The sequence below is a fragment of the Dermacentor variabilis genome, chromosome 9 (genome assembly GCF_050947875.1).
Source record: "Dermacentor variabilis isolate Ectoservices chromosome 9, ASM5094787v1, whole genome shotgun sequence".
NCBI lineage: Eukaryota > Metazoa > Arthropoda > Arachnida > Ixodida > Ixodidae > Dermacentor > Dermacentor variabilis.
The window spans coordinates 56419386-56480333 of NC_134576.1; the positions used below are offsets into that span (position 1 = coordinate 56419386).

Sequence of the window (60948 nt, forward strand, 5' to 3'; positions counted from 1 at the left end):
TTATCACCCCACGATGATTGCACACTAAGAACATTTAGGAACCCACGTCCGAGGAACTCAAGTGTCTGTTCTCCCAGTTGACGCTTCATCGCGTTGCTCACGACGCCATGATTTGCAAGGCGCGAGAGTAGTACACTGAGACGCTCCATGTGCTCGTCAGTGGAGGAGCTTGCAGCGAGGAGGCCGTCCACGCAAGCAAACATGAAAGGGAGCCCTCGAGTGACCGAGCCCATAGCCTTTGAAAACACTGGTCGCATTTGCGAAGGCAAAAAGGCATCCACACAAATTTGGAAAAGTCCTAACAGTATGGTAAAGGCAGTCTTTAGTATATCGTCTGTCGCGACGGGTAGCTGATGGTATACCATCAGCTACCCACCGTGTGCAGGTAGAAAATCTTGCGCTGTTTACCGCCTGAAGGTGGGAAGTTGGTGGCTGTTCAAGATCATTGTGCTGCGCTGGAACGATACTGACTTCAGACCAGGAACTGCTGACCTGTGGCGCGATTGCGTACATAGAACTGGTGGCTTGCACCTTGAGGCTTGACCACTGGTTGCCTCTGGAGGTCGGCCGTGAACCCTGCAGTGAACAGGGGCACCGACAGTGGGGCGCGTCCCCTCCGAAACGACTATGGTAGCAGCACGGGACGCAGGTGTACGACGTGAAATGCCGTTGCGCGCTCGACGACTGTGAGAAAGCGAAGACCATTGATGTTTTGCGACATGGACCGTGCCCTCAAGGTTATCGCAGAGGCTGTGAAACGCCAACAGAGTGGCGGAGGAGCTCGACGATTATTGGCTGTTAAAAGGAATTGTGTCTTGAACGGAGGTGAGAGCCGAGATTGATGATGCAATGACTTCCATCACGTTGTCGGCCAAATAAACAAGGTCGGGCAGGCTGACGTTCCTCGCAGGGGCAACGAGCATCTGTACGTTCTTTGACAGGCGCCACAGGAATAACTCGAGGAGAAGTGCATCATCTATGTTAGCCGCATTCGGCTGCAGCGACGAACGCAAGTGCCTAAAAAAGTTGCGAAGGCCGACAATCTCCGATGGGGAACAATTGTTGTAGATGACTACGTGACGACAACGTCGCGTGCTGCAGCAGTGCTGTTTGAGACCTTCATATGACGCAGCGGAAAGCGGCGCAGAAAGAGAGTTGGGGACAGCGCGAAGATGACCATGCGGTTCTAGCACAACTGGGTGCGAGTGCCGCGCGGAAAAGTGGCATTCCGCTTGGGAGAACCATGTTGCCAGACTCTGGCCCCAAAACGCCTGCAGTCGAACGGTGATAGAGGCAACTTCCATGAGATCGATGGTTCCTTGACTTTCATCAAGGCTGTGCTTGCTACTCGGCCAACATTGCTCCTCAACAACGTAAAGGAAACCTTCTGGTCACCAAACTGTGGGGCCTTCGACTGACCATATAGAAGAGACGTCGGGCATGAAGGAAAGCTAGATTTTTTATCACTGCGTCAGCAGGTCCCCGGAGCGTTCGCGAAATTCAGCACGAGCGCATGCAACGTGAGCCTGAGCATCTGTGCTGCTGAGCTCAGGGCGCTCGCTGTCCTCACCAAGGTGCAGCCGCTAGAAACGCTTTCTCAGTTTGCAAGCGGGCATTTTTGCCCCACACATTTGCTTAAATGGACGCTAAAGGCACATATAAATGCATCGTCCATTGTTGTAGTGCCATTCCGGGAACCTAGCAACGCTAGTTTCATACCAAGAAAATACTTTACGAGAGAACTGCGTCGGAAAGGTCAGCATACTTTTATCGCACTTCAGATCGCTCGCTCCCAAGCAGGGAGTGGGGACGTTGCATGCGCCATCACCGCACTTTTCTGCTCTTGTTGAGTAAAACTGTGCCCGTCAGATGGCGCCCACGGTGTTCTGTGCAAAACACAAACGTGCGGTCATAGAGAAACCGAGCCGAGACAGAGCGTTCGATCCACCTCGGCAGCTACGCTTGGTGAAGTGGCGTGGACTGCGCGAGAAACCGGCGACATGACATGGACGTGACATTCTCTGCTAATGGCAGTCTTTGTGAGTTTCGTGGGCCAGCAAAATCTGCACAGCACTTCACTATAACGGAACTACTGAAACGCGATAGTGCGGGTGGCGCAGAGTGGAGTAAACGAAACCTTTCTACCATTCGCATCGTTGTCAAGGTAAAGATCATGGGTTCTTTTACAGCGTAAACTATTATGTGTTCATTCCGTCAGCTGTTTCGGGTGGCGTGGGTTCCGCCACCGTCTCCGCCAGCGCCTCCGTTACAGGTGTCCGTAGCAGCTTTCCCTGGGTATGAGAAAAAGGAGACCCAGTTCCTGTCGACGCCGAACCCAGGCCCGCTGCGTGGGAGTCCAACACTCCACCCCTAAGCCACGCCAGCCGTTTCTTTATTGCACAAGATTTTGCCTAGTATCATTCGAAAATTGTTACATTACATTTGGACACTCATGAGAAACAAACACATTTTAGGCAGAATTTTAAAATATGCAAACGCCACTCAGCTGGGCAGAACTAAGGTAATGTTGTTTGCCGTCGCTTGGAACTACTCAAGTATTTTTCTTCCATTCCGCCTAATTAGACAATTAGTCTTAATTAAACAATGATATCCTCAAATATTGTGATTAGATATGAAAAGCTTCAACTAGGAGATTGTAGATCGACGTGAAAAACTCCCGATACAGCTTTCTCCTGTTGAATACGTGCTAGACAAAAATGTTTTTCCGAGCTTGAAAGAAAAACGGCCGTGGCTTAGCTTGGTTAAGCCTGGTGATTGCGAAGCAATAGTGACCGTAGCGCCCCTGGTGAGAGGAGCGGGAGTTAGGCCGCCGTTGGTGGCTACCGCCTCGCCTCGCGACGGCGTGAGATGGGGCCCCGTTTTTACACAGCTGGTGTGACGTCACTCTAGGTCACGTGGTGTGACGTCACGCAGCGAGGTCACGCTAAAGGTCAATGGTGCCTACCACCGCCTCGCCACGGAACGGGCTGAAGTGCGACCTAAAGTAGTATTGCTTCGCAATAAAAAAAAAACCACCAGGGGGCCGTGGAGTACAAACGTGTCTCACATAGGCTCCCGCTTCTCGTGCTTCTCACCCCGGAACCAAGCCAGTGACGAACCCAAGTTTTGCACCGGTGCAACCGGCAAGACAAAAGAAATTGGCGAATACTAGCCACTTTTGGGTGAGTGCACCTTACGTCAAGATATCAAATGTTATTCCCGACGACCACCCGCACACCCAGTTAAGCCTAACGCCAAAACTAGCTCCCGCAATCTCATCGGCAGAAAAACCCTCGCGCCGCGCGCTGCGTGAGCACGAGCACACTAGCGCTCGCCCACGCCGTGGTGAAGAGACCCTTCGATGAGCCGAGAGGCAGCTGCTGCTGCAAGCGGAATGTCAAAGAACCAGAAATAAGATGAAGTAAATGAAATGCAAACAGACATGTGGAACAAAACACCAGGGAAGATACCGGAACTATGACGTAGAAAGCGGCCTAACAATCGAAGTGGAAAGCACCTGTATCACAAGAAACAAGAAAGTCAGGAAGGCCACCTCGAATTCAAAGACGCCCGCCGAAAAACCAACCGATGAGCGAACGTCTAATCCAGCACCGCCACAGCAACAACGCAGACCCACGATGCCGCCCCTGCGACTTGACGACATTAAGATCGTCTGCCGCCCGCAAGCAGGTCTCGACCTCGCAAAATGAGAGGTCGAGAGGCCGTCGCAGTCATGCACGCCATGGTAGAGCGAGTGGACTATCGCAGCACGCCTTCAATGACAAAGTACGCGTACAAGTACAGAGAATCGGAAATTTAATCATCGCAAGCACGACCGGCAAGGAAAACGCCAGGATGTTGGTCAGAATCAACAAAATACAGCTCGCAGGCAATTACCACAACGTCAAAGGCAACATACGAACCCCGCACGAGGTCTGCCGCGGCGTCATCAATGGTCTCATACCAGGAACAAGCACCGCAGAACTCATGGCAGGAGTCCGAACATTGGCACGATACACCATTCTTCACGCCCGAACGATGGGCAAATCAACCAGGGCAGTTGTATTTTTCGAAGGACTGCACTTTCCCTACTACATCATCGTCCAGAGCATTGTAAGGCCTTGTAAGGTATTTTACAAATAAATAAATAAATAAATAAATAGACTTCCCCTGCAGACCATATCGTAAGTCAGTGCAGTGGCGACCGCTAACCACAAGGCAAAGAACCAGCATTCCACTATACGCTTATGTCAGTGGAACTTTCGATCATACCCTCTTCAACATGGAAACCTACAAGAATTTGTCAAGCTGAATCAACCCGACATCACAGCACTAGAGGAAACCAACACGCAGTACGTCCAACTGCAAAGATGCGCAACATATGCACAAACCCGACGCACTGCTATACTGGTGAAGGAAACTCTCAAAGTCCAAAAACACGATGTAGAGAATACCCAGACAGAACACGCCTTAATTGAGGTTTTTTCCGAAAGGAAAGACGCAGAAAAGGATATCCGTGGCCAGCGTGTACAGCTCGCCTCGCGATCAGCTACCGGACGTTGATCACATTGTACGAGAAATCAGAAACTCCGCGAATGGACACCAACTCGTCATAGTGGGGGACTTCAACGCCTCGCACACGGACTGGGGCCATCATGCCACGACAAGGAAGGGTACTAGAGTGCACGATGCCGCCCAGCAACACAGACTCACCCTCTGGAAGGATCCTCTGCCGACCACGAGAATTGGAAACAGCGTCTCCGGGGACACAAACCCCGATCTTATCTTTACTAAGGGCGTCCCCTGAGAAGAGTGGAGTCGACTCCAGGAAACCTTAGGTAGTGATTACCATATCCTCCAATTAGATGTTGCACGCACCCGTAGACAGACCAATACCGGAATTGCACGGCTAACCGCATGGAAATCCTTTGGAGACAAGCTAGATTCCGGAGCAAGCACAACCGTCATTGACGAGTGACTCAAAAATGTATTAGGCACAACAGAACGTCACACCAAGATTATACAACTCGATGCTGATACACCCGCGTTCGAAGCCCACCTCCTCCATCTCTGAGAGGCCAGAAGTGGCCTCCTGAAGAGATGGAAGCGAGAAAGGCTTAGCAGAAAGCTAAAGACATGCATCGCTGTCCTTACCAAGCAGGCTCATGTCTATGCGGACCACCTCGTCAGGCAGAACTGACACACTCTCTGTGACAAGCTACAGGGGACTCTGAGCACGAAAAGGACCTGGCACCTCCTACGCGCACTCATGGCCACTGAACCCACCAAAACGAAGCAGAAGCAACATCTACGCAGTCTTATCCACAAGCACGCCGGATCAGGAGAACACCTCCTGCGAGGAATAGAAAAGAAACTATGCGGAGACGCAGCCTCTCCTGCGTGAACTCGCAGCAAAGAATACTTTGTAAAACCGAATCCAGCACTCGACCGACCCTTTACCCAGGCCGAAATCCACGTCGCCCTATCCAAGCTGACTAGAAATACGAGCCCATGGTAAAGACCGGATCGTTAATAAACACCTACGCAACCTACCGCAGCAAGCCACAGAGGCTCTCCTGCGCTACTACAACGAGTGCTGGGAGAAAGGAGAACTGCCCACTGGTATGGAAGCACTCGAACATCACCATGATCCCAAGCCCAACAAACCTCTCAGCTTGGAGAACGTACGCCCGATCTCCCTTACCTTGTGCGCGGGATAGGTTTTCGAGCATATGGTGCACGACCGCATTACCCAGTACCTGGAAGACAACGGCCACTTACGAGACACCATGTTCGGCTTCAGGCAGCACTTCTCAATGCAGGACGTACTCTTTCAACTAAAAGAAGGCCTCCTAGATCACCTAAACAATCAAAGCAAACACTCCATAGTGGCAGTAGACATCAACGGTGCCTTTGATAGCTTTAGCCACGACGCGATCCTCAACAATGGCGAAGGGACCGGCTGTGGCACTAGGACCTACGCATGCGTCAGAAACCTTCTGATGGACCGCACCGTAATAGTCGGGATCTGCAACATCCGCAGTGAAAGCTTCCAAACAGAGGCACCCCGGAAGGGTCGGTAATTTCGCCGCTACTCTTTAACGTAGCTATGATCAAGGTACCCACACTCCTCAGGGCCATACCAGATCTGCTTGGCACGATATATGCTGATGACATCACGCTCTGGACCAGAGCTACGAACGCTGGAAGGCAAGAAAGTAGCTTACAAGAAGCCGTAGACACCATCGAAAGCTATCTGCGATACTGCGGCCTCCGCTGCGCCCCAGAGAAGTCTGAGCACCTCGCCCTGAAAGCAAAAACGAGAGGCCGGGTGCCCAACTACGAAGAGCCCGATCCCAGCATCACTCTCAACGGGACAACAATCCCGAAAGTCGACACCATGCGAATACTTGGACTCCACATCCACAAGGACGTATCGGGATCTGCCAGCCTACCGAGACTAGAACGCACCCTTTCCCAACTCACACACCTGGTCAAGGGGATCTCAAGCCAGAGAAGCGGGCTCAAGGAGCAAGACACGCTAAGGATAATACAAGCACTACTTACCAGCCGTATCACATACGGGACGCCGTACTTTGCTTTGAAGAACGCTGAAATAGAAGAAGTAAACATCATGGTAAGGAACGCAATCAAAGTCGCCCTGGTACTTCCCGCCATGGCCTCCACTTCACGTCTCCTTAAGGTAGGCGTCCACAGCACATGGTAAGAGCTCGTCTAAGCGCACAAGAACAGCCAACTGGAAAGACTCAAGCTCACGCACACATGGAGATCAATACTCCGACACTTGAACTATAGCGAGACGTACGTCGCAGACACGGACAAGAAAGAGCGAATCTCCCTAGACGTTCGAGCGTGCATTTGCATCGCACGTGTCCCGCGCAACATGCATCCCGTATACCACAAGAATGGAAGACAGGCTAGAGCCAAGGCCATCAAACGAAGTTTCGAGCACGACCCGAATGTCCGCTACACCGACGCGGCCAAGTATCCGCATCGAAACGTGTACGCTCTCAGCGTTGTAGACTCCCGAGGCTGCAAGCTAGCATCGGTAACCATTAAGGCACGCAACCCGAAAACGGCTGAAGAAGCGGCAATCACTCTCTCCACCGCTACGTGCACAGACGCAGCGGTTATATTCACCGACTCTCAGGCCGCCTGTGGAAACTTCTCATGGGGCCGCATCGCGGCTGATGCACTCAAGGTACTAAAAAGACAAAACACTCCGCTCCTGTACACCTGCGTAACGTGGGTACGCGGACACGAGAGGCTAGAGGGGAACGAAGCGGCCCACGCCGCTTCCCGCGAGCCCGTCAGCCGGACTCTCCTCTCCCCAAGCGCTCTCCAACCCGACAGAAGAGGTGGAGGCCGTACCCACAATCTATTCGGCCATATTGCAAAACTACAGGCTCGAGCGTCGAGTGTACCCTCCACCGCACCCTAAATTCGGCAGAGAAGAAAGCCTGATCCTTAGACGCCTGCAAAGTAACTGGTACACTCACGGAGCGATAATGCATCGCTTCTACCCGACGCTCCACGACTTCCTCTCCCCACTCTGCAACGTACCCCACACTCTGGCACACTTGCTCTTGCAATGCCCGTGGCAGGAAAGCAGCGAAATGCATCCAGAACTGGGCGTAAACCGAACACAATAAGGAAACTACCTATACAAAACGCGGGAGGCCAAGCTCACCCTTGGGGACCTGGAAGACCAACGACAACGCGTCGCCAGGGCCAAGAGGGCAGTCGAAGCCAGAGGGTTTCTGGACTAAGGAGCCTTCCCACCTTAGGGTGATATCGGGTCTCGCTCGGGACACTGTTTCGTTTAATAAACGTTTCTTTCTTTCTTTCTCTCTCTCTCTCCGAGTGTGAAAGAAACCCGCAGATGCACGTCAAATTGTCGCGCGACTGGCCGCTCGAGGCCCTTTGCGTGTACTCATGGGCTTCTTTCAGGCTTGTAAAAACACTTTTATGTAACACGTATTGACGAACAGAAAGCTGTATCAGGAGTTTTTCACGTCTCTCCACAATTCTATCATTCCCAATTTTCATATAATTATAATAACTGAAAATAATATAATTAGGACTAATTATCTAATTCGGCGGAAGGGAAAGAAATATGAAGAAATCCAAGTGACAGTAAACATAATCTTTTATTAACCCTTGGCAAACCTTTGATCTATCCAGCTACGTTACATTCGCATAATTTAAAACTCTGACTAAAGTTAACTGGGACACGCTGTATATAAGCCAAATAGCGATGTTCCTTTGCGCAACTGTATTTTTTACAGCGTAAGCTGTTATGGGCTCGTTCCAATAGTCCCTTTCGATTGGCGATGGTGTCGCCTCCGCCGCCGGTGAGGAGAAAAGAAATACCCAGTTGCCACCGGGACCGAACACGGGCCCACTGCGCGGAAGACACCTACTCTACTACTGAGCCAGGCCAGCGTTTGCTAGTATGCAGCGGCAAAATGCACTATAAACGCATCCTAGCGCGCGAGAATACGTGCATTTTGACATGCGCGCCGAGCAGCGTCTATACGTGCACATTTCGCATTGCAGTTGTTTATTATTACTGCATGCGTCCGGCACATGAATGTTTGCTGTGCACCGGCATGTTCGAACTTGCCGCCACCGAAGGCTCTGGTCGCGCTAAGCTGTATGAAATGAACCATGACTGAAGATCTGTGTAGTTTCTAAGACTTTAGGAATATGGAAACATCGCAAAAACAAGCGCAATTACAACGAACATAGAACGGGAACTTGATCGATCGACGAAGCAGCTCGCGAAACAAAAAGAGGGAGACGCACGTCTCCTGTCTTTGTCCATAACTTTAGTGCGCAGCTCTTAGGCGTCCGTTCTTATGTTGAGCGTCAGCGTAACCGAGCGAACGACCACAGCGAAGGATGAAAGAGCCAATGCGAAGTGCAGCGGTGCATGAAAGATGGCGATAGCAAATAGATCGCGAGGGGGAAAGCAGAGGAGGAGGGGTCAGTGAAATGAATAGGTTAAAAATGACGGAGGAGGGTATAGCGAAAGCGTGAGAAGAAAAGCGTAGTGCCCCGCAAGACGGACTGTGCGGTGACGACCGCTACAAGATGGCGTCAAAGTAGCGCGCTGTCCTCTGTTCACCGATAGCATGCGGAGAGCATGTTTACCCATACGATATATGGAAACAAAGCGCTGCATGAGCGGATGTGTATCTGCGGCTGCTGCTGTGAATCGCGTGCAGGCGTCACCCATGCGCAGCCTCTCGTGATCTCTCGATTAGCGAGGTATTCGCGCCACACTTCGCTCCGTTTGCAATGTGGCACACGAGACAGATTGTCTGCGGAAGTTAATAAATCACGAAATGAAATATCGTATAGATTTCGCATTAGGGAGTATAGTGACCGTCAGTGATTCTCTTACTCCAGAAAGAAACAGTACAACCTGGGTCGGACCTGAAGGTGGTGCACTGTCTCGCCCCGACTCCCCAGCATTCTGTTACGAGGGAAAGAGAGTCGACCCCGATGGCGGGGTGCTTTAACACAGCGTCTCAAAGCGTTCGCTGCCACGAATTGAGAATAGGACAAAATGACACGCTCTCGCTCGTGACGCCTGAGAGGGAGTAATTAATTCTTGTGGCCTATACGAAGCTAGAGCGAACACACGTGCTCTAGCTTGTGCTATGTGGGAGGTGACGTATACGTGCCAGTCGTGACAAAGAAGTACAATGAAGTCGAACGGCTTTAGAGCGTAGTGCTTGGGGACTCCGGAATCCTTTGGTGTGCAGGTCACTTCATTGTAAAGCTCGCGCAGCACACAGCTCACAGAAAAACAGGGACAGAGTTAATCATTCGTCAGACAGGTCATTCCGTTCTAGAGAAGTTCGCTGTAGAGGTCCTCGACTGTAGTTGCCGTCGGCATGAGAGAAGCATGCGTACAATTTGAACATCGTGTTGCTATGCCTTCGGTGAGAGGAATTTGATCCAAAGAGGTATGGTGTGACAAGAATTGTTATTGGACTCGAATATGAATGCACACGCGCACTTGTCGCTCGTAACCACTGCAGTCGCTTTGAAAATGTCAGCAGTCTCCTGGCGAATACTTAATCATTTTATAATTATTGAAAAAATCAGAACGGTCTTGCTCAACCGCTTCGGTAGGAGCCAAAATGGCTTAGATCCATATCGCCCAGTCAAGCCCTTAAAGAGCACAAACGTGAGGGTGAAGTTCATATTTGGTGGTGGTGGTGGTGAATTGTAGCAACAGGCGGGTTTAGCCTGGCGAACAAGGCCGGCAATTCCTCCGCCCGAGCGTCTCTCACCTTACCGCTGAAGGGTTTCACCATATGTCCATCAAACCAGTCTCTCTTAAGAATTCGATGAGGAGACGTGAAGTTTCTTTGCGGGCTATAACTGATCCCTCGGGAAATATAAGGTGTTGCAGGCGTGCATGCGGAAGGTCCTTGTATTGCAGATTCTTCAGGAGAGTGTCTCTTTCATCTTGGAATTGCTGGCAGGACCACAAGAAGTGCTCAATGTCTCCTGTCTCGTTGCATGCCGTACAGTTCGGAGAATTGATTCGCCCCGTTTTAAATAACCAGGCCGGTGTATTAGCAGATCCTGTCCTTATTCGATATAGAAGTGAGGCTTCCTCTCGGTGCAATCTCTTGGTTACGCAGGGCATATGCGGTGGAACCCAAAGCGACGCAAAGTGATTTCGAATGTCAGATTTTTGCACTTGATTACACTTTGGAGCCTTGATTTTGGGAGGATGATAGAGCGCTGCGTATGCAAGCGCATCAGCTTTTTCATTTCCTATTTCATATTTGTGAAGAGCGTGCTTTTTGAGAGTCGACAAAGAAGTGCAATGTCGACGCCAACGCTCATTTGTTAAAAAAAAGAAAGAAAACTTGTTTGGCTCCGCTCGCATCGCTATTCGCCGAGTGCTATCATGTGGTGCAATATGACGTCAAATTTTCAACTGCGCTGCTGCGAAGCGTTCATTACGGGCGCAATGCCAACGCGTCCTTTCCACCAGTGCCATCGACATTGCAATCAGTGCACTGTCGAGCGTGCGTTGCATTCGTGGTTGCATTCTTGGCTCTGGTCTGGGAGTGCGGTAATAAATAAGTAGGGTAGTGGACGGAGAAAGTCAAGGACTTTGGTGTAGTGATACGAAACACATCATATTGATACTTGTATACAAGTATGACGAGGTGCTGTGCACCGGACTGCATTAACCGCACGGAAGGTGACAAAACTTTTTGCGCGTTGCCGTGCGGACGGAAAGACGTGCGCCGGTGACTGGTATGGCTACTGCGTACGTGCCGAGACCGGCCGGCTGCGAAAGGGACCAGGATACGAGAGGTGCGTTCGCCTTGTTTACAGAGGTGCGTTCGCCTTGTTTACAGAGGTGAGTTTGCCTTGTTTGCACTAAAGCAACATATCTCTCGAGCGGCACCCCTGTTAACGGTGAGATGCGTACGGGTGGCGCGAAAGATTCTTCACTTGTGCGAGTTTCGGCGTATACGTGAAGCGCGACACAGACACAGGACAGAGATTGAGCGACACGTCTGAATTGTGCGGCGCACATACGCCAAGAATGTTAACTTACCAACTAGCCCTTTTCGGTGTTCCTTGTACGATTCTTCTGAGTATACGGCTCTAGAACAGTGTTTTCAAAAAATAGCAAATACTAGCGGATGCAATTTGCCCGCTGCTCCCTGATGTTTTCCTGCGTATTTTTGTTTGTTTGTTTGTTTGTCGACGTTCTGATTTTCCATGTAGCGTTGAATGACGTGCTAGTGTTCATTGTTTTCTGGTAAGCGAAAACATCGGGCGCTCCCGCTTTTGAGGCAGCTGTGATAGCTTCAACATTTACCGTCCGCAATATGCTTGTTCGATCGGCGTTAGTCGACGTTTGGAATGTATATCTGAGTTTGTATGCCTAATAAGCGTTGTTATAGTAAATTGACCTGGGTACTATGAAGAGAACGAGAGAATTGTGTTGTCATATTAGAGTCTGCAATGTCTGAATAATTACTTTGAAAGTTTGCCATCTTGCTGTGATTACTGCAATAAAAGTGCCTCGTTGTTACTCTTAATAGCTTATTCCCTTTCCAATTACTTTGAATTCTGCACCCCAAGGCTCCAAGAACCAGCACTCTTGCGCTGCTGCCAGCAGCCATTGTTGATCCATTCCCTTGTACGAAATAAATTTGATCTAGAAGCTCGTCCATCTTGAATATTTTTCCACTTGAAGATTCGCTCCTACGAAGCAGCTGGTTAGCCTGCAGTATGAATGATTCGTAAAAGTAAGCTTTGCCTAAAATGTGCGCAGGTCAACTTTTGAAATGCGTATAATTCTACGGGCCTGCACCGCATATATCGAAAACGTGCAGCTACCGTGAACGACGGATAGTTATAAATGACACTCTGTTAACGGTCACTGACACAACTGCAGGCACGATAGTTCTCTTGGCGACAAACATTGATCGGCTGGTTTCGGCAAACAAAATGCAGTCACATAATTGTTCATTTTACGTGCGTGAAGTCTTTAAATACCCCTTAAAGCATTTCTTGCCTTCTGACTTCGGTGAGAAAACTTCATATTCGTGCTGGGAAACAGTGCACCGCTTTTTGTTTCAAGGCACAACGTGTTTGCACGCGAACTTTTGAGCTGTTCGAGCCACGGGCGTAGTGACGATATTATTTCAGGGGATAGAGGAGCGTCTTACCGCCCATATGTACGTCCGTGCGTGTGATTGTATACGTGCGTGTATAAAGGTGAACCCGTGAGCAAAAGTATACGGACCAGGGATCTTGCGATAAAACCAATTTTCTCTTTTGTCTGCGAATGCAACATGAAAGTAATCATTGCAGCACAAGCTTAGCATTACAAGTTTTCTAGTGCGCTCGTCAGTTTCCGTTTGTGCGTGTTAATCACGAAGAAATTCTGTTTTCTTTTTTTCTGCGACCGTGTGGTCCACATATTTTTGCACACGGGTGTACATAGAAAAACAATCTCGGGGGGTTGGAACTCTACCCCATTCTGGCGACGCCAATGGTTCGAGCGCTGCCTGCATTAAAAAGTGTCATCATGCTCAGCGCTTGCGAACAATTGCCGCATGTATCTCGCGACCAGCAGACAAAAAAAAGAAGAAATAAGCAAGTGGAAAACCGCGCGGCGTTTGCCTCCGGGGGCGCCAGGAGTGGCTTGACTCCATAACTGGAACGTACTGGAGGACCTGTGCGGAACTCTGCTCCCTGCGAGAACATATACACCGACTTTTGCACGTCGCTGTCGTGCCGCTGGCACCTTACGACGGCCTCCCGGTGCCTATAGAGATTGAATAACTGTTCAAGGTTAAAATGCAGGATGAATACAAACGGTGCGGATATAAGGGCGGTGTGATTGTAGAGCAGAAATGTGAATGAATAGAGTTGCTCCTATGCCTGTTGTTCACATTGGTTCGCATTAGCTTCGACAGCTTCCTAAGGTTTCTTTGTTTTCTTTTTAGTTTTGGTCTCCGATTTTCTATGTCTTATTTTTGCCAGTGGAGGTCTGAGCCTCCTTGCATACTGCGCATGGCCATTGACCCCTCATGCATACATACTGGAGCACGTTGCCCATGATCGCTTCGTGGTGATCTTACGCAGATAATTTATGCATCTGAGGACAGCACGGAAATATTAAAGTAGAATGTTGATTGCAGTCGCTCTCGATAAAAAGAAAACGCACCTTATTAGCTTGTCTAGGTGTAGTTTAACGACCTGAGATTGTGCTGTTCCAAATTATATTAGGTTTCTGCTGGCAAAGGAGCATTTGAACCGTAATCGTCTATTACTGGAAAGTAGGTCCCTTTAATGTTTTATTTGTATTAGAAAGTACGTACTATATGACTTTTAAATGTCAGAATTTCAAAATAATTTACCTGCGTTTGCTAGGCTTGAATTCGCGAAACCGAAGCGCGCGTTCCACAGGCCAACTTTAGATATGGATGCTTAATTTGAAACTGCCGTGTTCTATTAGCAGATGTTCAGACTGGCCCGATGCTTCACGATAGGCATCAAGTAGCCCAAAACCGACCAGGTTTGTACGCTGGGCCTTATTTTCCACGTCGTCAATTCGTGCTTTTAGACTAACTTTATCCGCTGCATTTCGTTTGGCAAGTTGGTGCGTGGATTCTTCTCTTGATATTATCAGAGGAATAAAAAAAAACAGCCATTTTCGACTTTCTCCGAACAATTTTTCTTTATTTCGAACAATTTCTTGCTTTGTAACATCTTATTGCGAATTGTCCTCACTTCAAAATACAGAGATACCTTTCCAGTGTGAATTTTATCGAGGGCTGCTAAAACTTCCCACGTCGTTTGGCTCGTAACGGAACTCGTTTTCGGGCATGGGTTCACTTCTATATGACAGTTTGGATAAGAAGGTTTTGCGCCATGTGCGTACATTCATTTGCAATGGCAAACAAGATGCGTGCGTGCTGTAGAACGGAAAGTGCAGCGTAGCCCGTAGGTTTAGCAAACAGGAAGCCTTGGTTATTCACCTCAACAACATGCCGCCGAAAATAAAGCTACATCGTCGTTGAGCTACCACGCCAACCTAAAGAGGTGAGAATTTAGTGTTCCTTCCATAGAGGCACCAAGGTGATATCTGTGTCGATATTGGGGCTCTTGGTTCAAGATACGACAGTGGTTGGTGCAGGATTTCCTATGCTTAACGTTTCTAGGGCAGAAACTTCGCTGGCTTGTTTGATTTCTTCTTTGCGGTGTCGACTGTTGCGGCAGTTTGGGAGGGTCCAAGAAATTCGCGGTGGCGGCAAGCCTAGGGAACGACGCTGGACGTAGGGGTAAAAAAAAGTGCCATCGAAGGACGAGTGTGAAATTACCAAGATAAGCCCTTGCACTAAAAGCAGATTCCGCGCGTAAGGAAGCTGCATCGTCGCTGTGGCACCAAGCGCGCGTGCAGCTTTGCGAAGCTAAACTCCAATATTTAAACTTGACACGGAAACTGTGTCGTTTCAACGCCGTGGTTGTCGCAGTATGTCACCACCCGTTGATGGACTTACCGTGTCTGTTTACTTATCAGAATCAAGGCTCACTCGACTCTTGTCGAACTCATATTTTGCCGTTACGTGAAGCACGCGATCGTGCTTCCCAACCTTGAACTCAAACAGCGACGTTATTTCATTGAAGAGTTCTGTAGAATGTGTACCGCCACTATATGTTGTCATAATTTTCGTTCATCTCGGCATGTTAACTTGAAAATTTAGAATTTCTTCGTCAATACACAAGTCGGGACTGTGAACGCCACCAGTGTATTCGCTGTGGCAAGTTAACGATGACCTGAAAGAATAATCGCTTGACTGCCTAGAATTCTTCGAATGTTGAAAGGCTGTCCTTGAACAGTCGAAACCTATAGCACGGCACCACGTGGGACAAAGAAAGATTCAGATTCACAGTTTTGTCGAGTGGCAGCACGTGCCTACAGGCCTTTGCATCTAAGAGCCTCGCTGAGGCAATATAGTTATAGGGGTTTATGTATTACGTAATAAGAGTTAAAAATTTAGGTTCTTAGCACGTCCGAAACTCATTGCGACTATTTTAATACATATATATTTATGCAGCCGCGTTAGATTGTTACAGCCAACCACGATGCCATTTGTCAATAATTGCATCATTGACTACATTACAACATTGCTTGGTGCTCTTTGGCCATAATTTGCCCTTGCACCATAAAACTCCCGAAGTCATCTTCATTTTAGCGAGTGGTGAAGTTTACAACTATTTGAAAGTCTTCCTCTAACGCCTAATATGTAGTATGCCTTAACTGCTCAGTAATCGTGAGATGACTTGGTGGGACAGAGGCACCTTACCGTCGCTTCGTTTAATTGGCTTGTTTATTCCTCTAGACAGTGTCGTGACAGGTAATATGCCCGCCTCCATGTTTAAACTTGTCTCGCGTTGAGCCCCACAGATGTTTAAAGGACGCTAAAAAGAAACACTGTTTCATCTTAGACCAATAAATAATGCTTTCAAAACAACTTCTGTTAAATTCCCAGAAATAGCTTCATTTAAAAACAATATACTGGATGTTTTCATGCCAACTAAAACCACAAGTTTAATATGAGGTACGCTGTAGTGTGCGACTCGGGGTTCATTCAGACCTCCAGGAGCTCTTTAACGTGCAGCTGAGTATACAAAAGCATTTTTGCATTTAGGTTCCTTTGAAATGTAGCTACCGAGGCCGGGACGCAACATGTCAAGCTCAGTAGCGCAACGCAATGGCCACTAAGTTCTCGCAGAAATCAAGCTGAAAGGTTCTGTTTTGAACTTTTTTGTCATTTTGCGCCGAAACCTCCATCGTGGATACATCAGTGACACATATTTCGACGTGTTTCTTTATTTTTCCTGTTGGGGTCTTTGCGGCTCAATAATAGTTTTTGAAACTTGCGAGTTCAGTGAGTGGCGCCATCATCAGAGATGAAAAAGTTAGCCAGGCCTGCTGAGCAGACACAGTCAGGAACCGTAACGTCAGTGTGAGTTGGAGCACGAAGTTGAAAGCTGCACCTTACCCCCGACTTTCGACGTTGCGCCTTTTTCCAGGTTTACCAAACCTCTTCTCGTGCTAACCCTGGCTTTCATAGTGTTGTAGATGGGTAATAAGTTAACACAACTAAAGTAATTCTAGTTTTTGGTGTCCCTTCAGAGGAGACGCCTTTTGCAAGGCTACACACCTGTAGCCAGCGCCCTCTTCCTCATTCTCCCGCTTGTATATTTCGCCTATTCAAATTATTCGTAGAGACCCTGTAAATTCTGCGTAGCTGATGTACCTTCTAGTCTTTAGATCTTTTATTTCAGGCGGAAGGTCGTTTTATCTTTGGAAAGCTTTTATCATTGTGCTTCCGCGTCGCCTTCTTTGTGCGTCGCAGAACCGAAGCACTTGAGCTCAACTACCACGCTGCTTTTCCTGCCGTCCGCGTGGTCTTCTTCGCCGAAAAGCCTTCCTCATTGCAATTCTTCCTTTCTTGCATCTTCTCTTCAGGCTTGCTTCTAAGAAGACGCCAGCCTAGATTAGTCCGTTTTATTCGGCATCGCACAGTGAGCACCATCATTTGTGGGCAAGACTGATTAGTCGCTCCGTCGAATTGTCTGTCAGCTTCTTTCTATTTTGGCAAGTGAGGTCCCAATCTTGGTGCTTATCTGTATGTATACCTTTGAACATCCCTGATCGCGACTCAGTCATGATTGTTTACACTCTACACTGCAAACGCTTTTTTGCTACAAGCGAAGAGCAGCGCAGCTTTCTAACTGCTTTTTTCATGCGCAATGTTGAAAGGAATACGCCGAGATAGAACGTTGACAAGTTTGAAGTACGTGTTCGCTCTAAATACTTGGCTTTGGTGCACCATTCTCGTCATATTATCTCAGCACCTTATCACGTAATAGTAATCCTATTCTTATGACAAACATCCATGCCAGAAGTCCCTCTAGATGTTTTCTGCACATATTACGACATCTCCGTATAACAGCGCCTGTTGAAATACACTCCGCATTATTTAAAGGGCCCTATATATGAAAATCTGGACTAATTCCCTAAAATTTCAAAATTCTCCCTTTTCCCACAAGTGGAGAACGCCAGGTCGGAGGTGGAAGAATTTGCCCAAACGTTAGACAAAAAAGTAATGGCATCTGAACACGAACTAGAAGGATTTTGTGTGGCTCATAATCACTCTAAAACTTCTAAGAAGAAGAAGGCGGGGAGTGCGGATGTTTTCATGTCGGCTCCGGCTTTCTCAAATGTTATCGCAGATTTCTCTGTGATTACCGACGTAAAGTTTTCACCAAACGATTCTTGAAGTTCTCCGGACTCTGTAGACACCTCGCTTTCAGGTGGGACTTTCCATTTTCCTGGGAACCGCACCTTTTGTCCACCCGCCACGTCGCCGCCGCGCTAAGCCTAGCTGGCTGGTCGTTAAGCCTCCGACTGCACCGACTGGGTCTCGGCGGCGTGTCGCTCCTCGGCGCGCGGCGTTTACATCTACCACCAGAGTGATCCCGCACCTCTGTCTTCGCGATGGGGATCCAGGTCGCCGGCCAGGATATTTCGCCAGATGAAGTGACCGGCCAGTCTGGCTGGCTCACTGCACGATCCCACCGCTCAAAACGCGGCACGGACAACTTGACCCCGGCCGATGAATCATCTCAAGCCCCAAGTAGCCGGCCCCGCTCTCGGGCGAGGCAGCCCGTTAAAGCTCAAGTTTTGAAGGCGGGATGCTTGCCGCCGCTTCCGACGGAGGATATCAAGATTGTCATGCGCCCCAAGGGCGCCCTTCATATAGCCAAGATCAGCAGTCCCGTGGTAACCACCGCCATTCTCCAAGCAGCCAACCTCACGTACGAAGAAAGCTCAGAAGACACTGTCTGCCCGAATACGCAACAAAACATCGCTGTCATCAGCACACCTCGCCTGGACCATGCAGACCGGTACGCTCGCATCCGCTCTATCCATGTGAACGGCGTCAACCACGAGGTCAATGCATACGAAACCGCAGCTGGGCACACGACGAAGGGGGTCATCCGTGGGATCCCACTCGCGGAGACTCCCCAGCAGATCCGCAACAAAATTGTCACTGCCCGAAACCCGACAGCCTTGGCAGCCAAGCGCATCGCTTCTACTACAACAGTGATCATCACTTTTGACGGACTGGATGTGCCTTATCAGGTCCGCTACGGTTCCACGTTACTCCCATGTTCGCTATATCAGAAACAAATTGACATTTGTTACCAGTGTGGCCGCCTCGGACACCGTATGGACGTTTGTCCCTACCCAAATAACAAGATATGCCGGGGCTGCGGTGTCCGCAACCCCCCCGCCGACCATAACTGTAACCCTAAGTGCTCGCTCTGTGGTGGTCCCCATCTCACCGCGGACAAAAGCTGTGCCGCTCGATATAAAACCCCGTACGTCATCCGCAAGCGTATCGGAGAACGACGAACAACCAGCCATGCCACCTATAAACAAGCCGGCCCCTCCACCCTCAGCACCAGAACCAGGCCACGCTCCCGCACACCGTCAAGGGGGAGCCGTTCCCGCTCCAGAACTCCATCTCGATCCAAGCAACAACGCTCAAGATCCCGGTCTGCATCGGCTTCACGCATCACATCTACCAACCACAGCAAGGTGAGCTTCGCAGACGCTCTCATGGGCACCTCGCGAGAGGGTCGTAAGATCGCCAACACACAAGTCACCTACCCTCCTCTTTCACCAGAAAACCCAGAAATAGGTCAGCTTAAGCGCGAGAACGCCATCCTACGCGATCTCCTAACTAAACTCTCGCAGGAGGTTAGAGACCTCAAACAGTCCCAAACACCAGCCCCTACACCTATCGCACAGAACGTCCCTGCCCCTAGTCAGGAGGCTCCCTCGACTCCCGCCCCCAAGAAGAGAGCCCTGCAAGATGGAGCCACGGGCCAGGTCCGCTCTGAAGTTAAAGACATGCTCATCTCACTTCAAACAACTATTAGCACTTTCCAATATGCACTAGACTCCATCCAGCAAGCCTTCATTGGTATTGTCCAACGCGTGACCAACCTGGAAACTCATATTCTCACGCCTCCTAGCCATGCCGCCCCCATCTGCGACCCTTCCGGGACGCCGATAGCGACATCCACCATCTCCCATCATGGCTCACACTAATCAAGATGCCCTCATTTGGCAGTGGAACTGCCGAGGCTTTCACCATAAACAACCGGTACTCAATCAATACCTACGCCAACATACCCGCCGCCCGGATGCTATCCTACTTCAAGAAACCAACAACGCCCCGACCACGCTCCCCGGTTATCAAACCTTCCATACCACCCACCCTCTTCGCCGGGTCTCCACCCTAGTACGGCGTCGTATTCCTGTTATTGAACACGATCTCAATAGTCCTCACATCGAACATCTATTCCTCGAATTAATTCCCAATCGTAAACGGAAAGAATGCATCTTCCTTCTGAACATTTACAATAGCCCCAAGGATAAAGCAAGGTGTCGCTTCCTCACCCTCTTTAAGAAGGCTCTTGACGTAGCTGGAATGCACCCCCTACTCATCGGCGGTGATTTCAACCTCGCCCATTCAGGCTGGAGCTACGTTCGCACGGAAGCTGCAGCTCGCAACCTCTGGCAAGATTACCACGACTTAGGCCTTACGCTCATCACAGATCCCTCCTTTCCCACACGCCTCGGTACTTCCACTACCCGGGACTCTACCCCCGACCTCACCTTCATCAAACATATCAACAATGCACACTGGACCAATACCCAGCAAGACCTCGGCAGCGACCATTATATCCTTGCTCTCTCTTTACCCCAACTCGCTGCCGCCCCTGCCCCCACTAAAGAATTAACCATTACCGACTGGGATGTTTTTCGAAAAATACGCATCGGTTCTACCTCAGCAGAAGGCATTACCGACATTAACACCTGTATGCAAGCGCTGCGCACTGATGTTCAAACGGCCACTCGGGTGGTAACTACAGATGCCTCAGTTGAACGCCTGGATAGCCGCCTCGCCCATCTTCTGGAGGCTAATGCCTCCATCCTAGCTCGATGGAAGGGGCAGCGCCTAAACCGTCGCCTCAGATGTAAGATCTCCAAACTGAACACAGCCATCGAGGAGCATTGTCAAACCCTCAGCCGGCAACAATGGACTGAGCTGTGTAACACGGTGGATGGACAACTTGATCGCCCTTCCTCGTGGAAACTTCTCAAACATCTGCTTGATAATACCACCACCCGCACCACCGAACAGGATCGGCTGCAGAAGCTCCTTTATACGGAGACCCTTAAGCAAGGTCCACAACAGGTGCTTGACTACCTCTGCACCAGATATATCTCCAGGGGACAAGTCAGTCTACACAACAATTACATCGGTAGCCCCAATCCTACACTAGACGCCGATTTCAGCGTATCTGAAATACATGCCGCTCTACGCAAGCTTAACGGTCGTTCTGCTCCAGGGCCAGACGGGGTCACTAACAAAAGCCTTCGCAATCTCGATGACGAGTCCGTGTCCCATCTGACTGACTACATCAACGATTGTTGGCGCAGTGGTGCCCTTCCAGCCGCCTGGAAGACTGCCAACGTTATCCTAATCCCAAAGCCTGGCAAACCATCTAGCCTCAATAACTTAAGGCCCATCTCCCTCACTTCATGCGTAGGCAAGGTGATGGAACACGCCTTCTTAGCACGCATCAACAGTCACCTCGAGGACAACTCTCTCTAACCCCACACCATCATTGGATTTCGCCCTCACCTTTCTACTCAAGACGCTATGTTGCAGCTCAAACATCAAGTGCTAAACGATCGTTCCCTTAACATGAAAGCCATCCTCGGACTCGACCTCACTCGAGCCTTTGATAACATTTCCCATGCAGCTATCCTTGACCAGGTCTCCAACCTCCACCTGGGAGAGCGAGCATACAATTACATCCGTGACTTTCTCTCCAGTCGCATGGCTACCCTCTCGGCCGGGGATTTACGATCGTGATGATGGAGTACTTACATGTGGCTTGTGTTATCAGAGCCCTTTCATAGCTTTTTAGAAGAGTTGTAAAGGCCCCTTATGCTAGGTATACGGTGGTTGATTATATTCAGACACAACATTGAATGTGATTTTGCCATTGCCTCATAGGCACTGCCCCATTTTAATATTCTACGCTAGCGAACATGTCATTGGCTATGAGGGAAAATAATTTGCACCGCATTTAAATGAAAGGCACCGAAAACATTTACCCCAGTCCCACGTGCCATATCTGCAAGACACAGCCAGCCACACTTCCACACATGCTTTGGGACTGTACACACCAATACCCCGACACTAACCCCACGACCCTCTCGTCGAGATGGCACGCTGCCCTACGTAGCCCCAACCTTGACGACCAACTCTGGGCGACCCAGCAGGCCTGCGAGTCGGCGAAGAGGCAACACCTCGACGTCCCCACGTGGGAGGCCTAGGCCCAGCCACCATCTCTTGCTGGTTTCAATAAAGTTTATTCAGTCAGTCAAAACAAATTCCACAAATACCAATTTATACGCACATCATTACTCGGATTTACATTCTGTGCAGGAAAACATCCCTCCTTTGAACACTTCACAAACTATATTATCCTAGGAACTTACACATGTAGAATGTTTACGTTAAGTCAGCTTTGAATTGGTCGCTGCAATTAAGATGCTTTAGCCACTGAACCATACTACACCACATGAAGCGTCCATTGATCAAGAAACAGCTTTCGTGCGATTTCGTTATTCCGATTCCACTCGCAGTAAAGCAAACGAGGATTTAATACGAGCGTTATTTATCTTACCAACTTGAGTACACATTCTTTTGAACAGGAGCTTCAGGTACCATTCATTACAAATATTGGCAAGTACGAAATGTCTGCAAGTTTCTGTTTTTCTGCACATTGCTCAACCCAAGTGCTTTAAGAGTCAGAGACAGACAGAATGTCCCAGAAACATAACATAGTCGTTCTTCACGGCAACTACTGACATCCACTAACAATCAAAGGAGCACGTCCGGTTCTTCTCTTTCCGATTGCTCCCGAATTTGCAGCGTATACACCACCACCCCACTCAGCAGGCCCGGCAACCATGTCTTCCTCGCTTATAGGGTAGATCCAAACGGTCTGGAACAGTGGTTCTTGCTGATGAGAAATTCTTCGCACAGGTCCCTAATGTCCGGACAGCCTAGAACGCAAGTAAAAAAGAACGCACATACTCGGTGTTTTTAATGAAGAAAACAGAATTAAACTAATTATGAACAGAGGCATCACTGCAGCGAATCTTTATACATTGGTGTGCCGTCTAAGAGTAGGATGTGGCGGACTGAATTGAAGAATGCAAGGATGTTCAGCAAGGAAGCATCTCATTGGCTACGCTATCCTGGGGGACGGAAATGGGGCAATAAAAAGAGGGGAGAGAGAGGGGAAAGTGGCGGTAATTTAGCCATGGCAGCAATAAGTCCAAGGCGTTCACACAGGTCATCATCATCATCATCATCATCAGCCTGGTTACGCCCACTGCAGGGCAAAGGCCTCTCCCATACTTCTCCAACAACCCCGGTCATGTACTAATTGTGGCCATGCCGTCCCTGCAAACTTCTTAATCTCATCCGCCCACCTAACTTTCTGCCGCCCCCTGCTACGCTTCCCTTCCCTTGGGATCCAGTCCGTAACCCTTAATGACCATCGGTTGTCTTCCCTCCTCATTACATGGCCTACCCATGCCCATTTCTTTTTCTTGATTTCAACTAAGATGTCATTAACTCGCGTTTGTTCCCTTACCCAATCTGCTCTTTTCTTATCCCTTAACGTTACACATATCATTCTTCTTTCCATAGCTCGTTGTGTCGTCCTCAATTTGAGTAGAACCCTTCTAGTAAGCCTCCAGGTTTCTGCCCCGTAGGTGAGTACTGGTAAGACAAAGCTATTATATACTTTTCTCTTGAGGGATAATGGCAACCTGCTGTTCATGATTTGGGAATGCCTGCCAAACGCACCCCAGCCCATTCTTATTCTTCTGATTATTTCCGTCTCATGATCCGGATCCGCCGTTACTACCTGCCCTAAGTAGATGTATTCCCTTACGACTTCCAGTGCCTCTCTGCCTATTGTAAATTGCTGTTCTCTCCCGAAACTGTTAAGCATTACTTTAGTTTTCTGCAGATTAATTTTTAGACCCACTCTTCTGCTTTGCCTCTCCAGGTCAGTGAGCATGCATTGCAATTGGTCCCCTGAGTTACTGAGCAAAGCAATATCATCAGCGAATCGCAAGTTACTAAGGTATTCTCCATTAATTTTATCCCCAATTCTTCCCAATCCAGGTCTCTGAATACCTCCTGTAAACACGCTGTGAATAGCATTGGAGATATCGTATCTCCCTGCCTGACGCCTTTCTTTATTGGGATTTTGTTGCTTGCTTTATGGAGGACTACGGTGGCTGTGGAGCCGCTATAGATATCTTCCAGTATTTTTACATATGGCTCATCTACACCCTGATTCCGTAATGCCTCCATTACTGCTGAGGTTTCGACTGAATCAAACGCTTTCTCGCAATCAATGAAAGCTATATATAAGGGTTGGTTATATTCTGCACATTTCTCTATCACTTGATTGATAGTGTGAATATGGTCTATTGTTGAGTGGCCTTTACGGAATCCTGCCTGGTCCTTTGGTTGACAAAAGTCTAAGGTGTTCCTGATTCTATTTGCAATTACCTTAGTAAATACTTTGTAGGCAACGGACAGTAAGCTGATCGTTCTATAATTTTTCAAGTCTTTGGCGTCCCCTTTCTTATGGATTAGGATTATGTTAGCGTTCTTCCACACAGGTCAGTCGCCCTCAAAAAATTGACTGAGGCTTAGCTCAGCTAATCCCTGCAAAGCGAAAGCTTGGCTTAAACCTGGTTAAATCTTGGTTTAAATGGGTAACGTTATATTTAACTGTAATTATTACACTTAGGTATACAATCGTCATTATGCGAAGTATGACGGTTGTGCCTAAGTCGATGAGCTGACATGACTGCGATTAGGCTGGGTTAGACACTCATCGTTCGACGGTGCGACGCCTGTTGTGCTGCAGGGAAAGCGCAAGTGCTAGACATGCAAAGAGATGCCGCGAACATGCGCAGAGTGGAAGCACAGAAGGACAGGGCGCGGACACCATCGCATCATTGATCTCGACGGTGCGATGGCTGTTGCATTCCGGACCCTCTCCAGTGAAGGAGGTCGCTGGGGGATATCCGCCGGGTGGTCAGTCGCCGCTTGGCGAAGATGGCTCAAAGCCTCCCGCTTCCGCGCAACGCTCAAAGACGGCCCGGTCTCGCTGCCATCCATGGCCAAGCTCGCACTGACTAGGCGAGCGCGGGACTCTTGTTAGCCAGGCGCGCAGTGAGTCACGTGCTCAGGCGGCAACCCAGCTTTAGAGAGCGCGTACGGCAAGCCGGCGGTAGTGGCTAGCGCATGCAGCGGGGGTGGAGCTCGGCGCGGCGAGTCACGTAATGCGTTGTCAAGGCTACGGTACAGCTGCGGTCAAATGAATGTCAAATTGCTGGTGACGGCGAAACTCGGCTAAGTAATGTTAAGTAAAGCTTTCGCTTTAAAACACTAAAGCCCCTTCACATTCTCGTTGATCGACGAGAGGGAGGGGTGTTGTTCGACTAGAGCCTGCAAGGACATCGGCTTTTCGTCCAGATGTGGCAATGTGCTGGAGAGTTGGAACACAGAGAAACTACACGGGCAGCCAGAAAGAAAAACGCTCTTTTTAAGGGCAGCTTTTCTCGTGGTTCTGACGGGTTTAGGACCGTGTTTGGTTGCGGTGGTGGTTGCACAGTGCATTGATCGTTACACATCACGTTCCATATCGTCTATTCATTCTTCATTCCCACGTAATTGCGCTACGAACATCCTTTAGGTGAGTAGATATAAAGGTGCCGTGGCAATAGGAGGAAGAAAGGCGGAGAAGCAATAAGCGCACCCATTGGATGACGCAAGCAGTGACGTCATGTGGTGAGGGAGGGTTGAGACTAGCGTTGGTTGGCAGAAGGGATGGTGTCATCAGATCGCGGCAGTGAAGTCAAGAGGTCACGCGCACTCGGATTAGCATGATGAACCAGCGCTCAGTCGGCTGTGGCGGCTGATTGGAGGCGAAAGCTTCACTTAGTACATGAAAACTGCGTGTTTGTAGAACGCAGGTCTTAGGCGCCCGTTCCTGCGGGAAGCTTCGACGACCATTGTAACCGACCGAACGAGCACAGCAGAGGATCAAATAGCGAAAGTGAAGCGCCGCGGGGAATGAAGAATGACGAAAAGAATTCGAGGATGAAAGTGGAGGAGGGGGATGCAGTGGAACCATGAGGCGGAGAGAGGAAGGTATGGGGGAGAGCGCGAGAAGGAAAGCGTAGTCCCGCGCAAGATGGGCTGTGCGGTGACGATGGCAGCGCCAAAGTAGCGGATGTCGTCTATTCGCCGATGTCGCCACCAGTACCGCATATGGAAACAAAGAGCTGCACGAGCGGGGATCTGTCGCGCCCATGCGTCACCCACGCGCTGCCTTTCGGGATCTCCCAATTTGCGAGGCAGTTACGGTATACTTCACTCCTTTTGCAATATACTGCATGAGACAGATGGTCAGCGCCAGCCAATATATGACGAAATGAAAGCACGTATAAATCTGCGGTCAGATTTCACATTAGGGAGTCTCGTAATCGTTGGTGAATTTTCATTGCCTTTTTGGGTCATCAGCTAGTTGATAATAGTGCTTTGACTGCACTTACCGTGTCTCTTCATTATTTAATGCCAAAAGCAACTGAGTTTGTACGACTTAGGGGTACCGTTTGTTTCGCAAACCATAGCGCAAGTGCTTTCACCTGAAACATTGCTTTCTTTCCTGCAGGATACAAGATTCTGAATGGCGATGGCCGTGCGAGTGCCAAAGGGCGGTGCCGCTAGAGGCGAGTCTCCGGGAACGAGAGGGGAGGGCTAGTGACCCACAGGTCCCACTGCAAGCCCGCAGCCCTCCCCCCCCCCCTCCACTACACACATAACCCCGTTCGTGAAGACGGGACCCACTGTTAACAAAATAAAATAGTTCTTATATTTAGAATAAAAAAAATATTGTGCAGGTGAAATGAACCGCTCCTCCTGCCCGGCACTCAAGCTGCACATTCGGAGCCCAAACAACGACGAACTAAGTGCGTTTTGCCGTCTGCGATGAGTCATCGGGCGTCGATTGTCCCGCTGTCATGCCGATCACTACACTTACCGGGCGCCCAATAAAAGGCACAAAAAAAAAATCACACACAGCTTTTGCTATCTCTTTCTGCCGGTGAACTCAATGGTTCTTTCCTCATAGCTGTCAGCCGTATTCTCATGAAGATAGAATGCAAAACCACTCGTTTGCCACGATTTCGGTATAAGTTCACGGAATTGCATGGAAGAGGTGAAATTCATGACGGAGCCATTCGCTGCAGCACCGTATATAGCTCACTCTGAAGCTGTAGGGCGTAAGATCCTACCGTTGAAGGGAATTGTTTCGGATGCTTTTGGGATAGCAGGCTCTTTGTTGTGTCCTATTATTCCAAGACCACTCCATCTATTGAAAGCAACAAAAATACTGCAGTTCTTCAAATGGGAACGCTCAGTTGCAGGCGGGCGTTCTAAGCAAACTATATGTACTCCTTTCTTATGAGGATGGGGGAGGGAGGAGGGCAAGGTTGTTTGGCTTAATTTAATTCAAAAACACAATATATAGGAAGTGGACAGCCAATAGAACAAGAAAAAAGTGCAAGTAGCTCACCGAGGAGTCGCACAGTGCGCTCAAGTTCATCTCTCAATATGTGCAACACTCTGTCGACACCTTGCTTGCCCTGCGTAGAAGAAAACTGCGTTGGAGAGAAAACTGCGCCATAAAACGCACACTTTCCAAGCATTTATAAGAGTTCGTACTGAGCGCGCACATGACAAACGTTCAAGTATAGTCGACACTAAATGCACTGTCGTATCTAGTTACCATTGCGCGTTTTCACATCATGTGGAGAGCGCCATGTTTGGTTGGAGAAGCAAATCATAAATAGAATGCACAGATATCAAGCGAAGATCCCGTGCTGTGAGAATCTTTTGAGACACGCAACATTTGATGTTTGCGAAAAGCGCCATTCTTTCCCAGCGACCATTTTCGAATACAGGCCACCCCAGGAAGTTCCAAATATAGTCGACACGACGAAGTTGGACACTATTCTGACTGGAAACGCCACTTAACGCAAGCTTGCATGTAGCAGTCCGGCACCACAGACATCGCCTATGACTGCAAACTATCCCGAACTCGTCTTGTATGAAGTGCTTATCAGAAAACTTGTCTGCACCCGTAAGAATGACGCGCGCGGTCCCCGTCCAGGGGTCCCATTCCTGGCTTCGCCGCGCAAGTGAGTACTCGCATTTGAAGCCACCTCTCTGGTGCATATCAACGCTGATCCGCTTCACGTTTCTAGGCAAGATGTCCACTACGTTACTCGCCACTCGTCGCCGCCACTCGAAGCTGCTTAACTTCGTTCTTGTGAGCCACCAGGCGCTCGCGTTCCAAACCAGGCTTTTCTGCGCATCCAAGAAGTTTCTGCTCCACTCAAGGCTTCTTCCGAGTCTGTCTCCTCTAGGCTCAATACATGCTTTGCCAACTTTTGCATGTTCTGGAAATCGCGTATGCGTTGGGTGCGTCGAGCTCCTGGTTTCCCCGTGTCATCTCCATTTGCACTCGTTCAGGAACTGGTTTTCACTATCTCTGAGAACAGCTCACCTTACAAGCAAGAAGACATATTATTGTAAACTGAGACGAAGGAAGTTGCGATATGCAGCTTTCAACAGTGTTACCGTGTTTGACCAAGCCTGCTATCCAGCCGCCACTACCACAAGTCCAATAAATATATTTTGAACATTGACTTTCGTGACCCATAGTGTAAAAATCCAGCAGCGGCGAGTAATCGGAAAGTGGAAGGAAGAGGCAAAGCTTTTCTTTAATTATTTCTCGTAGAAGTTCAAGTTGTTAATTTTTTGGCAATGCATGCATGCAGCTCATTCTTTCGCGAGCCTATGGCTGGTAATGCAATATAACTGCAACATTTGTTAAACCTGTCGCGAAAGAAGTTCCAACGATGCGCGCGAAGCTGAAAGCCATACGTAAGAAAATAGGTTGCCCTTATGACGAATCTCATTTCTCATTGATGGTGAACTAACTATTAACGCGAAGATTTCTCTGCCCCTTCGCCCCTTGTGAGCCTGCTGGCACGCTGCTTGCACGATGCGCCATCAAGAGCAACGCTTCGAGGCCCGAATCCTCATTAGCCATGTGGCAGTGATGTTTCACGTATGGGCTCGGTTTTCGCCCTGTCCACCTGAATTACCACTGCTGGCTGCTGGCTGTCGTCTCGTGCGATGGGCGAGTCCAAGAGATAGTGCAAAGCATAAGCGCCTGGAAAACCATGGACGCTATACACCGCGAAAATGTGGCTTCCAACACACACAAAATGAATTCGAAGCGTGACATAAGGACGGACGAGAGGCAGGCTCGGAAGAGGCATCGAGAGGATCACGAACACCTTCGGTATACAGCGGAACGTAGTGGAACTAAATAAAACGCATGAGCATTCTGGCTCGTGAATGCATAGTGGGGCAGCATCGAATGGCGGCGATGAAAATTTTTTGTCGCAGTGAACATTTCGCCCCTAGACGAGAAGCAGAGCCGGGCGCAGCAAAGGATGTTTTAGAACGCGAATGCAGAATTGCTCGTAAATGCGAAACTAAGTCTCATCCTCATATGCTGTGATGTCACAGCAGCGAAACGGACTATGTCGCTTCCGACTGCAAACACATGCTCGGAGAAGCCCTTCTTTCCTTGCAAGCTGACGGAAGAACAAGTGCCGCTTGTTGATGGCCACCCTTGAGCAGGCTTGGTACAACGCTCCCGTAAACTACAGAAAAAGAAAACTGGCTTACGTCGTATGCGAGTCCCCAGAGCATTGGTCGTCCTACGAACACCGCCCTAGCTCCCAGCGAGAGCGCCTTGACCACGTCCGCACCTGTTCGAACTCCGCTGTCCAAGTACACTTCCATCTTGTCACCAACAGCGGCGACGATTTCGGGCAGCACGTCAATCTGAAAAAGGTGTATGCGCCTTCTGAAAACTATAGACGGTATGCAGGATGGTATGTACAGTTTCCTGTTCGACCGATAAATGTAAGGACACTTGTTCACTTTATCAAAATAAGATCCTGGCTCAGTTCATAGAACGGACGTCCGGCGAAAGAAGGATTCAACTACTTTCGACACAGCACGCTATTCTGACGCGAAAGTGATAATGTGACAGTTGGATGAAAATTAGCACAAGCAAAATGTATAACAACGGACGCGTGGTCACTGTAGATTCACGCTTTCTCTATTTGGGCTATCGGTGTCGCGTGACAGATCCGCTGTTACAGTTAGAACAGTTTAGTTTTTAGGAACACCAGTAAGGGGTTAATTTCTTTCTCCTTTTTTTGGATTACCTGAAGAGGCGGGCACGGTTTACTTGCACTACAAAACGCAACGTCCGCGCAGTTAACTAAGAAATTTACTCTGCGCTTTCGGTGCGTTGAACACTATATTTGTAATTTTTCAACAAAATTTACAAGAACTTTGATTCGTGACTCATTTCGAGCACGATGGAATAGGTGTCTTTATCATGGTGTAGATACGATGGTACACACTGGCGTAACATATTATTGTTTCTCCACCTTATGTAATTAAACGCCTGAGAAGTGGGTTTCTAAAGGTCACAGATGGTTCGAATATTAGTTCTTAAATAATTTTTTAATTGAAGGGTCACCGATAAAGTGAAGATGTGATAGAGATTATAGATTAAAGCAAAGATTTGCTAACTTGGTTGGCCCTTGTTCCTTGCTACCCACCTGACCCGCCGTGGCTGCTCAGTGGCTATGGTGTTTGGGCTGCTGAGTACGAGGTGGCGGGATCGAGTCCCAGCCACGGCGGCCGCATTTCGATGGGGGCGAAATGCGAAAACACCCGTGTACTTGGGTTTAGGTGCACGTTAAAGAACCCCAGGTGGTCGAAATTTCCGGAGTCCTCCACTACGGCGTGCCTCATAATCAGAAAGTGGTTTTGGCACGTAAAACCCCATAATTTTTTTTGCTACCCGCCGTGGTTGCTCAGTGGCTATGGTGTTTGGGCTGCTGAGCACAAGGTCGCGGGATCGAATCCCGGCCACGGCGGACGCATTTCAATGGGGGCGAAATGCGAAAACGCCCGTGTACTTAGATTTAGGGGCACGTTAAAGAACCACAGGTGGTCGAAATTTCCGGAGTCCACCACTACGGCGTGCCTCATAATCAGAAAGTGGTTTTGGCACGTAAAACCCCATGATCTATCCGTGTTCCTCGCTAGGGTTAACTGCACTTTTCCAGTGTTGTGACTCGACCCAATAGCCCAAATACTTTCACTAAGCTGTCGTGTTGACATCGAGCGTCATCGCACCACAATTGAATACTATTGAATACTCTTGAATACTATTGAATACTATTGAATACTCCTCTATCATATTGGCATGCATTTTTTCACAGTCCCTGCAGCTATCTAGCCTTCCGGAAGACTGGCTGATAGGTAAGGTTGTGCCAGTTCACAAGTCTGGGGTAACACACAATCCATCAAATTTCCGTCCAATTTCACTCACATCTGTTCCATGTAAAGTTTTTGAACACATTATCTTCACTCACCTTGTCAATTTTCTTGAGTCATACCAGTTTTTTACACCCTCACAACATGGCTTCCGCAAAAATTTTTCTTGTGAAACACAGCTTCTAGTCTTTACTAACGACCTGCATCATTTACTTGATTCTGGATTCACAATAGACTGTATTTTTTTAGATTACTCCAAAGCATTTGACAAGGTTAGTCATCATTTACTACTTTTTAAGCTCGGTCAGTTAAATCTAGATCCCAATTTTCTAAACTGGATTCGAGCTTTCCTTTTTAACGGTACTCAGTTTGTTTCCGCAAATAATGTTGATTCCCCAGTCCAGCCAGTGCTATCGGGAGTCCCCAGGTTCCCCATTACTTTTTAAATTTTCATGAATGACTTACCCGATAACATTTCATCAAAGATTTGCCTATTTGCGGATGACTGTGTAATTTATCGGAAAATAACTAACCAAGACGATGTTGCCTTACTTCAGACCGACTTAAATACTATACATTCCTGGTGTCAAACGTGGAACATGGAATTGAACATTTCGAAATGCAAATCAATGCGCGTATCCCGCACCTTATTAGCATCACCACACTATCATCTTGATAATACGCCTCTTGAGTCTGTTTCATCTTAAAAATATCTCGGTGTTAACGTTTGTAGTAACCTATCATGGAACCATCATGTGAGGCACGTCGTCACCAAAGCTAACCGATCACTTGGATACTTTCGAAGAAACTTCTATATGGCACCCCCATCACTTAAAAAGCTTCTCTACACAACTTACATTCGTCCGTCACTTGAATACGCATCATCTATCTGGGATCCCGCTGGTACTACACTGATAAAAGAACTTGAAAGAGTGCAGAATCGTTCCGTTCGCTTCATCTTATCCAATTATGACCGCACAGCCAGTGTTACCATGATGAAGTCACTACTTAACCTTCCAGAACTTACAATTCGGCGTAAAATAGCCCGGATCGCTATTTTTCATAAAATATACTATCCCAACAATCATCTCCGCAATCAGTTCATTAAATCCCCTCCTTTCATTTCATCTAGAATTGACCACCTCCAAAAAGTTGATGTTCCTCGTTGTAGAACTGTAACCTATTCACATGCATTTTTACCTAGAACCACCTCCGAATGGAATCAGCTGCCACGAGTAGCTACAGCTATCATGGATACAACACGCTTTAAGGATTTCTTGAATAACATGCTTAATATTGCTTAAATATTTGTATTGAATTTGTCCTTCTGTTTTTTGCTTATTGTTGTTTTAGTTTTAGATGTTTAAATTACTCTGCTTTATCTTGAATGCGACTGTTTCAGTTCATTTTTGTATTAAGCTGGTGATTGTTCATGCTTCTTATTGTGATTGTATCAACTGTTTTTCCAATTTTCGTCTGTAATATGCCCCTCCCCTCTGTAATGTGCAAACCCTGAGGGTAAAATAAATAAATAAATAAATAAATAAATAAACACCTTCGTTTTCGTATTTGCCCGAGAGTCGATCGGGCGCATGCATGGGTTGCGAGAAGGAGATCCGGGGGCTTTTGAAGGCGGCTTTCGCGAGATCTGGGGAATTTTCATTGCGATAGAAATTGTATGGACACTCCAGGTGCATTTGTGCCGTCGGCGTCGCCGTGAAGTCAGGCACGTGCTGCCACGACAAGCAACAGAGGGCCGACGCTGCAAGAAGACATCGGTGGCACTTCAAGAACGTCACGTTGCGGATGAAGTGCAGCGCCGCTTTATAGATAAATTTGCTAGCCGTCAATGCAGGGCGATAACTACGTGGTTCATGGCGCCGTCCGGACGAAGCCCGGGAGGCCCTCGCCGTTTGCTGTTTTAAAGTGAAGTTGCAGTCTATGCTGCGCACGCTTTCGGCACCGCACCGATGTAGAGCTATATACCAGTGGAGCTCAAACGCAGCAAACGACACGAGCGTTTGCTGCAGTGCACATCCGTACGCTCCTTTTTTGTCTTCAGAGGGCTTTCCTTTAATAGACAGCTTTAGTTGGGCGTCCGCAGCAGCTTTGCGTACGCAGCAAACCAGTGGAGGCGTCAGTGCGCATGCGCATTACGCAGGAGCCCGCACGCTATCCTGCGCGCGACCGCAGCTTTTCAAAAGCTGCGTAGCGCCCGCTGCGGGCTCAGCGGCCTTTGGGGGACGTTCTCGCGTGTTCCCGCGTGTCCACGAGAGCGCATTTTTCGATATCTCTCTTGCCGAAGGTATACTCCGGCTTGCGGTTTGATCTAGCGGCGGCTGATATTGTCTACACAGTTTGAGAAGGTGGCATATGGCGGCGCTGAGTAGCACACTACTGGTTCCTACGCGTGCAAGTCGGCAATCCTCTTGTCAGCTTTTGCGTCTGGCCAAATGTTGCCGCATCGTGCACGCGCACTACGCTGCGCACGCACAACCTCGCGCCCAGCGCACGTAGGTGGTTGCGGACGCCCAACTAAAGCGGCCTAATGTCTGGCCGCCCGGCCGCGCGCGCATCCCTTCCAAACCTTTCGTGACTGATCCGCTAGGGCAGGCCGCATGCGCCGTCGCGTTCTGAAGAAGGTGGATTGCCAGCAAGTACAGATGGGCGTGGCATTTCCCGAGGCGCCCGACGTTCGTGCGCAGACGCGAGTAAGTGTGGGCGAGAGAGAGAAAATCTGGGGGCTTTTGTTCTTTGAATGCCTTACTTTGCCTAGGTACTACGGAAAAGATTCCTTGCTCCTGATGATGTATTTGTCCGTAGGCATGCCGGCGTTGCGGAATGGGGTCAAGTTTACGTTCCGACGCTGGCTGCCGGCGCGGCGAAGCAGGTGAAGCGGTGCGTACGGACGCCCCATTTGGTGATCCCTTGTTCTAAAGGCAAGTCGGACGTACGCGACTCCCAGGACATAACGTTGTGTCGGACAGACTTTGTCGCGCTTGCGGTGCTGGCGCTGAGTCAGTCATGCCGGATTAAACCTTTCTCGCGCCTTACAAAGCAAAAAAATGTTGCCCCCCAAAGGTTCAAAAGTTTTTACACCCTTGCGTACACCCTTTCACACCCTTTTATAGTTATTTTGCAGTACTACGCCCTTTCAGTAGGCTGCTTGCATGAGTAGCATCCTCCGTTTAGAATCAAGGGTGCGTTTTTTTATTTAAGAAGGGTGTAAGTGACATACTCATATATACACGGTAATCATTTTTAAATGTCATGAAATTGTAAATATAGCCTCTTGTAGACAACGTAACTATAGTCCTTAGCTGGATTATTCTGAGAGGCAGAAATTACTTCCACGGGAAATCAAAACACATACACTACTAATTAATAAAATCCTCCGATTATCTTTCGAATAAGTTACTGTACGGCACATACTGCAATTTACGAGTTGTAGCCGGTGAGTTTCTAGGCGTATCCACTTGTGATGAATTTCCAGGATGCCGCCAGTATGGAGGTACATGCTATCATAGCTTGCACTAATAATGCGCTGTTCCACTGACTTTTCTGATGCTCTTTTGGGCATTGGACTATAAATTTCCCTAGAACGCACGTTTATTACATTCTACACTTTGGGCAATAATATCCGAAAACTGGCGTCTTCCTTAAAGTTAATTTCGAGTGGATAGGTCTTGCAAGCTTGCCGTCTTCAATTCGCAAATTTCAATAGTGTCGTAAATTAATTATTTGAGAAATTCATTATTCAATTTTTGATAATTATCTGAATTAGTGTTTCAAATTCTCGTGCTAATAATGTCAGTCTCCTCGAATTTTCAAGCTTGAATAATCAAAGTTGCAATTTTAGGGTTTGCCAAATAGAATTTGGGGGTGGCCGTGCCAACTGAATTTTACAAGTCGGCCGACTTGAAATTTGGACATTTCAAACATAATTTGGTGGTGGGCCAGCCTAAATTTGGGGGTTCGCCGACTGAAATTTAGAAGTGGGTTAACTTGGAATTCGAGGGCGGGCCAACTATATGTGTGAAGGTGGGCCAACCTATAAGTTGGTGGTGGGTGAACTTGAAATTTGTCGGTGGGCCAGCTTCAATATGGGAGCGGGTTAACTTGAAATTTGAGAGTGGGGCAACCTAAATTTCGGGGTGCGCCGATTGAAATTGGCGGTGGGCCAACTTGAAGTTTTCAGGTTGGCCAACTTGAAATTTGTAGGCTCCACAACTGAAATTTGTGATTGGCCCAACCTCAATTCGGGGCTGGGTCAACTTAAGTTTGGGGGTGGGTCAACTTGAAATGCGGATATATGGTTATGCATACTTATACAACTCGCCCAGTGTGGTTTCTGTATACTGCTCTTCTCTCAAAATCGTATAAAAAGGAGTTTGCTCTTTCTGCTCACCTGTTCTTAATCGAATTATGCTGAAAGATCACGTTTTGTATTCCGGATTACTTAATGTAACAATTCCAACAGTTAATTAGTTTGTTTCTAAGAAAAAAAGGCACGACGTTGCTTTCTTCTTTTCTTTTTTTTTTTGGGGGGGGAAGCAAACCCTTGCCGATACGACGCTAGGATAAACTTGTTACTGCGTCTGTCGGCTTCTGCTGAAATAAGTCGTTCAGGCAAAGTTCTCGCACGTTCCAGAGAAATGGGAAACATGCGACAACCCTCCTGGAACGGCTGCTTATAGGTGACGAAGCAAGTTTGTGCTAGCACTGGCATTACAGCTGCTTAATGCACAATTTGATTGGCTAAAACTGAGCAAGCAACTGTTCGAACATTTTTAATGAACAATGCAGAACATCAGATTCAAACTTTCTGCAAAATTTTAATAAGACAGGGCAGCGGTAACAACAAAATCATCCTTTTCTATTCTATGATAGCAGGTCGCAATCGGCTAAAACGCTGCTCAAGAGCAGCATGAGAACCTGTGAGATTCTTTCGGGCAACAGCCACAGCAGAGAGCGAATGTCAAGCCACAACCGCAAGTATTACATCATCGGCAATGCTCAGGACTGCTGACCACTGAACCTCCCCCCCACCCCGAAATCCCCGTGCCCCCGCAATGGCCACATTGTTGATACGTGCCCTTGATTACTTCTACTGAGAGACGGATGACGAGTGTCCTTAATTTGCAATGTGAAACACTGCTCCCACTTGTTACTGTCCTATGCTTGGTTTCAGAGGGCGCAACCGAACTGCACCTTCAGGACTTGAGTGGCCAAAACGTGGTTTGCGAGTGTCGCGGCGTCGTCTGCTTATGCTGTGAGCACATTGACATACCAATTCTGGCAACCATTGATTGCTAGAAGGCTCATTTCAATCCAACCCAATTCTGTTTCTGTGTATAATGCGCGAAACGTGGTTACGGCGCAGTCGTACATTAGTGGAACGAAATTCTTTTGTTCGTTTGCGTCAACGAATGTAGCGCATTGTTTAGTCCTTATGCTTCTTCTGTCGCCTGACTGCCGCTGCCGTGTCGTCCGTGCGTTGCTTAGTAACCACGCCCATGCTACAGGTTAAACGGTCGTACTCTATACGATTCGGCACGCAGGACGCACTGAATTCAGCGATCTCTACATGCCCTGTCATCGGCGACAAGTTGAACTTATCGATCTGCACATTCAAAGTAAGTTACAGCTCACCTTGTCTTTCTGCTTAGACTATCGGTCACATGTCGAAATAAAACGCTATTTATAAATGTGCAAGTCGTCGTGGGTTGTCCACTTAGGACGCGGTGAATCAATCCAGCCTCAAGGTTAGGGCTAATGGAAACATTGGACTGCAGAACCTTGCCCGCGTTTATTGCTTATTGTTAACAGCGTTACATTGTTCGCGGCGTGTGCAGTGCTCAACAATTGAAACGCTATATTGGGATCGCATGGCGGTCGGCGCTGTTGCGCCACCGGTGAGCGCTGGCTGATCGCTTGGAGACCAACTTAGGCCACAATTCGTCACAATGGCTCTCTTCTATCGTATGCCACAGTGCACCAGCTCGGTGTGCGCTCAGCGGGAGCGCGAAAGCCGCCGGCAGCTATGCACTCAGGGTATCGCGTTTGAATCGCTGAGCACTGGGCATAGCTTCACGATATTATTCCGCTGCGCTGGGCCCCGAATAGGACGCTTTAAAATGCGTAAGCATTTTCCGGCGAGAACCCAAGACAAATCCCTCGGTCGCGCGAAACGTATCCGCACAAAATTCGTAATTGGCGAAAGCATTTAATCGTTATCATAGTGTAAATGCAGATGACTGGTAGCTTTATAAGCGATAAGAAACAATTAAAACAAACAAAATTATCAAACAGAATACGCTAGGGATACATAGGGCTCCATAGAAAATGCGTGGGGACGCTTGTAGTAGGAGTGCACAAACTCAAATTTGGGGCTGGGCCAATTCGAAATTTTTGGGCGGGAGAACGTAAATTTGCCGGTTGGTCAGGCTTGAAATTTGGGCGTGGGCCAACTGAAAATCTGGGTCTTGGTAAACCTAAATTAGATGGTGGGCCAACTTGAACTGGAAGGGCGGGCCGATTACAATATGGAGTGGGCCAACTTGAAATTTGGGAGTGTTCAAGCCTACAATTTGGGGGTTGGCAAACTTCAAATGCAGGGGTGGGCGAAATTAAAATTTAAGGGTGGGTGACTGATATTGGGTTTGGGACAAGCTAATTGGGGGATGGGCCAATTTAAATTGGCAGTGGGCCGATTGAAATTTGGGGGTGGACCAACTGAAATTGCAGGATTTGCTTATGCTGTACTTAGAATACTCCTGTGGAGGTTCTGCACCCTTTTTCCATTTCAATGGTAAGGTGTAGCTTATCGCGAAGGTCAGCAGTGGCGGCCTTACGACCTCGCTATGTAAATTCATGTAACATGACAGTTCTGTGTTTTGTCAACGTTACTTGAGTTGAATTTCGAATATTGTAAGAGAAATTGTGCCTACCATTATAGAAGCTTCAGTATTCATATGGTAATATATTGCCCATCTCTTAACATAACATCATTCTTTGAAGCACAGAAACAATGTTTTATGTTAAGTGAAAACATCTTTTATATCTAGCATGCAGCAATAGTTCATTGTAAACAAACTTGCGCAGTGCCAACGTTATATGCTCCGTAGGTCGGCACACCAATCGCACTTGAAATTCGCTATCTGGTTCCTTGGACCTATATTGGGCACTAATTGGTCTTTTCTTGTGTAGGTCAGCATAACTCTAATGCGAAAGATAGAAGATGAGTAGCCGGTTATATACACAAAGCTGCAGAATTGAAACTGTTGATTTGACCACAATTTCGTGTATCATTTACAGATTCAGAAACCCCACTACGGTCCCTACTGCTCCACCGGTAAGTGCCAACTTCTGTTCACTGTTTTCAATGAATGCCACAACGCCTGATTTGCTAACTCTAAATTTCAGACCTAAATTCTCGCCTTCCTATCCACAGATATTAGCCAGACGTTGCAAATCACTTTCCTTGTTAGATATAAACTCAATGTCGTGCGCATCAAATAAAGCTGAAAGCTGATGCTCTACTATTGTACGCGCCTGTCTGTATGAGAGGAAGGAAGGAAATCAACTTTATTCAGGTCCTCCAGGCCACGAGAGCTTTGGGCTCTCATGGAGTGGGCGTCTCCCACGACGGAACCGGGAGGTTGAGTTTCCTGGGGGCGTCGTGGACCTGCTGGACAGCCCAGAGTTGGGGAGCAAGTTCTTCGCTCCGGATTGCTTTGAACTTGCGCTTGTCCGGTTCGGAGTCTATGTGAGCTTGCGAGCACGGTCAGAGTAAATGATATACGTTAAGGGATTAAACCCGATATTACATCGTTCTAGCGCCCTCTACATCCCCACCATGTACATCATAAGCAGCAGTGGGGATAAAGAGCACTGCCGCCTCAGACCTTTGTTGATATGAACTTTCTCCTCCCTCCTCATCCCTTCTCATTCAACGCAAACGGTATTTTCTAGGTAAATCTCTCTCAAAAGCTGTAGACAACTGTCACCTAAACCTTCCCCTTCCAGAATATCCTACAAGATGTTGCGCACTACGTTGTCATACGGTCCTGCAATGTATAAAAAGGTCACATATAACAGTCTGCTTTCTACTCTTGATATTTCAATATACTGAGTAAAAACAAACAAGTTATCATCCAAACGCCTACCTATTCTGAAGCCATCCTGAAGTTTTCCCGAATTGCCATTATTCTTTGCCCATGCCGGCAGCTTTAATTTGATTGCCTGTATTGCTAATCTGTATATTACCGATGTCATGGTCAAAAGTCTGTACGAGTGAATTTTATATTTCGTCCCCTTACCATTATAAATTATATTCATTATACTTTGTCGCTAACTGTCAGGCATTCTTTTATATTTTAAGGTGTTCTCTACTGCTCTCAACAGAGCTTGCTTATTTTTTATCCTACCTCATTAATTAGCCTAAAGGGTACATTGTCTAACCCACTAGCTGTGCACTTAGCAATTTTCTCTGCGGCTTTCTTCCAGTTTTCCATTTGTCAGCACCAGCTCCTTTTCAATCTGATTCTCTTTTTTTTTCATAATTTATTTATTTATTAGTAAAAATACAGATAATTGCATTGCATTGCATTCTTTCGTGCTCTTTTCATGCTCCTCCGTGGCACCAGAGTCTTCTGGCGTTACTCTGGTACCTACGGAATGGTAGATTCTCAGAGGCGAAAGTGCGAGACGTCTCACTGGTAAGCCATGCGTGGGCACGAGGCTCGGGAAAATACGATAAAGAAGGCATTCATCAACACAACAATAGCGTAATGATCATCATCGTCCATCTTGTTTCTTTCGTTTGCCAGTGAGGGTAGCAGGCTTCATCGGTCAAGCTAGGGCCATGCTCTCCGCTCTAATATATATAAATTATTGTACGAATACTACTCGCTCTTTCGTACATACAAATACTGCCTAAGTATTATGTGCTTTTCTTTTTCCTTTGTTTTATAAAGTGAGACGGAAGGAGGGCTGCAGAAGTATTTGACCAAGTTTTAAGAATCTGGAAGTTGTTTTTTTTTTTTTTGCACGCTGTTTGGCCTTCATTGGTCGTTGAGGTGTTTCGAGTTTGATTCACGCACCGTGGCCGGGGTTCCATCCAGCTGGCGGCCTCCGTGGTTGGACACGATGACGGCCGCTGCGCCGTGACGGTGTGCTTGCAGCGCCGCTTCGGCTGCAATGCGAAAATCCAGTGTATAATTGCAGCAGCTTGTGGAATTCTTTAGTTCGCGCCGACAGAAAAAATAACGCTTGCGATAATGACTAGACTGTGCGTCCCGTATGCGTTATGCATGAGCTCGCTATTGCTCTCCTTATACGATACCCGAAGTTTGCACTATACATGCATGCAGACATCTTCGCAACACATGCGACAGCTGCGCTCCGTGTTTAGGCCCTTTAATGTGATTATAATAGTGCCACGTGGGGTTCCTAGGCCATCTCAACAACGGCGAAAAAGTGGAAGAATTATGGGGTTTCACATGCCAAAACCACTTTCGGAATATGAGGCACGCCGTAGGGGAGGACTCCGGAAATTTCACCACCTGGGTTCTTTAACGTGCACATAAATCTAAGCACCACGGATGTTTTTGCATTTCGCCCGCATCTAAACGTGGCCGCCGGGGCCGGGATTCGATCCCGCGACCTCGTGCTCAGCAGCCCAACACCATAGCCCCTGAACAACAACGGCGGTTTACGAAGAAGTGGGCTCAGGCCACGCGCTAGCCATCTTTTGTTTTACATCGAAGCTCTCAGCCTGTGGTTGGTCGGGATTTTTGTTGTCCTAATGCGCAGAGCTCGCACAAAAATGTGGGCCGATCCCGGAGAGAATGCAAAGAAGCGAGAAGCGCACAGTGAATTGGTTCTCCAAGAGGCATGACATGACGTCATCAGGGGACACCGGCCCTTGACGAAGACTTCAACGTGTGACGTCACGTTTGACGTGATGGCGTTATCAGATTAAATCATTAGGTGATATTATCACGTGAACATTGCGTTATTCTCAGCTATTCTAATTACATTCCGAAGCTATAATGTTTGTAGCTTGTGTGTAAGCCGTCCTATGCGAATAATCTCCCGCAATTTACTTTGAGGAATTCAATAAGTTCCATAACGCACTTGCGCTTTGCGAAGGGCCTAGGAGCTGCGTGCGTGCGTGACGTATGTGTGCACACAATGTATCTGTCATTGATGCATGAGCGCTCTGCCCATCGCATCTGTCGCACAGCCTGTGGTGCGACCATAATTGACATTGTGGCAACCACTCTCCAACAGACACGACACCAAGCCGTAAAACTGGTTTGGTTTTTAGTTACCAGATGGCGCCACAGCATTAGCGCTGGTGATGCGTTGATGATAAGTAAAGCTATAAGGGCGTAATTCTTCACTACATTATTAATTTAATGCCCCGCTGTAGCACGGTACATGATGACGATAGCAAGCAAACGCAAAGTAGACGTCAAGTAGACGCCTTATAGACGCCGAGCAGACGCTGTGGCGCCGGTGAACATTTGTGAGGGAATTCGCCCGTATACTACTTGCTAAGGAGGTTGCAAGGTAACTGCAGGGAAATCGCATAGGTATAGTGAAGCCCTGCTGTCGCACGCATGTAAACGCAGCTTACGGCGTAAAAACATCTTTTGGCAATCCGCCAACCATGGAGCATGTAACACGATAGCAAGCAGACGCTGAGCAGACGGCGCGGCGCGGTTGAGCACATCTCGAGGGGCATTCGACCTTCCTATTGGCTAAGAAGTCGTGTAGATTCCACAGTACTGCTACCAGCTTGTGAGGTGGATCCTCTCGGTAATACCTCTGTAGTCTTGAGGGTATAATAAATGAAATAGACGCTGTGCGAATGAGAAGTGGCTTCAATGCGCAAAAATGGATTGCAAGATATGGCGGGCCTATGCACAACTCTGGCTCCCTGTGGGAGCCATATACAGTGACTCTAAGGCCGCCTCAACATGCAGCGTTCTTACCGATAAGTTGGACGACGGCATGGGCCAGCTACCTTGGCATTCTGCCGGACTCCAACCTTGACAACGGATCACGAGCGATGGGATTGAGCCCCCAATCCTGACAACTGGCTGACAGCGGTGAGATGGACTTTGCGACGTGGTGCTGTGACTGCGGTGAGCGCTTGGTTCTTGCTTTGACTCTCTAGGCTTCATTTTGTGGTTGTTCTGTTCAGAACAGTAGGGAAGCTAGTATGTTGAGTGTCAGCTAGGTTGTGTTTTCCTAGCTAGATTTAGAGAGCAGGATCAAGGCAGTAAAGCAGCAATCATGGAGTTAACCACACTGCTGAGAGACGAGTTCTTGATTGTTGGTGAGGAACTGGGCCTAGATGTACGCAAGGAAATGCTAAAATCGGAGTTATTGGAGCTAATTTCCGATCAGGCCAGTGAGGAAGAAATCGTAATGGGATTGGAACTTCTAAAAGAAAGAGAGAAACGGGAAAGAGAAAAAGAAGAACGGGACAGAGAAAAACGAGAGAGAGAGGAACGCGATAAACATCGCGAGTTAAGAAAAATGCAACTGGGACTTGAAAGCAAACGTTTGGAGTTGTCTCAAGGAAGTGAAGGCGCTCTGGGACGATCAAGTGAGGCAGAATCGTACCGCATGGACAGGCTGTTATAGCCATTTGAGGTCGGGACCGACATAGACTTGTTCCTAAGCAATTTTGAAAGGACTTGCGAGAAGATGAACTTCGGCCCGAGTACATGGCCACAGCGGTTGCTGTCTATGTTGCCGTGTGAGGCGGCGGAAGTAGTCGCCAGACTGAGTGCACAGGATGCATATGAATATGCAAAAGTTAAGGCTAGTCTCCTGAAGAAATACCGCCTTTCAGCCGAAGCTTTTCGGCAAAGGTTTAGGAGAACAAGCAAGAACGATAGTGAGGGTTATCTGGAGTTTGCATATAGCTTAAAGGCCAACCTAGTCGTGTGGCTGAAAAGCGCGGAAGCGTACGACAGCAGAGACATGATCATTGAATGCATGTATCTAGAGCAGTTTTACAAAACCATCCCCCAAGCTGTGAAACTTTGGGTGCAAGACAGAGGGAATGTAAACACTGTGGAAAGGGCGGCTGAATTACCCGAAGAGTACGCAACGCGTAGAAAGTTGAACGCCGAGGTCGGAAACTGGGACGGTCGAAATGGACCGCGGAAACCCTTTCCGTTCTAAAGGGGTTCGCAGACTAGACGATCGGAGCCTGTAGACATGGAGGAAAAGCCCGCAGAAAAGACCGAGGAGAAACTTAACGGAGAAACCGCACAAAAATAACAGAAAAGAAAATTCGAATCTTTTAGACCAATTCACTATTACAAATGCCACAAACTGGGACATATAGCCGTAAACTGCGGGAAGCCTAGCGTAGTTTTCTCCTACGTAGAGGAAAAAGACGAGAATATGGATCTTTTAAGTCCATATCTTCACGACCTGCAAGTTAGTGGCAAACCATGCCGAGTGCTGAGAGACAGTGCCGCCACGGTGGACATTGTCCATCCGCCTTACGCGACGGTAGGTGACTTCGCCGGAGAAGTAGCATGAATCAAACAGGTTGTAGAAGAAGACAGCGTGTGTCTGCCCATGGCCAAACTCAAAATCTGTGGACCATTTGGGGAGCTAGAGACTGAGGCTGCAGTTTCCAAATTTTTGTCACTGCAGTACCCTTACATCTTTTCGAATCGTACAAATCAGTTACTGCGTGAAAAAGGGCTTAAACTGGGAGAGGGCGTAGTATATACAGGCATTGACGCGAGGCCAAGCTCGTAAAATCGCGTCGCTTTCGGCCGAAAATGCACAAGCTGTTCCAGCGGAAGTAGCAAAGGAGATAACTGCAATAACCAAATCCGAGCTAGGCTCGAGTGAAGAAAAACAGTTGAAGAAAGCCTGCCAGCTGACCAGTTCAATGAAAGCGTAGCACTAGAGTGTCAAAGTTCAAGTCTGCAGGAAGAGCAAGCTGACGCACTCACAAGTGAGACAGGGTCGTTATCATCACCGGCCTCAAAGAACTTTGATCAGCTCTTACGTGTGAATAGAGAGTCATTGGCAGCCGAGCAAAAGAATGATGAGAGCTTAGCTAAATTACATGACACAGCTAAAGAAGGCATTGGTAGGCGCAACGTGACGATACATGAGAGAGGAGGATTGTTGTATCGGCACTACAGAGATCTAAAGGGTAGGATTCTAGATCAGTTAGTCGTACCTAGTAACTATAGGGAGGACCTTTTGAGTCTTTTTCATGGAAATGGGTGGTCCGGCCAGCTTGGCATAAACAAATCAAAGGAAAGATCGCTTATGGAATATTACTGGCCTGGCTGTTTCAAAGACGTAGAAAACTTTGTAAGATCATGCGACGCCTGCCAGCGTTCTGGTAAACAAGGAGAGACATTGAAAGCTCCACTGAAGGTAGTGCCCTTAATAACAGAGCCTTTCAAACGACTTGTAATAGACACGGTAGGGCCCCTTCCAAAAACAAAATCGGGCTACAGGTACTTGTTTACCATGCTGTGTCCGGCTACAAAGATTCCAGAAGCAATCCCTCTGAAAGAGCTCAGCTCCACTGAAGTAGTAGACGCGCTTTTGACAGTGTTTGCATGAGTTGGGTTTCCAGCCGAAATTAAGGCAGATCAAGGGTCAGTATTCACGAGCGCACCGACTTCCACATTCTTGCAAAAGTGCGGGGTAATGTTAATACACAGTTCTGTCTATCACCCTCAGTCAAGCAGTGTGGAGAGGTGGCATTAGGTGCTTAAGCGAGTTTTGCGTGCGCTCTGTTACGAGCACAAGGAGGACTGGGAGAACTTTCTGCCGGCAACTTTGCTTTGCGAACTGTTCCACATGAAGCGACAGGGTTCTCGCCAGCAGAGCTAGAGTATGGGAGGACACTCCGTTCTCCACTGAGAATGTGAAGAGAGATGTGGGAGGAAAGAGGGGAGAGTCCAACAGTGGTTGAATACGTGCTAAATTTGCTGGAACGGCTAAGCGCAACTCAAGAACTAGTCGGAAAGAACATGGGAGTAGCTCAGAAGAACGCCAAATCCTATTACGACAAGAATGCGAGGCTTTGTACGTTTTACGCTGGAGACCAGGTAATGATCCTCAAACGTTTAAGAAAGAACAAGCTTGAAGTTCACTGGGACGGGCCCGTTAAAGTGTTGCGCAAACTTTCAGATACTATGCTCTGAAAATGGCCGGTCGCAGGAAGGAAGTGAAGATATATCACTGTAATTTGATGAAGCCGTATGTAGAGCGGAGCGAAGTTGTTAACTATACCATCAAAGAGCAGGATGGCACTAGTACCAAGTTTAAGGAGTATAGGGCGACCTCCAACTCTGAAGTCGGCCTAGAAGAAGTAGTAGAACACTCGGCAAGCTCACACGTTCTAAGTCCCGAGCAGCTAGATGAGCTAAAAGAGGTGTTAGGGGAATATATCGACAGGTTCAGCGATGGGCCAGGTAGAACCGAACTAATAACGCATGAATTTGAGCTGACATCAACCGAACCAGTAAGATCAAAGCCTTACAGGGTGTCTCCAAGACAGAGAGAGATTATGGAGGCAGAGATACAGCGCATGCTAGAGTTGGGAGTTATTGGGCCCGCTGAGAGTGACTACACGTCCCCGCTAATACGGATAGAAACCCCTAACAAGGACCCTCGTCCGTGTGTTGACTACAGGATGTTAAATGCCATCACTAGGGATCAGCTGGACCCGATACCCAACATTGATTAACGAATTGAAAGGGTTAGCGCTGCTAAATACATTTCAACTATAGATCTTGTGCGGGGGTACTGGCAAGTTCCCCTTTCAGAAATTGCCAGCCGCTATGCCGCATTCATCTCACCTGTAGGCACTTTTCGCCCTCTCGCACTCATCTTCAGGCTGAAGAACGCGCCGTTTAGCTTCTCTAAGTTAATGGATATTGTCCTAAAAGACTTGCAGGAGTTCGCCTTGCCCTATCTTGATGATGTAGCAATTTTTTCGGACAGCTCGGAACAACACGTATCCCACCTCAAACAGGTGTTCTCACGGTTGAGGGAAGCCGGCTTAACGATGAAAGCGGAAAAGTGTAGGTTTGGTTGTTCGCAGGTTACTTATCTGGGCCATGTTGTCGGCCAGGGCGTGAGACGGCCGCCCGAGCTGAAAACCACTACGATTGGAGAATTTTCTCAGCCGCGCACGAAAACAGACATTCGTTCCTTTTTGGGACTTGTGAGGTACTATCAACGGTACATTCCGAATTGCTTGCAAATGGCAAGTCCATAAGAAAAGAAAGGGAGCACCGAGTAACGTACACTGGGATAAGGACAAAGAGAACGCTTCCAAAGTTTTAAAACGCTATTGGTTTCTCGTCCTGTGCTTCGCGCGCCAGACTACACAAAGGAATTCATAGTTCAATGCGACGCAAGCGACAGAGGCATGGGCGTGGTACGTAGTCAGGTCGGCGACGATAACGAGGAGCATCCTATCCTCTATGCCAGCCGTAAACGAAATGTAAGAGAGGAAGGCTACAGCGCCTCAGAGAAGGAATGGGCTTGTTTAGTTTGGGGCCGCCCAGAAGTTGTCGTGTTACTTGTACGGAGCGAAGTTAATCTGCGAGACCGACCACTGTCCTCTGACGTGGCTCAATCAAATGTCACACAAAAATTTCCGCTTGCTCCGATGGAGCCTCACTCTCAAAGAGTACAACTTCTCCGTTAGATATAAGGGAAAGTTGCATAGGAATGCGGATGATTTGAGCAGACTAATTTGAATTCTGCGTTTGAGGGCCCCGCCTAAATTTTAGGGTTACTAGTGTTAATTTTGTTAAGCCAAGAAGATCCCCTCTCATTTAGCAGGATTCCCTCCATGATTGCTGAATTTGTCAGCACGAAATTGCTTCAGACATTGGCATAGCGAAATGCAGCATTTTTTTTTGTTTCTGCCCTTATGTTCTTTCTTTTGAAGCCTAGCGGGTCTAAAGTGAGAGCCAATGTACGTCATCTCGGCGCAGAGACGTGTTGTGGGGTTCATCTTGCAGTTGTCTGTACTCGTTGGATGTTTTGGGGGTGTGACATTACACAAGTGGTCGCTGGTAGCCAAGGCATCACCCCCTGGCCACCAGCCGTTCTCTTCCTGCCCAGCGGTTGTCAGCGCTAGACAGTCGAGATTTTCCGGGCCATGGAGGCGCTGTTAAGAACGGCCAGCTGCAGTGCAAGTTTCCCAGCCAGTTACGCCAGCCGTGGCAACCTCATCTTGGAATGCCGCCGCCGACCTCTAGCCACGGCGTGGCTAAGTCGACTTTGTGTCGGTATCAATACGCGCATCCTCCACTCTCCGTCGCTTCAGCTAGGATGCGTTGTGACTGAAGGAGTTCGACGAAGCAGGCTTTGTGCGCAACACGACAACGCGGACCTGATCTCCTACGGGTGGGGGAGCAGCCGCGGGAACGCCGACGGAGGCTCCTTCCCACGCACCGACCAAGACGCAAGACAACGCGCTAGCAGGAACGGCCCCGAGTTCTACAAAATTCGTGTGGTGTCGGTTTCGGACCGTGAACACGTGTGTGTGTGCATGTGTGTGTGTGTAAACCGTCCTGCGGAGAAGCGGCTAGTTTGCGATGACTAAACGAACGTGCGCGTCACCTTGTATCGTGGGAGGACCGAATGTTTAAAAACTGCTGTTGTGCGAATGCTGACACACTTCTGTTAAGGAGTCATGTTGGACTGAGACTCTCTCTCAAGCAGTCATGTTAGACTGATGTACTTTCTCAAACAGTCATGTTAGACTGATATAAATACTGTAAATAAACCCATATTCCTCGTTCTCGATGAGAAGGAGTCCTTCCCTTCATCAAAGTTCTCAGCGTGGGTAAGTTGGACGTTGACATGGGCCAGCTACCTTCGAATTCATGCAGGACTCCACCCTTGACAACGGATCACGAGTGGTTGGATTGAGCCCCCAATCCTGACAATGGTCGCGTTGGTCGGCACTCGCAAAAGTATCCGTGATTTTCTGACGAAAGTCATTCCATGTCGTTAGGCTAGCTTCGCGGTTTTCCAGCCAAGTACGGCCACTCTCGTCAAAGGCGAAATAGACGTGGGAGAGCTTTTGCTGCTCAGTCCATTGATTATTCTGTGCGACGCGTTCATATTTGTCAAGCCAGTCTTCAATGTCTTCGAAGACTGCTCCGCAATAGCGATCGAGAACCAGAGGATGCAGAACGGTTACTTGCTGTGGACTGGAAAACCGGCTGCTGCTGTGGACTGGAAAACCGGCGGTGGGCTGGTTTCGGCCATTACGAGATGTGTGGAGCTCCTGGAGAGAGGTGGTTGAAGCAGGGAGAACTCCGGGGCAAGGCCTAGCCGTCGACGACTAAAGTGATGCACGGGTGTCGTAACTGGCGATAACGCGTCTAGGCTAGAGTAACGACTCCCGGAAGGACTTCCGAGCATCAGGCGCCGTCAGTACCCCGCACCTCCACCAGTGTCGCAGTACAACGCGGACAGTAGACAGGGAGACGTTCAAGAACAGCAGGACAACTTGTTCAAATACAAAACAGGCCAGAGACACGTCTTCTCCGTCCTCGCCGAATCCCACTGATCCACTAGAGCCACCCACTGACCCACGAATCCCACTGACCCATTTTCGTTGTCGTCTGCATAAAAGAATAGACGCGTCAATACCATATACCAATCTGACGAAAAAAAAGTACTGCATTGCTTAGGCTGTACATGCCGTTTGCTTAACACCGCGCAAAGTGAAACATAATTAGAAACACTCCTTATTTGCTCAATCGCCGAACAAAGATTCCTAAATTGTGCCATCAAAAGTTTACACCATTATAATGAAGCCGACTAAAGCAATGAAAATGACATGTTCAGCGTCAAAATATGTTTTCACATAAGCGTTACCCTTTCGGGCCACCGATTTCAGTTTAATAAAAAAAAAGCTTGTAGCGGCCATGTAATATGAAATGCCTGAAAGCCACTAAACCAGCGTATATAAATTTGCATTCTCGCCTTATTTGTTGGCTCGAGTTCTGTGACACTGCATCGGCATGGTGATATGAGATTCAAGTACGAGATGAAACGGCTAGCGGTGTGTATAAGTGTGTTCATATATTTCACCGCTATATCCTCTGTCACAATTAACATTTGGCCAGTTGTTTAAGGAAAAGGAAATATTCGGAAATCACGGTGCCAAATATCCTGATCGCATTTGCGACGTTCAGTTGTCAGCGGCCTAACGGACAGAAACCGTGGACTTTAATGCCGTACCTTCCACCACGTCTTATAAATCTTGTTTTGACGGCTTGGCTAACGTTAGCTCAGACGCCCTGTATGTTGCTCCAGAACTGTTTAGCAATTATAGTAGGGCCATTGGTATCACACTGTAAAGAGCCATGCATGTTGATCAAAAGCTCCAACATTAGCAGAAAACGTGACGCAGTCGAATCTGCCACTTGTAAATTTTCTTCAGCTTTATCAATATGATCCTTCCTAAACAGTAAGCACCTATTCTGCCACCTATCAGTGGCATTTACCATCCTTATTCATCCCTATTTTCTCTTCGGTCAATTGTATATTTATATTTCCATATTGTCTAGTCGAGTAATAAGCCGTGTATGGTAGGTGCGCACTGAAATGAAACGAAATAAAATGAAATCTTTATTTCTCTCACAATTGAATTGTAGCTAGGAAGAGCAGACACAGTGCAAAACACTGCTTTGCGCAGCTCTAAGGCCGCCCAGCGCCCTTTCATCACATGACAGTATCTCACTATAACGAAGAACTAGAGTTTCATGTAGGCTCAATGGTCCATGGGTCGAACTGAACCTGGCCGGGTGGGCGTGGGCATGAATCTTTAGAGCCAGGGCTGAGTAAGAGCCAGGTTTGAAATCACAAGGCAGATATTAGGCAGGCCAACTCATGGCCCTTTCGGGCTCCGCCTGGGTGCAGGCCCGAATAAACAGCCCGGGCTGTGATCTAAGTTTGGGACCACTTGAAGCGAAAGAGACATTATTGCTACACATCTCCACCCGCCGTAGTAGCTTAGTGGCTTTGGTGTTGCGCTGCTAAGCACGAGGTCGCACGATCGAGTCGCGGCAGCGGCGGCCACATTTCGATGGGGGCTAAATGCGAAAACAGAGGCGTGCTTAAATTTAGGTGCACCTTAAAAAACCCCAGATGGTCAAAATTATTCCAGAGTGCCCACTACTCGTTCCCTTGAATAATCAGGTTGTGGTTGTGACTCGCAAAGCCGCATAATTTAATTGCTGCACATCTTCCGACAGATAGGATCTTTATGACGTCCATGTGTTTCCCATTTCCGTGTAAGAACCATCTGATTAGTCGTGCGACTGATCGTCCAAGCAAGACATCCAACAAATCCAGTACTAGAGGCGATCTTTCATCGTCTGGCGGGCTGCGTGGTTTGAACCACATGTGTTTACCCTTTTGTGGCTGCACTCTGCACCGATTCCACAGCGCCGCTCAGAAACTATGCGCTTACCAGTGAGGACGCCCTTGATGACTACGGGCAGCTTCGAGAGCCCGCAAAGCCATTCGATGTCGTTCAATGTGGCCGAAGCCAGACAATTCGTGTCGCCCAAGAACGTGTCTTGGTGCTTGCACCCACGGACCTCATCCTCATACGCTGCTTCCAAATTGGCGAAACTGCGACAACGCGACAGTCGGATACGGGAGACAGTAAATGTAATACTTAGCGAAATTCCTAAATAAAATAATTGTACTATTCGTGGAAAGGTAAAGAATAAAAACAACTGATCCAAGAGCGCCACCGCGTTATATAGAGCTCGGGATCAACTTTAACGTTGTTGTTGTTGTTTTTTTCAGTGTTTTGCCTGTCTCCGAATTTCAATTCGCCGCTTCACTTTCGTGTTGAGGCCGGTTGATTGTGGGCAGCATGTGCTAAACTATCTGCGTCAGTGTTGCCTTGAATGCTGCAGTGACTAGGAATCCAGTGAAAGGAAATCTAATGTTGCAAGGTTGTCGCTTTTGTATATATATTTTGTACATTAGAGCGTGACCATTTTTGTTTATGCTTGTAGGAAATCTTCTCAATAGCGACACCTGGCAGCCTAAGGATGGCTCATTCCAGTGGGTGTGGTTGTGAGCATATGAAGGTCAAGGCAGTCATTATAGCGTAATCATTTTCTGTAGTGACCTTTTGCAATTTGTACGTTATGTGTTTCCTCGTAGAGGGTTTGCGGAATATAGACGCTGAATGTCCTTTCAACACGAGCCATCTGTGACTTGAATGTAATCTCCGTAGGCATAGGAGATATGCTACAGTGCTAACTGTTTCACAGCTATTTCCGACAAGCTATATTTGCAAGATATGCCCCGCACTTTGGCTGTAACTACTGGAATGTATAGAAGCCATAGGGGATACACAGCTTCTTGTGGCGCAAGCTTACTCTGCTAATTGTTCTCCTCTCCTTTTGGTGCCCTCGTTCTCGCTTTCCCTTCCTCATAATTTACTTTTCCTTGGCCATTGGACCACTCAGGCGTTCGCCGACAGGTGGTGCAGTTGCGTAGCGACCGACCTACCTTACCCAAATCTTTCTCGCTAAACAATAAATCAGCAACCCCGTTGTACGAGCGTTAGAGGAAGCGTGCTATCCTTATCGGGTGCTTACGGAAACCGAATAAACCAGTTAAAATATAAATTAGGCCACACGTAAAAAAAACCATGATATTCATCATTATATCCCAAGAAAACTTACACTCCGTACTGTCTATGTTGTCACCCAACAATCATTATCATCTGTGCTGCGCGGGTGTTCTCTCAGAAAACTTTGCGTTCGATTTACTTTTCTTTCAAGAAAAGTACGCCCATTGACACGTACCTGCGATTCGTAAGTGCCGGCAACACAAATAGCACAAATAATAAATGAAAAATATTGTTTACGGACAAATTAATGAAACTTCGAATGGTGCAGGTTTTTCTGAAGAATGCATGTGTGTTTGAAAAAACGCAACGATACCTGAGACCATGGGGCAGTTGTGACCTATACGGATCGTGCACAAAGCCATCTCCAGGCACCGGAGAGTCCACGGTGAGCACAATGGCCGCGAAGCCATGGGCAGCTGCCCTCTTGACCAACGACTCGGTGAGTGACCGGTTGCGAAAAATGTACGCCTGCTGCCAGAGAAGACAGCCGGAAGCCGCTGCCCTCACGTCCTCGAGCGTCACAGTGCTGAAGCTGCTCAATATCATCACCGCACCAGCGCCCTGCGCCGCTGTTTGGATTTGAAAATCAGCTGTAGAAGACGCGTTCACTTTTGGAAGAGCAACTGTGCGCTATAGATCCGTGAAATTGTACTCAAAAAGCTCGTTAGAACAAGAAAAAAGTTGCCCGCCGTGCCCACTGCATACTTATAAAGACGATATAACGATCGCGATAGTAGACACGGCACACAAAAAACTAAGCGGCCAGGAGAAGTGCTGACTTCTAGCTGATGTTTATTAGAAAGAAGCGTGTGCTTCTGAAGAACGCCTGTTGGAAGTCACCGCTTGTGCACATCGCTTCTTTTTGTGTTTCATGTCTACTTTCGCGCTGGTTGTTTCATTACGCAATACCAACTATCGCGGTCTCACACTTTGCTTCAGTGTATTTAGAGTTCTGAAACTGCCTCGTATGCTAGGCTGGTTACGGCAGCCGATGGGCATCGTCTTTTCCATAGAATCCAACTGCGTTGGCTGTGCGTGTTGGTAGGAAATAATACCAGACTTTTCACCTAGCCCGTGGTGAAGCGTCCTTCAAAATGGGCTTCAAGTAAAGCGCATTAGGCGATGAACCCGCTTCCCATCTCGTCAAACTTTCGGGACCTAGCGGTCACGGAGAAAGCAAGTTTATTGATTCGCACTGCGACCCCTGGACAGAGAGTACGTGCCATTTGAAGTGTAAAATAAGCACCCACACGCGTTGCGGAAAATTGATTGCATCACATTCAGAAAGCTGGTTAGGATTTTATATCTCAGACGACAGGTGTTACTTGAATGCGCTGAGGTGTTGCTGGGACGCTAAAGATACTGCAAGTTAATTCAAGTACATCGACAAATCATGCAGCGAGCACTGATTTTTCAACTGTCATGTCGTAAACCGAAATGTCCACGATGAAAATATTTGTTCACCACGTTTATGAACGGCGTAAATTGCTTTTGTAATACTCATCTTTTACTTAAAGGGGGAACAAAACCCCGTTCCACTCCGGAGAGAAGCACGCAATAAAAAGCAATGTCATGTTCGCGGTAAATCTCTCCCTACCTTCCAGAGAAGAATTTGGTAATAGTGCGCATGTGGTCGCCTGCGATACGATTCCTTTCATCGTAAACACCGCGAGCCAAATGATCGCAGCATGGGAACGCAGAAGTCTGCATCGAAAAACTGACAATTCTAGAGGCGTAGAAGACACGATGGAAGGCCTTGCCTTGAGCACAGCCGATCTCTCCTTCAGGGTTCACCAACTTGTGAGTCGCTGACGGAGCTAGCCCCACTGGGAAGGATACTTCACGGCCAAGGACGGTGGTCCTGGTGTTCACCTTTTCCACATCCACGAGAATCCGCGGTCGGAAACGCAGCCTGCACGCATGTCCCGAAGATCACTGTGGCTGAGTCTGAAGGTCTTTCGCGAGCTTAAAGGGGGACACCATGCCAGGCCTGCTCATAGAGGAGACGGCTCGGATAAGTCTCCACGGAACAGATCATAAAAGTTTTTACGAAGACCAGCTTCCACACAACGCAGCACCATTGCTCGGAACGCAGTACGAGCTCGACAGTGTGCAAAACTACATGAGCTATCGACAGAGCAGACATGACCGTTAGCATTAGCTGCACCTGCCACTATGCTTCCCGCACTACGACTCCATATCTTAATTTCATACGTGGCGTGGCCTTCCAATCTGCCTATTCATTTCCTAAAATAAAACAAAATTATCACGCTGCACAATTGGCATTGTAAGGTCACCATCGAACTCGCCGCAGGGGCTAAGTGCGCTCTGCCCAGGATCACGACATCGCAGGCTCCTCGACAAGCACTGGGAAAGCGATCATATCATCAAGAATTGGACCATTAATTGTGTTCAATAGCGCGCTAAGGTATAAAACCTTTGCTTGGTGAGTCCGTTCAACAGGACAATCTAACTACAAACCCGCTTAGGGTTCGGAAACACTTTCTTGTGAAGGGGAATAGTTCTCAGACTCTTTCGCTGCCACATTCATACAATTTTTAGACAGCAAATGTAACGTGATATAAATTTTCCTGGAAAAGTTTTTTATGTAGCGCGTTTGAAGTCACATACCCACAAACAGTTGTGATATGTGTTATGCTACGACATTCAACTACTGAACACGACGTTGCAAGTTGGAATTTCACGCTGGAAGACTCACAATACCCTGAGAGCAGAATGATAACAAAAAAGTTAGAAACCTTTCCCCTACCGGAAAATGGTAGTAAGCTAAGCTTGTCCTGCGTGCACCTGACCTTCGTCATCGTTAAGTAACCCTCAGGTAACGGTGCCAGATTGATTATACCTCCCGCTCCCTCATCTCCGTTTCTTCTTCTCGTTGCTGTCGGATTGCTTGGACTCTGGCGGCTCTAAAGGGGCGTTTACAGTCCGACATTATCGGCCCGCGGGCGAGCGTTGGTAGATGCCGAGTGCGTCGGAGCGCGTTGGCCGCGTCCGCTTACGTTGGCGGCGCCAGTGCTTATAACCATCGGTCAAACTATAGACGCTGTTGTTCTCGCCAACGTAACGTAATGTGTGCGCGCGTTCACGCCACGTCGAGCTTGTTTAGGCCTCCACGGCTGGTTCGGCGCACCGACGGCGAGCTCTTTCACCGGTGAGTCCTCGCCGCCGCTCATCGAACGCCGCCACTTCCTCGGGGGAACGCACAACGCGTGGCCGTCCCATTCATTTTCTAAGAATAAACTGAACGGAAACGAAGCCGGTGCAGCGCGCATGAAACCCTTTCCTGCCCTTTCCATGCCCGGTGGAAGCGAAACGGCTCTGATTGGTTCCGCAATCCTTGATAACGACTCACGCTCCGGGGCCGGTGAAGCTGTCAACTCACGAAACCGCCCTTTCCCGACGCCGCTCTGCTCTGGGAGCAACTGCGTTTTATCGTGACCACGACAACACCGCTTGTGAGCCTCAATACAAGCTTCCCTTGAAAAGAAACGTTTGTTTTAATGGTTTAAGTGTACATCGAAGAATCTCAGTTGGCCAAAACTGATTCGGAGTTTCGTACTAAAGTATTTCTTGTGCCGTGCCTACTGCTTTGGCGGATGCTAAAGGCCATCAACCAATCAATGGCTGCACCAAGGGGAGAGGGTTGTCTGGTTACTTCTCCGGTCTTGCGCCCAATTTTATGGTCCCCTAGTCTCGGCACAGGTTCACCGGGTAATGGGCCCTGCCGCTCCTATGCAGTCTGGAGGACCTGATACATTGTTGACCAAGCACGACTCCATATAAAGTAGCTCCTCTTCGTTATCTCCACCACGTGGAAGCGGGCATCCTTACTCGCTTGTGCTAGATGAGTACAGCTGATGCGTTTGTTTTCTTCATATGTGAGCCATTTTCGCTTGATAATCTTGTAGTAACATGACGTTCCTTCGTTCACCTCTTCCTTTCGTGCAGAGACGATGAACTCTCTCTCCCCGATTCTCTGCTGCTGCAGTTGGCCGGCTTCTGTTTCAAGCCAAATGTTGCAGTCCAAGAACGCAAGGCTAGACTTCTTTATTGCGAAGCATTTTTCTCTTATTAAAATTGGTTTTTGTGGTGTATCTCGGTGCCTTCGTGGGCCGATCCAGAACCTAGTCGAGCATATAAAAGCATGTGGCACTGTGGCCCCTGGGGCCACTGGGTATTTGCTGCTGGATATTTGCCCTTGCAGTCATAGGGTATTTGCGGCTGACTAGGCGTTCAGGTGCCACTGTGTATGCGCATTGTGTATATGCACTAGAACCACGTGGTATACACCAGTAGGTGCGTGTTACTCGAGATGTCCTACTGGGTATATGGCAATAGGTATGTGCCACCGGATCCTCCTGGGTATGAGGCACTGAGCACGTGCCTTAATGGCCACTGCGTATGTGCCAATGGGTATGCACTGCTGTTCAACCAACCTCTTTGACGCCAACCTGTATGATCCGTGCGCGCCCCTTTCTCGAAACTCGAACTAAGCGGCTGCTATCTTGGTAAAGACCTGCTGCTTTCATGCTGGATGATGCTAAATTGTATTGTATTCTTTGGTTTTACGTGACTGCGATGACGGCTTCCTCGAGTACGAATTATTCAACTGATGCACAGCCTCAGCCCAGGAAAGGTGAAATCATTTTTTTCCAAATGCAAAATTTATTCATTAGGAGAAAAAAAACAAGCGAAAGGAAGCCCACAAAAAGTACAGAATAACAAAAGTTCAGTTGACCGCTTTAGTCTATACAATGAGTTCAAATCACTCAAAGTCCGAAACAATTAAAAAGAACTCAGACATCGGAAGTCTTATCTACTCGGGTGGCTTTGCATTGACAGCAGTTGCCCTTGCGTTGACATGGTAGCGGCGTGGCGGCCAGTGGCAAACGAGGGACACGGACGCGCGGTACAGCCCACCTCGGGCGTCAGACCTCGGAGACCATCCAAGTGCGACTGCTGCAGCTGAGTGGCGCCCGTGCCGGTTGGTTTCCTGGCTCTAGGTTCTGCGTGGGCGCCTCAGAAACGTCACCATAGGCCTCCGGTCACCTTCAGGAAACCTCCGCTCTCCATAGAGGGGCTCAGGTTCAGGACCAGAATCGGCATCAGCACCAAATGCAGCAGGGGAAGTAGGTGCAGCCGGAACAGCCGAGCCCTACGCTCCGCGGATCTCTCCAGGAACAGCCGGGTCGTCCTGGTTCTGTCGACGCTTTCGGGCTCGGGTCTGAACCCCGACGATGCGAACCTCGACAGCAACAATCTTCGAGGCCCGTTCCCGAGCGATCTCTTCTGCCCGCATTCCAGTCTATCCTCCTTCTCTCTGCTGGTTCCTCGTACCACTGATTTCGTACCGCCCCCTGTTCGGGTGATGTTCTTTCTCACTCATCCGATAGCTCGTGCGACCGCCTGCCAATATCGTCTTTGTTGACCATGTGAGGGTATTCGGTGCTGCCGTTGTTCCACGGGGTTGCGTTACCGCATTTATCAACAGTCTTCAGCAGACGCTTTCCATTCACTAATTACAGTGGCAAAATCAGAATTCTATTATGAGGCACGTCGTATTGTAGGACTCCGGATAAATTTTGACCGCCTCGGTATACTGCCCTTTCGCCAATTGCGAGGCACACGGGCGCTTCTGCATTTCGTCCCCATTGAAATCAGGTTGCAGCGGCCAGGATTTCATCCCACCACCTCTTGTTTATCAGGCAATGCATTAGCTACTCAGCTACCACGGCGAGTAGCTCGAATAGCCATCGTAAAATAGTTCTGCACGATTTCTTTTGCGAATTTTAGTATTTACAAACATAGTAGTTAACGTAAAGACATATTTAAAACGCATTGGAGTTACAAACTGTCAGCATCACTAGACTACAGCCGACCTCCGTGATAATATCGCTGCACTCTCCGGCCTCGTTTCTACCGGCCTGTCAGTCGTCATGCACCCGCGCGACAAGCACGTCCCAATAAATCAAGCTCGCCAGTACCACCCACTTTGCAATTGACCAATAAGGTAGCCTTATTTCCTTTTGATCCGTCCGCGCGAGTGACGCCAAGGGCTCAATATACCACGTAAGGGTAGGCAGGGTAATTTTGTGCCTAACCCTGGTGCTCTATTTACTTTGCCCCCCCCCCCTCCCATCCCCGTTTCAACTGTCAGGGCACAGTGGCACACAGCACACTTTAAAAACACTCGTCTTTTTCATTTCTTTACTTCGCGTCCTCTTCCAACATCTATCTGTACACCATAATGTTCCATATATGCCATGTGCATCAAGCGTACGTGTACCACAATAGATATTGTTTTGCCTAGCCGCAGCAATTTGAAAAAAATAGCCTGCCGTAGATTTCACACTTCTAACTTTTTGTTTAAGTTATTTGATGAGACGGCCACTATTTGTACGAGCGATCAATATGCTTAATTGAATAATAAACAGAGTTACAATAATTTGCTTTTTCAATAATTACTTAATGGCACATATTTCTTTCTATGAATTGTAGCTAATGACTATGGAAGGCGTATAACCTTGTAACAAATTTTCAACGCCAAGCCCGTTTACAGATATTTTCAAGTTTTCCGTTGAAACGCGTTGGGCGTTCCGGTTGCTTCTGGGCTTCAATGTATGAAACAGCGTTCCCTTAAAAATGTAAGTCGAACAAAAGTGCATTTTTACAGCAAGCTTGACGAAAGATGTCTCGAAACCAGTGCAATCCTCAGAATTCGTTCTAAGTGGATATGCCTTGGAAACTCACTAGCCACTAGCTATTCGTATCCTGAAATATCTGCCATAAATTAAATAATTAAAATGTTAACTAGAGTAATTATGTTTATTATTCAATTAGGCATTTTGATTTCTCGTTAAAATGATAGCTGCCTCATTAAGTAAATTAGATCAACAGTTAGAATTGTGCTATCCGCAACAAGCAATTTTCTATAATTTGGGTAGCATAGGGTAGCATAGTGTACTCCTCCCCTACGGTACCAAACCCTCCGAAGATGTCCTCGCCAGGGGTTGCGTCGATTGCAGAGCTAGCTTGCTTTTCAGATCGCTGTGCGGCGTCGATGGACTTCACCGCTACCAATGCGAGGATAGCAGGGTAGCCTAGTAGAGGTGTAGGCTGCGAAGGCATGACGTATACTGACTGCACACAGGTGCGGCTCTTTCACACCAATGTAGCTGTGAATTGGCCTGTTACTTTCAAAGGACAATTTCCTGGACTGGTGAAATGACCCTCCGGTTTTTCGAGTTGCGACGGTACTCCTGAAAAACGCCCTTTTATGTGCCTATGTTACCATAACAATGATGTTACAGGACTCGCTATTTTCTGAATTTGCAACGCTTCCCCGTGTAATTGTACGGTATAAGTGGTGATCATTTATAGGTTTTACGGAATTTTTAAAATTGCCCTCCTGCAGAAAATATAATTCTATTCCATGAGTTTCATTATTCGGAGAGGCGGACATTACTTTCACGGGAAATCGAAAGACACATTCAGCTAATTACGATTCAATAATTATATTCTGAATTAATTATTTAAGGCGCATATTACAATTGCCGAATCGTAGCCGACGAGCTTGCAAGGCGTACCCTTTTGGAATAAATTTTCAGAAACGCCGATTTGGAGACACGCGTCATCAAACTCGCCGTAAAAATGAACTGTTGTTACGCGTACATTTTTAAGAAAACGCTCTTTTATGCATCGAAGCACAAAAGTAACTGGAACCCCCATGTATTTCCTCCCACACTCTGTGAAATATGTCTCGAAGCTAGTCTCATACTGGTAATTCATTTCGAGTGGATACATCTTGCAAACTCCGCAGCTACAGTTGGTAAATTGCAGTACGTGCCGTAAAGTAATTAGTTGAGAAGGTAATTGGTACATTTTTGTTAATTAGTTGAATAAGTGTTTCAGTTTCTCGTGCTAGTAATGCTGAATAATCCAGCTCAAGGGCAATAATTTTCTTGTCACAAGCGAAGTATAAAAATGCCATGAAGCTTAAAAATTATAGCCCTGTATACTGCATAACCACTTCATGACAAACCTTTCAGGAGGCTTGGAGGATTGTGGATAAATATAGACCTTGTTACAAATGAAAATGATCCCTCTTACAAGGGGTCAAACTGCATCATCCCAAATTAGAGATATCATCCTCCCTCAGGGCACACATTTGCCACGTACGCCAAGTGCCCCTACGAAAGCTGGAGGGAGCTGATACCTTCTCGAGCACGTACGATACGTTAGAGGTCTTCTTTCTCTCTCTCTCTCTCTCTCACGCATGTGTGCAAGGAAGCCTCTGTGCAGCTGTGTGCGTGACAAGGCGACCATCACCAACCTTTTGAAGGCTTCGATGTTCTCCCGGAGGGTGAGTCCATCGCCTGCCCTGAGGGCGATGTAGGTCCTCACGCCTTCCTCCATCTTGGCCTCTGCCAGGGGCTCGATATCTGCCACTGTGGTCACTGCCATTGCACCTGCTGTCACAGTTTTTACAGTTAAGGTGTATACATGTACCGTTTAATGAAATTTTTTTGTCGTTGTTGGCGTGGTAAGCATAAAACTCCCCATAAGTGGGGCCATCCCGGATTTAGTGCCGGGCCGACCCGCGGCAGAAGAAAACTCGGTGTTAAGCACTCCCCATACGTGGGCCGATCCCGAAGATAGTGCTATGCCGGGCCGACCCGCGGCGGAGGTGAAGCAGGCGTCAAGCACTCCCGATAGGTGAGACGATCCCGGAAATAGTGCAATACCGGGCCGACCTGCGGTGGAGGTGAAGCAGGCGTTAATAACTTCCCATATGTAGGCTGCTGCCGAAGATAGTGCAATGCCGGGCCGACCTGCTGCGGAGGTGAAGCAGGCGTTAAGCACTCGCGATACGTGAGGCGATCCCGGAAATAGTGCAATGCTGGGCCCAACCGCGGCAGAGGTGAAGCAGGCGTTAACAACACCCCATACGCTGGTGAATGCCGAAGGTAGTGCAATGCCGGGCCGACCCGCGGTGGTGGT

General features: G+C 48.1%; 2 protein-coding genes across 2 annotated transcripts; both read right to left on the reverse strand.

Moving 5' to 3' along the window:
• Nucleotides 1–22057: 22057 nt before the first annotated feature.
• LOC142592715 (2-Hydroxyacid oxidase 1-like) lies at nucleotides 22058–52562 on the reverse strand. The gene is made up of 6 exons (XM_075704313.1): nucleotides 52241–52562; nucleotides 50743–50906; nucleotides 40328–40419; nucleotides 29550–29708; nucleotides 27361–27430; nucleotides 22058–22753 (listed from the first exon to the last, which is right to left on the reverse strand). Exons 1-6 carry the CDS (start codon nucleotides 52471–52473, stop codon nucleotides 22671–22673), a joined length of 801 nt encoding a protein of 266 aa, XP_075560428.1. The 5' UTR covers nucleotides 52474–52562; the 3' UTR covers nucleotides 22058–22670.
• A 480-nt stretch (nucleotides 52563–53042) lies between these two features.
• On the reverse strand, nucleotides 53043–60415 carry LOC142558362 (uncharacterized). Its single transcript, XM_075670505.1, has 3 exons — nucleotides 60281–60415; nucleotides 53688–53839; nucleotides 53043–53131 (listed from the first exon to the last, which is right to left on the reverse strand). Exons 1-3 carry the CDS (start codon nucleotides 60409–60411, stop codon nucleotides 53043–53045), a joined length of 372 nt encoding a protein of 123 aa, XP_075526620.1. The 5' UTR covers nucleotides 60412–60415.
• Nucleotides 60416–60948: the final 533 nt, after the last annotated feature.

What these genes read in the sequence shown, in the direction of transcription:
- LOC142592715 (XM_075704313.1), bottom strand. Translation starts at nt 52,473, where the DNA reads ATGATATTGAGCAGCTTCAGCACTGTGACGCTCGAGGACGTGAGGGCA. An exon ending in CAACTGCCCCATGGTCTCAG is followed by an intron (nt 50,907 to 52,240) that starts GTATCGTTGCGT and finishes GCGTTGTCGCAG; the next exon opens with TTTCGCCAATTTGGAAGCAG. An exon ending in GCGCACTGTGCGACTCCTCG is followed by an intron (nt 22,754 to 27,360) that starts GTGAGCTACTTG and finishes CTTGCGTTCTAG; the next exon opens with GCTGTCCGGACATTAGGGAC.
- LOC142558362 (XM_075670505.1), bottom strand. Translation starts at nt 60,411, where the DNA reads ATGGCAGTGACCACAGTGGCAGATATCGAGCCCCTGGCAGAGGCCAAG. An exon ending in AACATCGAAGCCTTCAAAAG is followed by an intron (nt 53,840 to 60,280) that starts GTTGGTGATGGT and finishes ACATGCGTGCAG; the next exon opens with GCTGCGTTTCCGACCGCGGA. An exon ending in AGAGATCGGCTGTGCTCAAG is followed by an intron (nt 53,132 to 53,687) that starts GCAAGGCCTTCC and finishes CTCTCTGTCCAG; the next exon opens with GGGTCGCAGTGCGAATCAAT.